The 72,089-nt window shown below is 40.1% G+C and overlaps 1 pseudogene; it reads right to left on the reverse strand.

Moving 5' to 3' along the window:
• Positions 1-28,650: 28,650 nt before the first annotated feature.
• LOC124236795 (actin-like) lies at positions 28,651-29,892 on the reverse strand (annotated as a pseudogene).
• Between the last annotated feature and the right edge of the window lie 42,197 nt (positions 29,893-72,089).

A 72,089-nucleotide genomic window follows, 5' to 3' on the forward strand; every position in this document is an offset into this window, starting at 1 on the left:
CTAGTTGTGGCATGTGGGATGCTGCCTCAGCATGGCCTGATGAGCGGTGCCATGTCTGCACCCAGGATCTGAACTGATGAAACTGTGGGCCTCTGAAGCAGAGCGCAGGAACTTAACCACTCAGCCACAGGGCCGGCCCCTATCATTGCAGGTTTTAAGTCCTGTTCGGAGATGAGTTTGTCTTCAGAAAGAACACTAACTGTTGGACTCCATTCCTGCCTCCTCTTGTCATTTAGGATTCTGTGTAAGTCATGAAACCTCTGTACTTGCTTTTCTCAGCTATGAAATTGAATAAAGACAACTTGCTTTCTTCTACTTTTTGTGGTGGGGAAAAGCTTCATTAGCCAGGGCTGGCTTTGTCACAGGCCAAGGGTGGATGTCGAGAAGTTGAGTGACTGGATTTTAGGACTAGGATGTAGGTGGGGTTAAGAAAAGTTTTCATTGGCTTAAGGCCAAGTTAGAATCCAGGTAACAAGATTATAAACCTGGGAACCTCCTCAACCCTAAGTCCCTCAGCCCTAAATTGGATTTTACTGCTCTCTGTTTGCTTGTGGTTCATTATGTCAGTGATCATTCTTTAGCTTGTAAATTCTGTAAGGACAGAGACTGTGAATTATTTAGTTTACATACTTCACAGCACAAATCATAGTGTTTTATACATAGCAGGTGACAGATACAGTATTTGTTGAGTGATGGGCTAAGGGGTTTAGCTTTAATTCACTAGTGGATGGGAAACTAAAACAACAACAAAAGTCAAAAACCAAAAAAATAATTCAGCGATAGAAAAGAGGGAGAATTTCAATAGAAGCCTTACAGACCAGAAATGTGTTTAGAAAGATGAGTATGGTGCAGGGTTGCCAGATTTAGCAAATAAAAATACAGATGCCCTCTATTTTATCCGGCATGCCTAATATTGTGTTAATATAGCCTGTAAAGATTGAGTAAGAAGAAAATGGCGGTAGCTAGGAAACAACTGAAATTATTGTGGGAGAGAAGGGTTTCTGACAATGAATATGCAAGGACTGTATTTGGGGCACACTGTGACAGTAAGACGGGTGGGACTTGAGGACTGCATGTGAGAGGCGAGGGAGAAATGAATTTCTGCAGAGTTTTAAATTTAGATGCCCGAGTAGATGACTGCAGAGAGGGATCTCCAGAAAGCTGGGAGGAGACTGGGTGTACGTGGGAGAGGAAAGGCATGGAGGACAAAAATAAGTTGAATTTAAGCCTTTTTGAATTTACAAGTGGAGATGACCAGTAGGTATTTAGGGATACAAGCTTAGAGCCTAGGAGAGGTTTGGTGGGTACAGACACAGGAGCGCTGCGAGGACTCTGGGCAGCAGGGAGGAGAAAGATTTTGACTGGAATCTACCTGGTTCTTGACCCAGGTAAATTCTGAATATGAATATATAAATATTCAACAAGAAGCAGAGGAGCCAAATGTATGTAAGCATCCCCTTGAACAGGGTGTATGTATTGTCAGCATAAGTTTTTTCAAAACGGTGATGTAAGCCTGAGTATAACAGGGCAGTGGTGAAGCAAGAAATTTTTCTTGCAGAATCTTATCGGAGTCCCTGACAGTTTGCTCTCAGCATAGGGAATAAACGGTAAGGAAAAATCTTAATAGGTGATGCTGTTCCTGCTTGAGTCGCTCCTGGCCTTCTTAGCCTGTGTATTCTCGGTTAAATATATTGAGGGCTTAGAGGGGTGCGTGTGTGCATGTGTGAGTGTGTCCGTGTGTGTGTCCCACCAATCCATAACTCTTTTGCAGTTCTGATCAATAAATACTTATTGAAAAAAAAGAGTTAATAAATGAATTTTGAATAAATAGGTAGAGATACAGCTGTATTAACAATATCAGCGTAAAGGTAATAGAGTTAATGTTACAGAAATTTAGAAAATTCGTTATTTCCCATGAGTCTTTAGAGGTCTCAAGGAAGTATTCTGTGAGTAAGGAACTTATGTTAGAAAAGCATAGAAACTGGAGAACAGTCCGAAGTATATATCCCTGCCCTGCCATGTTCTCTTCCTTCAATGCGCAAGTTCCTGGCTGCGTATAGTAACGAAGTCCACGTGTAGCTGGCTTGGAATTTTCCCTCCCACGAGGACAGCACAAGTTGTCAGCACATATTTACAGTGGGCTTTTCCGTTGTGAGGAGGGAGGAGCAAGGCGGGAAGAGGTGGAGAAAAACATAGGAACTAGTGCGTGAAACAAACAAGTTCCCGGAGGTGGAAAAGTCAGACCCTAGGGTGTAGCTTCCCCTATATATTACTCCTCCTATCTGCAGTCAGCAATTGGATTTTGATAATCTGAGAACTAAATGAAAGTGGAAGCATTTAAATGGGGAAGGGAAAAAAACCCCAAAAGAATCAAAGAAACAAAACCACAGCCTCTACCAAGACTCCAACAACACAGGGAAAAAAAGAAAAGAAAAAAAAAAAAGGTTTAAGTGTTTGGAGCTCCATCTTCTGGTCATAAAACAGGATAGACTTGAAATGTGATGTTAATCATAAAAGCTAAAATGTATTGACAGGAACTGTGTCAAATCTAACACAGTTTGTCCTGCCAAATAAACTACAAACTCTTGAACTCAGAAGTCAAGGTCCTTCATGATCTGGCTTGAACCTCCTGTTTCATCCCCTTTCATTCATCCATTCAACAAGCACGTACTCGAACCTACCAGTCAACAGTGCTGGGCTGGGCTCCGTGGGAAGTGCAAACCCATCAGCCTTGGCACCTGCTTTCAAGGAGAGACTCTTTAATTCACATGTCACCAAAAACTACATTCATTATTTTACATTTCGTGTAAACTACACAGATACATGAATAATTCTTCTCTCCCCAAATTAAAACTTGACAGAAATGGCTAAATTTTCCTTTGACTCGCACCCCAGTTGTAATCCTCTCTTCCTCCCAGCACTAACCATGGCTGTAGGTTTGTGGACCCTTCTGGATATTATTTAAGCTGTGACATACAGGTAAATCTACACATAGAAGTTTTTTGTGAGCTTGAGTAGGAGTGTATGTATGTACGAGTATGTTTTACACAAATAGGAAAATACTGTACCACTGTATGCAATTGCTTTTGACTCTTAGCAATATATCTTTGGGATTTACCCATGATATTACATATATATCTAGTTTGTTCTTTTTGATAGTGACATAGTATTCCATAATTTTTTAGCCTGTCTCCTTTTTAGGCTTGTTTGCAGAATTATAAACAATGCTGTGGTAAACATTCTTGTGCCCATGGATATTTCTCCAGGAGAGAAACTGAGAAGTGGGATTGTTGGTCCATAGTGTGTGTGTGTGTGTGTGTGTGTGTGTGTGTTTGATGAGGAAGATTGGCCCTGAGCTGACATCTGTTGCCAATCTTCTTCCTTTTGTTTGGGGAACATTAGCCCTGAGCTAACATCTGTGCCAATCTTCCTCTATTTTGTATGTGGGATGCTGCCACAGCACGGCCTGATGAGTGGTATGTGGGTCCATGCCTGGGATCCGAACCAGTGAACCCCAGGGCTGCTGAAGCTGAGCGTGTGAACTTAACTGCTACACCACTGGGCTGGCACCTGTATGTGTGTTTTTTGATAGATACTGGCTGTTGCCTTCTGAAGTGGCAATTGAAATGCAGGTCTCTTTTTTCACATTTCTTTGTCCACACATTTGCCAGCTGGGTATAATAAAACTTTTACTCTTTTTGGTCATTTCAATAGCTAAGAACTAGTATTTCATTGTTGTTTTTAGTTTTATTTCCCTGGTTTTTCATTCTTTTATGTTTAATGACCATTTTATCTTTTCTTCTGAGAATTGCCTCATTCTTTCCGTGTTTATATTCTTTGTTCATTTCTCTTGGGTTGTTTTTGTTTATGTTTGATACGTAGGAATTCTTTGTATATTCAGGATATTAGTTTGTTATATATGTGGAAAATATTTTTTCTGGATTATTGCTCCTTTTAAAAACATTGCCAAGGGTATTATTTATAATACATAAAGTTTTATTTCTCATTTGTTTCTCCTTGATCTACTTTGTCAATCTTTTCCTGACATATTCCTCATATATTCTCACATATATATATGCACATATTTGTATGTACATTGTAGAAGTTGTGGTCAGGGCTTCACCCATATCCTCTTGGGCCCTACGACTTATACACAGCTGTTGCAACAGTGTGTACAAACACACACACATAAAATGTTTTCTTCTAGTCTATTGCCTATGTTATCTCTGTCATAGAGAAAGTTTTAGTAGAACAGTGGGTCCACAGCATCTGTTTCAGTATCTCTTCTACATCTGGTACAGTACTAGGCACTGTGATATAATGGGAAGAGGTCAAGAAAAGCAACGTATGAGGCACTTACATCTTAGGCAGGAATTCACATTTAAGAGAACAAATGAAGAAAGGAACCTTTTGCAAAACAAGTTATCAGAGTAGAAAATTTACTTGGAAAATTGTTTCTTAAACTGGTGAAGGCCAGAGAGGAATGATAAGAATGTGGTGTTGGTTAACCAGGAAAACTTCCAGACATGGGTGAAGGTTGAATCATAATGAAGATGTGATGGGTGGTATTTGGCAGCGAGCAGTGGACAGAGGACTTTGTTTGGTATGAAAAAATAGTGCCTGGTCAAGAATTAGTATGTTGTCTTCATGGGGGATGCAGAGTGGATGGGGTTTGCTGGTGGCAAGTCTCCGTTGGGGACATTTAATCAGGGGGGACTAGGCAAACTGGGAGGTGGGTGAAGTTGGACTCGGGAACTCTACCACACTAGTCTGTCGGCAACTCTTTTCCCCCTCCTGGCACTTCTTTCCTACCCATCTCTCACCCCAGGCAGTCACCTCTTGTCTCATTGCCAGCTCTCCTGCAGGGACGTGCTCATCCAGGTGTAGATGATGATGATTTAAGATTTGGAAAGACAAGGCCATTGGAGCGTGGGGTGGGAAGAGGAGGAAGAGAGGAAAAGGGTTTCCTCATTAAGATAACAATGTAAGCAAAGGCACAGGTGTGAAGGTTTACACACAACTCAGGGGAAATACAGTGGTTTCTTTTGGCTAGCACAGTGGGGCTCCTAGTATTACTGAGTATGATAATCTCTTATTAATAAGAGACAAATCGATAGGCCCCTACATAACACTGACTGCATTTTTAGTATCTTTTGATTGAGAAAATACATGGCAATAAAACATATTTTAAATTAATAGTTGTTTTTAAATAAAGTATATATATACTAGGAATTTATTCAGTTTATGGACAATAATTGCAATTATGTGGATTCACAGGCCTCTTTACATTACTCCAACCTCCTAGCTCCTTGGCGCGCAGGTTGGGTTCCACTGGTCTAGCACAGGGTTTCTGTAGGGAGGACCATTCCTTGAGAGATTCATTCATTCATTCAACTTATATTTATTGGACATCTACTAAGGCAATGTGCTCTTTTAGGCTCTGGGAATACTGCTGTAAAAGAAACAAAGGCTTCCTGTCAGAGAGCTTATATTCTAGTGGGAAGACAATAAAAAATAATACACAAGTAACTATAATATTTCAAATGGTGTTAAGTGTTATGGAGAACAGGGAGTGCCTGGGTAGGCTGAGGGGACGTCATTTAGAGTGGAGAGAGCACAGCTCTCTAGTGCGGTGATATTTGAATAGACACTTGAATGAGTCAGAGTGAGCCGTTCAGCTCTCAGAGGAAGAGCGTTCAGGTCAAGGGAACTGGTATTACAAAGCGCCAGGGGTGGGAGCGTGTGTGTTATCCTTGAGTAACAGCAAGAAGACAGGTGTGGCTAGAGTAGGGTTAGAGAGACGGGGGACTGTGGTAGAGGATGAGTCAGAGAGGTAGTGTGTAGCCAGCCACGTCATATAAGGTCTTGCAAGCCATTGTCAGCACTGTGAATTTTACCCTAAGAGAGATAGAAAGAACCCATTGGAGAACTTTAATTAAAGTAGTGACATAAAACGACTTATCTGGGCCAGCCCCGTGGCTGAGCTGTTAAGTTCTCGCACTCTGCTTCAGTGGCCCAGGGTTTCATGGGTTCGGATCCTGGGCGTGGACATGGCACCGCTCATCAGGCCACGTTGAGGAGGCATGCCACATGCCACTACTAGAAAGACCCACAACTGAGCGATACAACTATGTACGGGGCGGGGCGGGGGGGGGGGGGGGGGTGGAGGATTTGGGGAGATAAAGCAGAAAAAAAAAAATCCCGACATCTTTTAAAAGAATCGTCATGGCTGCTTATGAAATAAATTATTAGGTGAGTGTTGAAGCAGGAGACCAATTGTATAAATCCAGGCTAGAGATTAATTGTCAAATGCTTCTGATTGATTGAATAAGATAAAGACTGAGAACTGACCCTTGGATTTGGCAGGGGGGCATTTACTAAGGAGTATGTACTCAATTTGATAGGTAAGAAAGAACCTTTGAAGGTTTATAGGGAAGTGATACCATCACTGTTGTAGTTTATGAAAATCTATCTATTGTTAGCAATGGATGGAAAGGATTAGATTAAATGAAAAAAATCTGAGGATAGAGACTTTTTTTCCCAAAGATTGGTAACTGAGCTAACAACTGTTGCCAGTCTTCTTTTTTTTCCTACCTTTTCTCCCCAAATCCCCCCAGTTCATAGTTGTATATTTTAGTTGTGAGTCCTTCTAGTTGTGGCATGTGGGATGCCGCCTCAGTGTGGCCTGATGATTGGTGCCATGTCTGCACCCAGGATCCGAACTGGTGAAACCCTGGGCCTCTGAAGTGGAGCACTCGAGCTTAACCACTTGGCCACAGGGGAGACCTGAGAGACATTTTAAGTGTGCATTTTATTGAAAGACTGTGCGTTAGCAAAGGTGGGAATAGAAAGGACGTTTAAGAGTCTGAACTGAAAGAACTGAACAATTGAAGTACTATAGGATAGGTTAGAGATGGAAGAGTCAAAGCTAAATTTTTTGAAATTGTGTGACTAGGAAAATCATAGTTCCATTAACAGGGATGGAAAAGTGAGGAACAGAAGGCAATATCTTTAATTTTGTATCCCATGACTTTGAAGTTCTTGACATCTAGGTTGATCTCAATCCTCCCCTTTAGATTATCGTTCTACAATCCTCTATCAGCCATCCCTCCTTTGAGACTCCAGGCAGCTGGTAAACCGTGATCTTCTCACTGGCAGAAAGTAGCTTCACAACCTTGGGGGTCTTGGCAACTGGACCCCATGCTTCTTCCTAGAATAAATCTTTGTTATTTTACTCTTTAGTCTATGTTGATGACCTACACAGGGTAAGAGCCTCACAAAAATTCTTTATTTCCTTTATGTGCTAACTTTAAGGTATCTGTGGTATGTTTTAGCAAAGACATCCTTCAGAAAGGAAATATAAGTCCAGAATATAGAACAGAGATCAAAGTTGAATATTGAAATGTGGGAGCCATTTGCTGTCAAACTGGCTAAGAATTCCGAGGGAAAGAATGTAAAAAGAGAGGAATAATTACAGTTGCTGGAAGAATTCTCTGTAGTAGGAAAGTTAATTTGAGAAATTGGTGGGGTGGGGGGAGGAGAGGTACACTTAAAAGCTGTTGAGACCTTTAATGTTCTCACCACAAGAAATAATTATGTGACATGGTAGAGACGTTATTTAATCATCTTGCAATACGTAAATTTATCAAATCAACATGTTATACACCTTAAACTTACATAGTTATATGTCAATTAAAAATTTTTATAAATTGAAAAAAGGAAAGTAAAGAGGAAAAAAAAAGCTATTGAGAAAATTTCTCAAAAAGAAAACTTTTTGTTTAGTCAGTCACCTTGATGGGCCATATTGTAGTGGAAGATACAACCCAGAGCATGCTGAGGGTGCTCTAGGGGTGATATAAAGACGCATAAACGAGAAGGTAGGAGGCTTGAAAGAGCAGCCTGGAGGAAGAGTATAAAGAAGTCCAGGAACTGGGAAAAATTGGGAGATAGATACGAAAAAGTGGGAGGGGGTGGAGTGGATGCTGGAGTAGGAGTGGGCCAGGAGCTAGGATCCCTAAGGAGATGATCAGCAAAAAGTTCCTGACTGTGGGTATGGCTTTGGACTTTTAAGAACAAAGGTGCTTTTTTTTTTTTTTTATCAAGTGGCTTTAGGATACCATGGATAATGTGATATGATGTCAACTTGATAAAAGCCTTTCAGGAGAAAACGTGACAATCCATTAAATGTACAGATTAGTTGTAAGATATACCAAAATTCCAAAAACATTAAAATAGGGAAAATGTGTCTTAGAATGGTAAAAATACTGCATTCAATTTTAAATCTTTTACTCTGCTATTCTGTGATATAGCACACCCTCTTACCTCATGTTTTCATTGAAACTTCCATAAAGATGTATGATCACAGCTATAGTGTGATGAGGTCTTATGAGATTAATGTTTTGGGGAAATTAGTGTTTTGGGATGTATTCTATGTTGAGTCAATATGGAGTAAAGCTAAGGAAACACTCAGAGGAGATGACACTAGAGGATTCAGCAGAAGCAAGAAATCTGAGGAAGTGACTCATGGTAATGTAAGCGCCTTTGGAATTCCTGAAGATATTAGGGATGAGGTGGGAGGTGCTGGTTTTCTATCATATGCAGGATAGGAATTCTTTCCTTTTTGATTCACATAATATATTCAAAAATATGTGCCAATGGAAGAGGGTGGTGACTATTTTGGGGACATCCAGCTTGTAAGCATATGGGTCACAACACATTTGAGGAAGAAGAAATGGAGATGAGAAAACTAGTCATCAGAGAGGTAGAAGAAAATAATTTCAGATGATTTCCAATCCATTCTTGGATCATTCCGATCCATTTCTTGGATCACTTTATATCTGGACTGGTTAAGCTGCGTTGAATTCATTGACCTTTCAAAGTCATTCTAGTCCTGTAATGCTATGACCTACCTGGTTTTTTTTTTTTTGGAAAAGGTTTAATTGAATCCAAAATAGCCTTTACTTTCTACTTGAGAGAATGTTAACTTTGCACTTTTGGGGGGTGAAGTGGATGTGAGCCTCCTTTACCTTCCATGTAAATCTGATAGATCATAAGTTTCCAAATTGACCAAGTTGTGTGGAAGTTGGAAGAAAAGTTCAAATATGTGCTTCCGGGTGAAGGACAGTCATCATTTCATTCTCTGACACAAAGTAGTGATGGACCCAGTTGGTGTGTCTTTCAGAACTGCCATGGAATTTGTTCTTTACTGTACAGTAATATATGTGCATATGTGTACGTGTGTGTGTGTTGTGTTTTCTCTCATAAGACTATTAGCTCTCTTTAAAGCTGTACACTGGGGAAGCTGTGGATGGATAGCATGGATTTACCCAGCTAACTATAGAAGAATGGGCTCTTCTCATCAGCAGGGCTCTGCCTAGTTCCTAATTTTCTTTCTGCTACACATTGAGGGGGCATTAGGATATAGAGCTCTTTGAGCTTGAAAAAGAACCCTGTGTCACACAGTAAAATGACATTCTAGTTTTATGTGCTACAACAGAATATATGATGTAAATGATTCCTTGGTTCAGAAATATAAACTAAAATCTTATTATATACTTACTGTTATGTAAATATAGTTGTATACTTAGTGAAAAATTGTTGAAGACTGTATACAAAAAAGCACGTGCCTCAACACAGCGCACTAGGAACTCCAGAAACATCAGCTGATCTGAGCTTCAAGGTTATCAATTTATTGTTTAAATTGCCTATGAAATTCGGGTTACTATTTCCAGTTTCAATTGCAAACAATCAAATCAATTTTCTCTTTTTTCAAGTTGTGTAGAGTTTCATATCACTACAGATTGAATCTTTCTCCTCACATTAAAGTATAAAGAACTTTAGATGTTAATCAAAGGTGTGCTTTTATCATTACCCTAACCTTCTAATCAGTTGATATTTTTAAATGTTAAGGGGTTTCAAGTACTTATTACAGAAAAAAAAGGCTATTGCTCTAAAAATAAGAAGCTTCAGGTATTTGCTTTGTGGATGCAGTAGATTTACGTTGTTCTGGGATTTATATTTGACCTAATGTGTATTCATAATTATTTTAGTTGCAGCAACATGGCTTTCATTTTGCATACATAATAAAGGTAACTGATGAGTCAGACTAATGATATTACTTTATGCTTCTTTAGCATCTTTCATCTGCAGCTTACTAAATACTTTGTAAACATTAATTAAACATCACAACACACCTTGAAGCAAAGGTAAGTATTATTATCCTTTTATGGGGAAACAGATACAGAAGGCTTAGGTAAGGCAAATATTAAATATATAGAACTGAGTTCTATAGGATAAGGGTGCCAACAACGCTTTTTCCTGGGTACAGAGGGAGAAGCATAGGTATAATTACTACAAAATAACCCAAGTTTTATGGGGGAATGTGAATTTTAGGAGTCCCAAAAACCTTTGTGAAATTAATTTTGGAGATTAGGTATTAAACTGAAGCTCCTGGTTAGAATAGTGTGTATCACTCAGTACCCAAACTTATCTTTTTCCTGATGAAGTGGAAAATCAGGTCAGGATTACTGCAACGTGCTTCAACTTAATAACCCAAACAGAATCATATGATCTGGGTGTTCGAGCACAGCCCTGATTTCAAATAAGCTGATCTGCTTCTCCCATAAGTAGATTCAAATTGTTCTTATTGTGTGACCTAATTTCTGGTTTGAGAATTGAACCATAACTATTATAGCTAGTTTTAAAGCTTTGTTTCCATATCCCCAAATGAAGTTGATATTGAGCAATTTTCAGCTAATTTGGGTGATTCAGACAGCCGGTGTATCAGTTGTAAATTTCACTTGATTGCTAGTAACACAGATACAAATTCAACAAGATTTTTATTGTTTTTCTTTCATAAAGGAGGGATGAAGAGAGATATCCCAGACTGATATGGCCGCTCTAAAGTGGCATCAAGGACCCAGGCTCTTTCTCTTTTTTCTCTGCCATCCATAGCATATGGTTTCCATCCCCAAGGTTGTCTTATTGTCCAAGAGGATTGCTAGGGTTCCAGACATCACATACATGTCACAGGCAGGAAGCGGGAAGGACAAAAAGGCATTGTTTAGCTGTCTGTCTTAAGGAGCTTTTTGTAAAGATCCACCTACCATTCATCAACCCTCCCTAACTCCAGGAAAGGTTAGTAAGTGCCGTCAATTAGCTGGGCACACCAGTACTTACAATAAAAAAGCAGTTCTTTTATTAAGGAAAAAGAAGAAAGTACGTGTTGAGTAGGTTAGTAGTGGTCTTGGCTATAGTAAGAAATCAAAATCAATAATTAAAGCAAAAAAAGGAATCCTCTTTGAACAGTGAATCCTATGGTTTGGCTTTTTGTCTTGCTGATATTGACTGAACAACTGACACATTTCCACTGCGTTTCGTGATCTGGAGGCACCGCCTATGGGTGTGTATGTATGGCCCTGGCAAGAAGATAGGCGAATGGACAAGCGCCCCAGCAGAGTGGTTTGGAAGTGTTCTTGCTGCATTCCTCCCCACCCCACCTTTGGACGCGAGCTCAAGTCTAGGCTCCAGGTGTGCTTACCCCTCAACTGCTGCTGGGCAGAGCCAGGACGGCGCAAACCTCCTCTTCAGTGATTGACCACAGTGACCTGGAATACGCAGCAGCTTTCAATTTGTGCCACTTTCTATACTGTGCTCTCTGTGAGTGTGTCTCTGTGTGTGCGTTATCCTGAGGTCCACCTACTCTGCACTCCCCAGACACACACTGAGAGGAGTCTGAAAGCATAGCTGGTGGCTTTCTTGCTTGAAAGGAATATTTTGCTTAACAAAATGGTAATCGAAAAAGGATGTGGACATCCACTAGTGATTCTTTTTTTTGTTTTTGGTGGAAACGCTTAAGATTTACTCTCTTAGCAAATTTTAATTTTACAATATAGTATTATCAACTATAATCAATGTTATACATAGATCCTCAGACTTTATTCATGTTTTTGCTAAACATTTGCGCTCTTTTACCAACCTCTCTCGGCTTCCTACATCCTCCTGCCCCTGGCAATCACTATTCTATGCTCTGTTTTTATGAGTTTGACTTTTTACGTTTTAGATTCCACATATAACTGATAATATGCAATATTTGTCTTTCCCTGTCTGACTTATTTCACTTACCATAATGCCTTCAAGGTCCACTCACGTTGTAGCAAATGGCAGGATTTCTTTCTTTTTTATGGCTGAATATTTTACTGTGTGTTGGGGTGTGTGTGTGTATATATATATATATTCCATGTCTTCTTTATCCATTTACTTATCGATGGACACTGTCTATTGTGAATAATGCTTCAGTGAACGTGGGGGTGCAGATATCTCCTTTTTTTTTTTTAAGATTTTATTTTTTCCTTTTTCTCCCCAAAGCCCCCAGTACATAGTTGTAATATTCTTCGTTGTGGGTCCTTCTTAGTTGTGGCATGTGGGACGCTGCCTCAGCGTGGTTTGATGAGCAGTGCCATGTCCACGCCCAGGATTCGAACCAACGAAACACCAGGCCCCCTGCAGTGGAGCGCGAGAACTTAACCACTCGGCCACGGGGCCAGCCCCCAGATATCTCTTTGAGACAGTGATTTTGTTTCCTTTGGATAAATACCCAGAAGAGGAATTGCTGGATTATATGGTAGTTGTATTTTTAATCTTTTGAGAACCTCCATACTGTTTTCCATAGTGGCTGCACCAATTGACTTTCCTACCAAAAGTGCAGATGGGCCCCTTTTCTCCACATCCTCATCAACACGTGATAATAGCATTCTAATAGGTGTGGGGTGATATCTCATTGTGATTTTGATTTGCATTTCCCTGATGATTAGCGATGTTGAGCACCTTTTCATGAACTGTTGGCCGTCTGTATGTCTTCTTTGGGAAAATGTCTATTTAGGTCCTCTGCTCATTTTTAAATTGAATTGTTTGTTTGGGTTTTTTTTTGCTGTTGAGTTATTCGAGTTCTTGATATATTTTGGATGTTAACCCCTTATCAGATATATGATTTGCAAATATTTTCTCCCATTCAGTAGATTGCTTTTTCATTTTGTTGATGGTTTCCTTTGTTGTGCAGAAGCTTTTTAGTTTGGTGTAGTCCCACTTGGTTGTTTTTTTGTTTTTTTTTTTGCTTTTGCTTTTGGTGTCAAATCCAAAAAATCATTGCCAAGACCGATGTCAAGGATTGGAGTCCAGTTTCATTCTTTGGCATGTGGCTGTCTAGTTTTCCTAACACCATTTATTGAAGAGACTACTCTTTCCCCATTGTATATTCTTGGCTCCTTTGTCATAAATTAATTGACCATATATGTGTGAGTTTATTTCTGGACTCTTCTGTTCCACTGAGCTATGTGTCCATTTTTATGTCAGTGCCATACTATTTTGATTACTATAGCTTTGTAATATACTTTGAAATCAGGAAATGTGATACCTCCAGCTTTGTTCTTTTTCAAGATTGCTTTGGCTATTCAGGATCTTTTGTGGTTCCATACAAATTTGAGGATTGTTTTTTGTTTTTATGTGAAAAATGCCACTGGAATTTTGATAGGGATTCCATTGAATTTATAGGTTGCTTTGGGTAGTATGGACATTTTAACAATATTAAATCTAGTCCATGAGCATGGAATATCTTTCCACCTATTTGTGTCTTCTTCAATTTCTTTCATCAATGTCTTATAGTTTTCAGTGTACAAATCTTTCACCTCCTTGGTTAATTTTATTCCTAAGTATTTTTTTAATGCAATTCTAAATGGGATTGTTTTCTTAATTTTTCTTTCTGATAGTTTGTCTTTAGTGTATAGAAATGCAACTGATTTTTGTTTGCTGATTTTGTACCCTGCAACTTTACTAAATTTGTTTATTAGTTCTAATAGGATAATAGACATTCTAATAGATGTGAGGTGATATCTTGTTGTGGTTTTGATTTACATTTTCCTGATGATTAGTGATGTTGAGTGTCTTTTCACGTACCTATTGGCCATTGCATGTCTTCTTTGGAAAAATGTCTATTTAGGTCTTTTGCCCATTTTTTAATTGAGCTATTTGATTTGTTTTTCTATTGAGTTGTATGAGCCACTTGTGATTCTTTGTAATTGGATATGACCTTTAAAAAGTAAATGATGAGTTCCATATTTGATCTAAACCTATCACCAGGTGAAATTTGACTTAAGATGAGAAGGTAGTTTGGAGATACATTCTGAAATAACAACACGTAGTTTGGTGTATCCTACATATTTGTGGTGGGTGACTTACAGCTTAGAAAGTCACCTCAATTTAAACTTAATATGGCAGGGTTGTTGGTCGGTCAGTTCTCACTAAAACTTTTTACCTTTTGTTTACTTAATGTGGATTTAGAAGCTTGTGGGTCCTTGTTTGACATAACCTGGTCTCCCTTATATCTCTGTGTGTGAACTTCCATGTTCTTCCTGTTCAGAAGCCACAACCTGTCAATTTTCAGGGCACTTAGTTTGTTAAAGTTTTAAGGGTTTCCAAAATAGTGCTTCTGCTGTTACTCCCTTGTTTGGAACATAATTAGAGCTGGATAAAAAAGACAAGCAGATGAAGATCAAAATATGGCTCATTTTTGTGGTAACAATGGGTTTCTGAGGACGGCACCCAGAAATAGGCAGCTTTTCTCCTGGCTGCCTGAGGCCTGGACCTGCAGGGGTAGTCCCTTTTACTGAAACTGACATAATTTATTGTCCAAACCAAGATACTTTTGAGAGTTAAATGGAGCACTAATAGGATGAAATGCTAGGAGTGTCCTGGGAAAACTGTGAAATAAGGGCACTAACTTTTACTCCATGACAGCAGCCAAAGCAGAGGGCACACTCTCTTCAGGTAGCAAATCCCAGAGAGACAGGGAGGAAGCCTAATACACTCAGTTCTGTCCGATCAGCACACACCATCAGATGCACCAGCTCTTCACCCCCCAGGGAGAAGCGAGGGATGGCCCGGGAAGTCAGCTGCGCTCATGGAAAATCCATCCTCATAGAATCTTTAGAGGAAAGGAAATTTTTCCCTTTGGTCCAGGCCCTGATATTTGCACAGACGAGGGCCAGAGTGGGGTGCTCTAAGCACAGGGCCGGAGGAGTGGTGTGCAGACCGACTGTTAGCATCGCTACTCAACTCGACATTCAGTGATGATTGGTAGATTGAAATTGGTCCTAAAGGGAGTATTTATGCCATGGGAACTGCCAAACTACAAGTCAGGGCCTTTCTTTCCTCTTCTCCAGTAGAGTTGCTTGTTAAAAATTCATCACACACCACTTGGCCCTGGACTGGAGTTTTATTTCCCCTGGGTTTATGGTTGATACTTTGCTCTGTCCCCATCATCTAGTGGAGATGTTCATGATCAATGATTAAGGCACATTTGTCATTGCCGTGAAAACACTCCAGTCCCTACACCATCTGTATGCCTCTCAGGGATGTGCTCCACTGGGCCCGCTCCTCATGGCCTGAACAGCTGTAGTGCAATCTGTGCTCTGAGTCCTCTGTCTTGGAAGAGCCGAGGAGCCTAAGGATGGGTCTTCCATTGGGTAGTAAGAGTGGCCACTCAATGCAGGCCTCCATAGCCCCTTGCCAAGTCCACTGAGATGGAAAGCATGATCATCACTTTGATGTTTTCGGTCTTACAGGCATTGACAATGAGAAACAGGCCTGTTCATGGGGGAACTGAAATTCTTGGCCATGGTATTGTCAGTGGAGTCACAAAGTACCTGAGTTTTAGAACTCAGAAGCTCTGGATTTGGGTCCTATTTGTGAAGGTTACAACCGTGGAACTTTGCACAAAGTATTTCACTGCTTGGCCTCTTTTAAAGTGGGAACAATATTCTCCAGTTATAAAGTTTTGGGGATAAATGAAATAGCATGTGAAAATAAATGATAAATCTTAAAGTGTGCCAGCCTTTAAGATTGAATTATATTGTGTTGTTTTGTGGTTTTATTTCTGAAAGTAACACTTGTCATAAATCGGGAATCAATTTCCCAAAATAAAATTCTTTCTTGTATGATGGTATACAGTTTTCAGTAATGATGTATACATTGTATTGATTTTTTTCACCTAAGTGTATTATTTTAATAAATATCTTATGAATGAAAAAAAATGCTTAAGTAAAGTATAAGCATTATAAGCAGAGTGCATATTGTAGCAAAAGGAGAGATTATTTCATTCTGACATTTTGGCTAATTATTTGCAGGACGGGAAGCAGAGCTGGATTATCCACAAGACTGACGAAACATGTGTAGCCCTCTAGCAAAGGAATATTAATTTATTTTGGAGGAGGAAAGAACTTGATATGGCTCCCCAAACTCCCCCAGTTAAATTAATCGTCATTGGAAAAATAGAAGTTTGTTGGGTTTCTTTATGCTTATTTTAGAGTTTAATGTTTTAAAACTATAATTTGGAAGGGAGTTAGAATATTGCATTCTTAAAAAGGTGCTTAGAATCTCTTCAAAAACCTTAATTCATCCACCATGAAATAACTTCTACCTAGGTTCTTGTACTTTTGCCATCTTGGGAAGGACAGGGGTGCGGGAAGCCTTCAGAGGGACATTTTGTGTCAGGAATATTGGACAGAACACACAAGGGTTGTTTTTTTCTCCACATTACAGACAGATTTCAGATATAAAATTACCTTAGATAACGTTTCTTTGTAAAACACAAAATAAATCAATTTTGTTATTGAACTTTGATATGTTAAAAAAAAAGCAAATTTCGATCTTTCAGGTTTAAGGCCTATTTTTTAAGCATGTGTTTTTCAGATGTAGCTTGGCCTCCCTCTAGTGGTAGCTGTGGCAAACTGAATCAAAACCCGGAGCAAAAATCTCTTTTCTTTGTATCAAAAATAGGGTTTTGAATATCTAAGCCTTAATTTAAAGGGCTGGAAAGCTTGTACTTGATCTCAGGTTTTGGCGTTTCCTAGAGACTCAGGTTAATTTTCATTTGTTCTTCCTCGTTGTTGTTGTTGTTGCTTGAACTTTTCTTGTGTTTATTTTTGTTGGCAGTGGGTGTGTGTGTGTGTGTGTGTGTGTGTTCTTTTCCACAAACTGCAGAGCCCTACGTCCAGTTATAAATTTCAAGTTTTTGATGCTTTATGCAATATCTTCTGGTATAAATTTTAGAAAAAAGAATTTATTAATAAGTTTTTGAACAAAACTGAGATTATATTACTCTGGGGAGGTGGGTTGGTAGAAATTAATATACTGTAGAAAAAAATTAAACTTGGATCTCATCAAACCTCTAAATATAACGAGCAATTTACTCGGAATCCAGAGGAGAGAAGAACATGTTTGAATACACTGAGGAGATGTAATTAGTCAAACTCAGACTGTGCGAAATTCCACAGGATATAAAAGCACAGTTCTTCAACAAATAAACTGCAAGAGGGAGAAAAAGAGAGATGAAAATGAAACCTGAAAATTAAAAGGGACTTAAAAGACTGTATTCATTTCCCAGCTCTGGGCCTTATTTGGATCTTGATTAAAATAAGCGTGGTGGAGGGGCCGGCCCCGTGGCCGAGCGGTTAAGTTCGCGCGCTCCGCTGCAGGGGGCCCAGTGTTTTGTTGGTTCGAATCCTGGGCGTGGACATGGCACTGCTCGTCAGACCACGCTGAGGCAGCGTCCCACATGCCACAACTAGAAGGACCCACAACGAAGAATATACAACTATGTACTGGGGGCTTTGGGGAGAAAAAGGAAAAAATAAAATCTTAAAAAAAAAAAAAGCATGGTGGAAAAAAACCTATTTGTAAGATTTATGAGATGATTAAATAGTCGACACTATATGTTTGATATTGTTAAGGAGTTATTTTTAGGTGTGATAATGGTATTTTAGTTGTGTTTAAAGACAAGTTATTATCTTTCAGAAATTCACACTGAAATATTTACAATTGAAATCATATGATATCTGGGATTTGCTTCAAAACAGTTGGGGGAAGGGGATGGATGGAGGTGTGGATAGGGCAAAATTGGCCTTGGGGTTATGGTAGCTGGCACTGGATAGATAGCTGGGAATTTATTATACCATTGTATCTACTTTTGAGTATAATTGAAATTCTCCATAGTAAAACATTAAAAATATCAATAAATTGGCAATTGTAAGGGAGGAAGAAAATTCATCTACCTTCTCTAGGTCCTTCTGGCTGGGCTACAAATTAAATTCACATGAGACAGAATAACAGGAGAAAATCAAACAAAGCTGTATAACATGTATACATCGGAGAAACCCAGGAAAATTGGGTAACTCGCCAAAATGGCCGAGCTGCCTTCTTAAATACCATCTTCAGCTAAAGACAAAGGGGGCTGTTGGGGATAGTGGTTTGGGACTTCAAAGGGAAAGAAGGCAATTTACATGGAGATGGAAAAGCAAAGTTTTGGTAGACAGAACTTTGATAAGAGTGGGCTTAGCAAGGATCCTCCCAGTCTACTGATACCCACATTTATCTATGGTGATGGCCTGTCCTGGGGACAGGTGTTTTATCTTACATTCTTTCAGGTAGTTAGGGGGAAGGTCAAAGTTTCTTTGAGAGTCTTTTGTTCTTAAAAATAATCAAGCCAAAGAGAGACATTTTGGGGTGGCCAATTCTGATCCCCCACACTACAATGTCTTTAGTAACAGCTATGTAAATGAATACAGACTATTATTAAACACCATTATTTTATGGACTACTAAAACAATTCTCTTTACCCTCCTCAACCCAAGCCAAGCTCACTTTGGACTTCATTTTGTACTGCAGGCTCATACTAAAGTTTTTAAAGCAGCCAGACAGCAGCCCTGACAAGTCTGGCTCAGTCTAAAGTGAGCCTTGATTTGTTGGACCACTGAGAAGCTGGACCTTAATTCTATTCTAAATCAAAGAGGATCTTAGACTAAAGGTCATGGCTTCCTAGAGAGGAGACCATGGGATAAGCTCTAATGACCCGATTCCTGAGATAGAATCAAGATCAATTAAAGAATAAGTGAACAAACATTTCACACACCATTATCGATGCCTGAAATGTCTCAGGTTTTTTAAGTTAGCACAGTGGCAAGTTGGAGTATGACAAAGAATAAGACATTGACCGACTCTGATGTTCACATTCCACTTAGCTTTTGGACTTAAGACTTCTCTTATAGATGCCCCAGCCCTAACTGTCTTCCCTTTTCCACCCACCTGACCCTAACCTGGGCACGTGTGGAAAGCCACTTCCCTTCTGGTTCCAAGGAAGCTGAGTATCGCTTTCCTATCTAATGTCTTTCTGAATTCTTGCTCTGAACACACTGCCCACACAGACTCAGGATGCTGCCATCCTGTCAGGCTTCCATCACTGCCCTCTTCTGATGTAATGTTCCTTCTCCCTACCCACAAACACACAAGATTGGACCTCCGTGCACCCTGATGTCAGTCTGAAATAAGCCATGGCCCTTTGCAGATTTTAAGTTAAATTATTTCCCCTTGGAAACCCCAAGATAAGCCCAGATCGCTTCCTAATCTCCCACATAACCAATTTCATCCATTCAACAAATTACTGAGTGCTTAATATATGCCAGACTCAGAGATAGGCAGTACTGATAGAAAGGAAAGCAAAAAAAGACCACAGTCCTTGCCTTCACTGAGTTTGCAGACTAGTGGGTTTTAAGGATCCAAGACTGTAATTTGTATTGAGTCTTTACTGAAGGTAGAAAGATAAAGAAAGAGGAGCAGTACACAGAAAATAAGTTACAACTTCTGCACCAGCCCAGGCTGGCTCCCTGTCTCAGTCTTTCTTGGACTAATTCTATTTGTCTTGGGTCAGTGTATTCCCCACCCCTGGAGCTGTTCTGGGCTGCTACGTGACTCAGAACCCAGCACAGACTAACACCAAGGACCCAGAGAGAGAATATGTTTCTAACAAGCTCATTAATATCTATTTCCCTAAATCCTCATTTCTTGCCGGGATTAATCTCTTCCCAGGAAACTTAGAAAACATAGAATTTCAAGACAGGTAGAATGGTCAAAACTTTAAAAGTTAAAAGAAAAGAAAAGAGTGTGGAGGCAAGTTTCTTTTATAAAAAAGAATTTGCTAACAATTTTTGCTGTGCAAAATGAGAGAGGTCACCTTGTGAAGTTGTCCTTGGAAATGTAAACAGGTAGGATGACTATTGTCAAGGATGTGAAAACTTCTAAGAGAAGTTTCCAGTGGTGGGAGTTTAAACTTAGATAACCAAAAATACCATTTAATTGCTAACATTTGGTTCTTTGAACAATGAAAACAGGAATGTTAAAGGCACTGTAATATCTGGAAAGGAGAGGAATATCAGGGCAGAGATGTTTTCCCTGTGCTCCTAAAATCATGTAACATACCTTCCGCTTATATGTTAGATGGGTGTAGATAAAAGTTAGGCATCAGGATTATTGTATGTGTCAGTAGATGGGGCACCGGCCCTAGATTGTGGGAGCAGTGGTGAAACCATTTGCCACGGATCCTATATTCTCAGAAGAGACTGGAGCAGATTCTTCATTAAGAGCAATTTCCACCGCAGCTCCCAAAGTGTTGGCATCCAATGGGAGGCCCAAAGGCATCTAGGATAGTTTGGGTTATCCCTTAGGCCAGTCTCAAGGAGACCATACTGGCTATGTTGCCAAATCATAGAGTTTGGCACACCAGATGTGATGTACTGTCACCACTTAGGTTTGGATCCTCCTGAAACACCACCACCACCGCCGCCATGACCACCACCACCATCAATTGCTGTATTAGATTATGCTGGGTAATGAACAACTGCAAAATCTGAGTGGCTTATGACAACAAGATTTAGTTCTCACTTTACACTATGTGCCCACTATGGACTGGGTGAAGTTCTGCTCAAGTCTCCTATCTCTGGAGTCTGTGCTGATGGAATACATCTCTGAAAGATTGCCTGTCACCATGATTGAGGGAAAGAGAGAATATGAAAATTGTTTACTGGCTCTTAGAATTTCTTCTTGAAATAGGGTGTTGGGCTTCTGGGTTGTGATTAAGATGGCATTTTGGTTATGTTAGGTCTGTGATCCAGCAATAACTGGATTCAGCCTCTCATGAGCAATCTTTACCAGATCCTGAAAAAAATGCATGAAGAAAATAGTAAGAAAATATACCATGTTTCCACTGATGTGTGTGTGTCCCCCAGTGAAGAATCCAGTGAGCTAGATAGGACCCCACCGGGAACTCCTTTGTATAAGCTGTGTTGCCTGAGCAGCTTGAGACTAAAAGGGGTTAAATGCCTGCTTTGCTTACTTTCACTCCACAGCACTGATCTGAGTCTTATTCCTATTACTCCATATATCTGCCAACAAGAGGCTGAAGAGAGCACAAGATACACGGGAAGGAACTGGTGGTTTGTCGCAAAACCACATGGAGAGCTGGTGTAGGCTGCATGTCCAAGCCATATGGGGAAAGAAGCCAGAGAACCCGAAGAGAGAAACAGGGAGCAGGAGCCGGCCAGTGGAAAGCATGCATGTTGGGAGACGGTCCGGCTCTCAGAAAGGACAGGCCAAGACCACAGCTTAGCTTCTCTAGGGTAGGAGAGGAAGAGAGATGGGAGGGACTCTAAACACTCCCTTTTTAACAACTTCAAAATCTCCAGCCAAGCAGGGTGGCCCATAAAACTGTATTTTCGTAAAGCATAGCATCCATTCCTAGGCAGACATTCAGTACTGAAAAGAAAGTCATGAGGGAATGGGGTTTCCCCACCGTGGACCTCCTTCTGGGCAGGGTCGGATAAAGGGGGAGAGTGAGCAGGCTCTGATATAGAGATTCTTTCCCCTTACACCTTATTAGCTGGCAAGAGTGACCCGAAATTGAAGCATGTGGATGCACGGAGGGTATCAGGTAATAATCTGTTCTTATTTCTCAGTAGGAAGGTGCGTCACTTTAATGCTTAGACTTTAAAAAGTTCCTTGTAGGTTGTTGTTGATGCTGATTCATTATAATTTTATTCTGTATATTTCAAGCACCTACAGGTATTTTTATTTTTTCTTAACAGCAGGTGAGACGTGGTCTATTTTTTTGCCTGACACATAGAGTGTGGCCTGACACATAGAGTGTGGCTGGGGCCTGTGACTAGGTGCGAATGTCCTCTCTAGCTTCTAATTTGGGTCTCTAGCCGCTTCTTCTCCAGCAAGAATTCTTAACAAGAAAAAGAAACCAAAATAATGTAGTTCCAATGAGTAGGTTATTTTTTGTCAGTTTTTGCAGACAGTGGTTTGTCAACGCCAGGCGCCTCTGTGTTTTCTTAATAATAGAAGTAGATTTAGACTTTCAGACACGAAATTGGTTCACAAAGTCGTGGTATGTGAGTTTATTTCTGAGGGTAAGAGAAGTGATACTCTTCGAAGTTGCTAGAATAGTTGGAGAGGGGATGCAAATTACCTGATGTGGATCTTGAGAAGCAGTGACAAGGGTGCGATCCTGTAACACTAGCAGGCGGTTCAGCACAAGGCCGCGTTTCACATCAGGAGCTGTGGCCAACTCTTTGCTTTCTCCCCTTCTCTTCTCTCTCCCCTTTGCTCCTGCACCTCGTCAGCTCTGCGGTGGGCTGGTGGCGGTTCAATGAGTAGGCTCTGGAGCCCAACTTCACAAGTGCAGATTCTTGCTCCACCATAGACGCCCGCATGACCTTGGCGAGTCACTCACTTTCAGTAGGCCTCAGTTTTCTTATTGGGTAGTGAGTATAATTTTTTCTTACTTCCTTGGGGGAGGACTAAGTGAGGTAATTAATGTAAAGTGCTTAACAAAATGCCAGGAGCATTGCAGGTGCCCATAAAGGTCTGTGCTCTCTGTGAGTCCAACATTACTCTGGGGGGTCAACTTTCCCAAGGCGGCTTGGTCTTTAAGCAATTTGGGTGCACTGTGAGATCATCTGATTTGCTTTTTGGTTCAGGAAATATACTTAACAATATCTGTTACTTCTAAGATGAAGGCACCTGAAAACTGCAATGTAAAAGGGAATGTTATCTATGAGGGGGTCAGAGTGAGTTATTCTTTGCCCAGTTGATCTTAACCCCTTTTACTGGATCAATGTATTTGCACAAAAAGCTCTCTCTGTAGTCTCCACATATTCTAGGCAGCTGCTCAGGATCCTCTTCTTTCTTGTATTTCCCTCTCCCCGTCCATTTGTTCCCAGATGGTAGTTTGAGCTCCCATTTGCCTGGTCCTGGATTCTAGGATTTGAGTCCACTTTGAAATTTGCTTCTGGCAGCTTCAGATTTGATAATCTTCAGAACAGTCTTCCTGCCATTTTGGGCCTTAGCATGCCCACTCATGTCCCAGCTCTTCTCATCCTTTTGGTTATGAGATGCCCCTACTGATGGCAGGAGTAGACTAGGTAGCCCTGAGCCAGAGCTGCTGGGACACTGTCCTGGGACACTGGCCTTTAGTTCACCCAGCCTTGCTGTACACAGCAATGTCTGGGGTGTGTAACCCTAGTGGGCAGGCAGGTTCATGGTCAGAGTCTCCAGAACTGGGGGTGGGGTCAGGAGGATATACCAAAACCCCCTACAATGGCAAAAAGGGAGCTCCCCGAGGGACACGACAGATCGTACCCTGAGCAGGCACTTAGCTATCATCAACCAGGTGGGTGCCTCTGTTGGGCAGGGATGTGTGCCCCTCACTTTGGTTGTGCCACTGTCTTTCCTGCCCTGTGTAGCTGTCAGTGTGTAAAGTAAACTTTGTGGGGGACCTACATTTGAGGACCTTGTGTCCTTTGCACATGCCTGTTTTTGTCAGTCACAGTCACTGTTGTGACCACCATACCTGGTTCCAGCCCCTGGTCCACATAGCTCAAGCCATGACTGGGAGAGCCCTTGAGACCCTGAGGGGGAGCCAAGAAGGCAGACGTTCCTCCCCAGGGAGTGCTCTGCGTCCTTCTCTCTCTACAAAACCAACGAACCAACCAAACAGTTTTGAGGTTTTGAGGACCTAGAGAATTTAGCTAGGAGCTTTTTGAGGTCAGAGACTCTATCTCACTCATTTTTTCCCCCCAGTGCCTAGCACGATATCTGGTACATAGTAGTGTTGGAATTTTAGGAGCTAAATAACTGACATTCTTGCTTCCCGTCTTAAGTTGGGAACCAATTAAGAGCTAGACAGAGGAGTCAGACAGCTGGAAATCACAGGCTGCTGCCAGCCGTAAGGTGCCTCTGTTCACATTAGAAAAAGGCACCTTCTTTTTCGTCCTTTGGGCCTATGAATTAGAAGAAAACACCCACTCCTGGAACATGATTGTAAAGAGGGACTGCCTCTGGGTGGACAAGGTAGAAGAAAGGGGCCGGGAGCTGGCTTGGTGTGCAGAAGCTGGGCCGATCCAGTCCCTGTTTGTCCCCAGGGCCACTGCCTTTGTGTGGGTGGCTCTGGAGATCAAAGCAGGAGGATTTTTTTTTTAATATTAAAAGTTGAATTAGAATGTGTTGCATAGATATGCCACCACAATGGGCGTCGTAATTGTCTGTCATTCATTGAACTTACTCTTCAAAATAGTAGGCTTCTAGTTGCAGGAATAGAACCTGGTCATCTGTGCTAATCACATAGTAGAGAATCAACTAGGATGTGCCCTCCCGACACTGGCAGATATGGAACACTGAGGCTCTGAAGAACCTCTGCCAAGTTTGCTCAGTTCTTTCTCCCAAGGTCCACAACAATATCCTTCCTTTCTTTCCTGTGGGAGGAATAGGGGAGGAGGTGGGGAGGGAGGCCGTGGGTACTACTGTTGCAGAAGTTCTTACTCACAGCGTCCTGAGACCAGGAGAAAGGAGGTTCTCAGTGACACAGTACTCAGTTAGTGTTTCCTGAATGAGGGGATACATTTCAAGAAGAGGCAGAAATGCTGTTTATTATATAACTGTGGTTAGGAAAGAACAACGGTAGAACAGTCAGGAGGTAAGTTTGGTGGGTTAAATGAATCTTTTGTGACTTGCTAGTATATCGGGAGTGTGTACACCATACGTGGCTTGCGTTTTGGAGGGTTTTGTTAAACCTTGACATAGGAGGTGGAGGGGTTGCCTTCTGATACAGAAACAGAGAAAGGGCTGTTTGAAGGGCTTAACTGTTCAGAGAGTGAGTTGGGAAGCAGGCAAGATATGTTGATTCTAGCAGAGAAGGATTAATCAACTCATTTGGAAGCCATTCAAATTTGATTAGAGGGAGAGGAGATAAGAAGTTAGAACAATGATTTCTTAACTTGGGTATATTTGAACAGACTTATCTCTAGTGGATAGAATGGTGTTTAACCTTTATTCCTTGGAAGGAGAAGAAAGAGATAAGCCCATGAATTTTCAAGTTGCTGCTTCAGAAGGAGAAATCCTTTCCTTTTTGGTATCAGTCAGAATGTTGCACAAGAGAATAATGGAAGAAGTGAGAAAGGTTATTTTTGGGTCTTTTTTGGAGACTCTGTGTGTGTGTGTTGTCATTTATTACACTCTAATTACATTAATTAGAACTAATTATTTCATAGTCATAAATGAATTAAATCATGTTAGTTTATCAGCTTAGTCAAGGAATTTGAGGTCCTAAAACACAGGAAACAAATGAGTTTTCATGGTGGAGAAAAAGTTAGCTGTTGGGTTGGTAGTGGATGACAATGGGGTAAAGATGAGTAACCAGGAGGCAGGGTAAGAGCAGTACCTACTTGGAGATATTTGAGTCTATATCAGTTGTCTATTACTGCATGAACAACTACTCCAAGACTTAGTGGCTTGAAACAACAGTCATTATCTAGCTCATGGTTAAGGTATGGGATCAGCTTGCTGGTTTTCCTGTTGGTCTTAGCTGGGCCTATTCGTGAGTCTGTGGTCACCTGCTGCTTCTAGATAAGTTGGTGGGTCAGCTCGGGGGTTGCCTGCTTCCAGATGGTCTCCCTCACACGAGTGGTAGTTGACTGGCTGTTAGCTGGGGTACCTTGGTTTGCCTCCAGTGGCCTCTTAGCCTGTAGCAGGTTACAAAGGCCTATAAAATGTTGGTTTCAGGTTTCCAGGTGCAGCAAGGCACCAAGTACAACAACTTTCAAACCTCTGCTGTACATCATGTTTGCTAATGTTCCACTTGACAGGTCACTTGGCCAAACTCAATTCAAAGGGTTGAGTTTGAATAGAATCTCTTTCTTGATGGGAGGGTCTACACTGCCACAGGGAGGGGAAGAATTTGCTGCCATTTTTCCTATCTGCTCCAGGATTCTAGGCTACAGTGAAGGCTGCAGGGTGGAGGAGAAAGGAAGAGAGAGGTGTGGAGGGGGGAGGTTGGGCAGTAGAGATAATCTTTGTTCACTTCACAGCTTCTCCTGGGACCACCCCTATCTTGGGCTAAGCACCACTGTGTGGTAAAAAGAAATCTCGCAGACTCAGAAACTAAAGTTAACACCAGAAATTACTAGGAAAGGGAAAACTAAGAGAGGACAGGAGTGTCTGATTAGAGGATACGTATTGCAAAAATATTTTAAAATGTTGCACAAAGCTCAGCATTAGATGTTATTTCTACTCAGGTCAGTAATGTAGACTTGGTGTTACCCTCCCATTATCTGGATAGGAAAACTGGGTTAGGGGGTACTACCCAACTCATAAAATTGTGTGCAAGGAGCTGGAGAAAACCAGGAATCATACTTATTGAAGCTGAAACTAGACATTGATGAAAGGCTATTATTTCCCTTATTGTTGTGGAAAACTGGTAAGAGTAGACATCTTGCAATAGAGTCTTTTTCATCGGTCGTGTCAGGAGAATAAAAGGGCAACGCATGTGGCCAATATTCTTGAACTGTGCGTGCTGGAGCCTTAATGAGATGATTTATGATCTGAGCAGGGCATCATTTCAGACATGGGAGGAGGTCGGGGAGCTGCTTTTCCCTCAGTGAGCTCATCCATCAGGGGACTGAATCATAGCAGCGAGCGGAGCCACTCTCTCCTCACCTGCCCTTATCTTCTCCAGGTAGCCTCAGACCTTGAGGCCTCTGAGTCCTAACTTCCTCTTGATAAAACGAAGACATTATTATCTGTGTCTTAGACTATTGAGCATGCTACCTTAAAATCAAGGCTTGGACTTTCCATCACCCCAAATCCCTCTACTTCTCTTGTCTTTTGTGTTTGTTCATTTGATTTTTGTTTACTTGACTTAATTTTTTTAGAGCAGTTCCAAGTTTACAGCAAAATTGAGGGGAAGGTACAGAGATTTCCCATATAGCCCCTGCCTTTATACATGCACAGCCTCTCCCATTATCAATATCCCCCACCAGAGTGGTACATTTCTTTGATTTTTTTTTTTAAAAGCCTTCTTTTGAAATAATTTCAAACTTATAGAAAGGTTGAAAGAATAATAGAGGGCTCCCATGTACCCTTTATCTAGATTTAATAATTTTTAGTGCTTTGCCACGCTTTTTCATATTCTCTCTCCTTTTTTTTTTTCTTGGTGAGGAAGATTGTCCCTGAGTTAACACCTGTGCCAATCTTCCTCTATTTTTTGTATGTGGGATGCTGCCACAGCATGGCTTGATGAGTGGTGTGTAGGTCTATGCCCGGGATCCAAACTTGCGAACCCCAGGCCACTGAAGCGGAGCCCGTGAACTTAACCACTATGCCACATACATATTTTTATGAACAGTTTGAGAATAGCTTGCAATATTATTCCCTCTGATCTCTTAGTACTTTGTGTATTTTGTAAGAAAAAGGATATTCTCTTACATTACTATAGTACAGTTGTCAAATTCAGGAACTTTAAAATTGAAACAGTACTGTTATCCAGTCTACAGTCCATAATCCAATTTGGCAACTGTTCTAATAATGTCTTTTATAGCATTTTTTTCCCCTCTGTGCAGGATCAGTTGAGGATCCTGTATTGCAATCAGTGTCCTATCTCTGTAGTATCCAAATCTGGAAGATTTCTTCAGCTTTTCTTTATTTTTGATGACATTGATATTTTCAAAGAACACAAGACAGCTGTTTCATAGAATGTTCATCACTTTGGGTTTGTCTGGTACTTCCTGATGATTAGACTCAGATCACGCATGTGTTCCCAGCTGTCCACAGCATCAGTAATTTGTCCTTGTCAGAGCATCACATCTGGTGGAAGACAATGCCCCTCTGCCCCTTACGGGTGACGTTAATTCCATCACCTAATCAAGCGAGGTGCTGTCTGGTTTCTCCATTGTACAGTCACCATTTTCCTCTTTCAATGCTGAGTCATCTCGGGGAGACACTTGGGACTATGCACATATCCTGCTCCTCATCAAACTTTTCCGCCTGGATTTTGCATCCACTGATAGTTCTTGTTTGAATGAATCTTCTTTTTTTTTCTTTAAGGTGTGCACTTTAGTGAACTGGTCTCAAGTCAGTGTACAAGTAAGCCCTGGCTGCCTCCGCACCTCAACTCTCTTCCAGGGAGATCAAAAGCCTTCATACATTTCAAGTTGGGGGACAAAGGGGGGTGGGCCGTAATGGCTGACCATTCAAACTAAAGCAAAAAGAACAAGTATTAAGGCAAAGATTAAAAAAGTTTTGGGTTACATAATTTACACAAAAGCACTGCTGTCCCCGTCCCCTGTGTGGACTAGGGCGGGAACTGGCCCTTCTCCTTCGGGAGAAGGGGGGCGGCTTTGGGGAAGGCAAGGGACTTCCTGTAACAATGCATCTCAGGATATTTGGAATGACTATTAAAAAAAGAACGATGTACAATCAAAGTCCTTGGCCACATCATAGAACTTTGGGGATGCCGCTCCCACGGACTGCTGTCACCTTCGCCATTCCAATTTTTAAATCCTGAGTCAAGCCCCCCCCCCCCAAAAAAACAAATAAAGCCATGCCAATCTCATCCTGTTTTCTGCGCAAGTTAGGTTTTGTCAAGAAAGGTTGTATTGTACTAACAGTCTGCCTAGAAGCATTTTTGGACTCATCGTGCTCCTGCTTGCTGATCCACATCTGCCAGAAGGTGGGCAATGAGGCTAGGATGGAGCCGCCAATCCATACGGAGTACTTGTGCTCATGGGGCACAATGATCTTGATCTTCATGGTGCTGGGAGCCAGGGTGGTGATCTCCTTCTGCATCCTGTCGGCGATGCCTGGGTACATGGTAGTCCCACCCGACAGCACTGTGTTGGCGTACAGGTCCTTACGAATGTCGACGTCGCACTTCACGATGGAGTTCAAGGTAGTTTCATGGATGCTGCTGGATTCCATGCCCAGGAAGGAAGGCTGGAAGAGGGCCTCAGGGACGCGCAACCGCTCCTTGCCCATGGTGATGACCTGACCGTCAGGCAGCTCGTAGCTCTTCTCCAGGGAAGAGCTGGCGGCCGCGGTGGCCATCTTCTGCTCGAAGTCCAGGGCGCCGTAGCAGAGCTTCTCCTTGATGTCACGCACGATTTCCCGCTCGGCGTCGCTGTGAAGCTGTAGCCGCTCTCCGTGAGGATCTTCATGAGGACCAGCCAGCCAGGTCCAGACGCAGGATGGCGTGGGGGAGGGCGTACCCCTTGTAGATGGGCACAGTGTGAGTGACCCTGTCACCAGAGTCCATCACGATGCCAGTGGTATGGCCAGGCGCGTACAGAGATAGCACGACCTGGATAGCCACGTACATAGCTGGTGTGTTGAAGGTCTCGAACACGATCTGGGCCATCTTCTCACGGTTGGCCTTGGGATTGAGGAGGGCCTCGGTCAGCAGCACGGGGTGCTCCTCGGGGCCGCGCACAGCTTGTTGTAGAAGGTGTGGTGCCAGATCTCCTCCATGTCGTCCCAGTTGGTGATGATGCCGTTCTCGATGGGGTACTTCAGGGTCAGGCTGCCTCTCTTGCTCTGGACCTCATCGCCCACGTAGAAGTCTTTCTGCCCCATGCCCACCATCACGGCCTGCTGCCGGGGACATCTCACGATGGAAGGGAAGACGGTGCCGGGGGCGTTGTCACCAGCAAAGCCGGCCTTGCACATGCCGGAGCCGCTGTCGACCACGAGCGCAGCGATGTCGTCATCCACGGTGAGCTGGTGGCGGTATAGACGGGTGGTGGCGGCGGAGCGGCCAGGGCGATGGGTTTCTGCTCGCGGGGCACGCACGGTGTCAGCAGTCTGGATGAATCTTTATTATGATAGCTGCAGGGTTTTCTGTGCCTACTTCATTCCATAATTTATCTTTCTATTCCACAGTTGGAACCTGGCTCCCAACAACATCATCACGTTATTCGTTTCCTCAGTCCTACAATACCCATAAAATAGTTTCAGAATAGCTAAACCAATAACACAGTGAAGAACACACCCACCAGAAAGAGTTCAAGATTTGTTTGCAGGTCTTTTATTCCCTAGATTGTGGGTATAATGTCAAAAAGCTGTGCTCAAAAGTTATTTGGATTGGTTCTCTTTTTTCCCCCTTCCGTGTGATATTTATCCTTCCCTCCCAACATGGTTATTGATTTAAAATACAGTTGTGTTCATTTGTTTCTGCATCGATGAAGTTTTGGGGTCTTTCCCTCTCCTCTACGCCATCCTCTCAAATCTAAAGTCTATAGCCTACTGCACAGTCATGTGCCGCATAATGATATTTCTGTCAATGACAGACTGCATATATGACAGTGGTCTCGTAAGTTAGTACCATATGGCCTAGCTGTGTAGTAGGCTCTACCATCTAGGTTTGTGTAAGTACACTCCATGATGTTTGCACAATGACGAAATCGCCTAATGACACATTTCTCAGAACGTATCCCCGTCGTTGAGCAATGCATGACAGTGTTAGCCTCTTAGGGCTAGCCATAACAGAGCACCATGGACCAGGGGGCTTGAACGAAAGAAATTTATTTTCTCACCATTCTGGAGGCTGGGAGTCCAAGATCAAGGTGCTGGCAGGGTTGGTTTCCAGTGAGGCCTCTCTCCTTGGCTTGCAGATGGCCGCCTTCTTGCTGTGTCCTCACATGGCCTTTTCTCTGTGCTCACACACCCCTGGTGTCTCCTCCTCTTCTTATAAGGACACTGGTTCTACTGGATTAGGGCCTCACCCTTTGACTTCATTTGAGCTTAATTATATCCCTACAGTCCTTTCTCCAAGTGATATTGAGGGTCAGAGCTTCAACATACGAATTTTGGGTGGGACGCGATTCAATCTACAGGACCCACTGTCCTTCAGCTGCCCCGTGAAGCTCTTGAAGCTGCTTTTGAAACTCGCTGAGGCTGCTGACTCCTTTTGGTCTGATTCCTTCCCTGTTCACCTGTTTACTTGTTTCCTTATGCATTCTTTTGCACATTTATCCAATCATTCTTCACTTTACTTATTCAAAAACTATTTATTCAAATACCTACTAAGCATAAGGCACTTTGCTAGTCATAGGAGATATAATGGTGAGGAGGAAAACAAAAAAGATATGTCCCAAGAGTTTATAGTCAATTGCGGGAGCCTGACATTGATGGAGAGTCCTCCAAATAACAATTGTATTTTTAATTTCTTAAATGTGTAATACAATGCAGTCATGCTCCAAAGAATATAAGAAAGTGTAAGAGGGAGGAATTGACCTATTTGGTGCGATTAGGGAAGGCATCTCCAGTAAAGTGATATTCATGCTGGATTCCAGTGGAAGGCTAAGTGTTAACTGGAGGAAGAGGAATAAAGAACAAGAAGGGGAGATGGTATCATAGGGAAATGATGTTTTCTGGAAAGGAGTGAAATGTCCTAAGGACTATCATTTTAATAATCTGCACCAATACCACCAAATCCTTTGCCAGCCGTCCTGTATTGTCCACTTTGCCCATCTGCAACAGGGTATTGGTCCAATCACCTATAGGACAATGTGGCTGTAAGTCACACCTCTATGTGGAATAGTTCCACTGCAGATTCATCATCTCCAGTAACAGTAGCCTGCTTGCTAATGTTTCTGTGTTTCTGGGCAATTCTTTTTCTATTGCTGCTGCTCAAAAGCTGTTTCTAACCTGGCCCATTTTTCTTGAGCAACCTCACCCGTTGCTGCCTTCTATGAATGAATTTTCCTAACACATAGCACATAGAAGCTATTATGTGAGAATATCCTAAACAGTAATTGTCCCATATGCTGGTAAGTTTGGTGCTCTCTCTCCAGCCCCCTGCCCCTCCCCAACTCAGAACCAAACATATCTGTATCTTCTTTCATACTTCTCTTATCTCTGTTGAAGAGCTGTTTTTTTTTGTTGTTTCTGATGTAATCCGCACTGTGAATGCCTCTATAGCGCAGGTTGACAAAGTCAATGGCTTGCACATAGTCAGAATCTGAAATAGAGAGAAGAAATGCTGGCTTGAGAAGCTAGAAGGGAATCCATGATGGTTGCTAAATCTATGAGGAGGGGCTGGCTTGGGGGAATTGTATTATAAATATAAGAAATTAAAGAGACAGAAATAAAAATGAGATAATCATGCTGGTGAATTTCTGAGATAAGGTTGTTGTATATGGCTTGCCTTTGCGTATCTTATTCTATATTGGCTACCTGTTATTGTTAATAAACCACCACAAAATTTAGTGACTTGAGATAACAATCATTTATTATTCCTCATGAGGCTATGAGTGATTGAGCGTGGCTGATCTTGGCTGAGCTTGCTCAAGTGTTGGTCGTCAGCTTTTGGGCTGCCTGAGGGCTGGTTGGTCTAGGATGGCCTTGGCTGGGGAAACTCAACTTGACTCCACGAGGAGTCTTTCACATTCTTCTAGTTTGCTAAACTGGGAATGTTCCTGTGGTGGTGGGAAGGGTCCAAGAGGGAAAGCTGAAACATGAAAGCACTTTTTCAAGCCTTTACTTGCATCAGATTTCCTAATGTCCCAATGGCGAAAGCAAGTAATGTGACCAGGCCAAGAATCAGTTTAGCATGGGGGCCCTACCAGAGGGCATGGATACAAGGAGGCATAAAAAATTGGAGTCATCAGTGTAATCTATCTACCATGTTCTCTGTAGTGTGATGTTTGTGTTCCTATCATTCCCTTGAACCTGCTCTCAATTCCCAAGTCCAGAGGACTATTTTTTGGTCTTACACTCCCTGACCTCTTCATAACACTTGACACTATTGGCCATTCCACTTCTTTGTTTAAGATTCTTCCTCCTTTAATTTTCCTTTTTTGAGGAAGATTAGCCCTGAGCTAACATCTGCCACCAATCCTCCTTTTTTGCTGAGGAAGATTGGCCCTGAGCTAATGTCTGTGACTATCTTCCTCTGTGGGACACCTACCACAGCATGGCTTGATAAGCGGCGCGTACCTTGGAGCCCGGGATCCCAAATGGTGAACCCCCAGGCTCTGGAAGTGGAGCGTGTGAACTTAATCGCTATGCTACCAGCTGGCCCCTTCCTCCTTTGATTTTGACAAGAGTATTCTCTCTTGGTTTTCTTCCTACATTTCTTACAGCACATTCTCCTACTTCCTCATGGATTCCTTTCCTTCTTCTTGCTGCTTTAACGTTGGGTTTCCCAGCTGTGTGGGTTTTGGAGTCCCTAAACAGCACTCCCTTCTTCCTCTCATACGTTTGAAGTCAATTGAAGAATAAAACACGTAGAGATAAAGACCCAATTTCATCACTGATAAAACTAATTATAAAATGTGGCTTTGAATGGATATTTACAATGAGCTACCAGATACTTAGTCATAGAATTAAACGTCCTCTCCTAGTCACAGCTGGAGACATTGGGGAACAGGGACTGTGAATGCCCTGCAAAGAGGCTGATTAGTCAACGAGAGACAGGAAGGGGCTACACGCTCAGTTTCTTCCCTAAAATTCACCCCGTGGGATGTAATAGGTGGAATTCCTCCCCATACTAACTTAGGCCTGTCAAAAAAAGTTTCTTTCCTAGTTCCAGGGTTCCATCATTGATCCTCTTCTAATTTCATTCTAGTCTCTCTAGCAATGCCATCTATATATGCAGTGATTTTAGCTACCGATGTAAATTCTTTTTTTGTTTAGCACAGACTTCTCTACAAAGGTCTAGACCAATATTTCCTACTGGATATCTCTTTAAGATGTTGAACAGAGTCTGTGAATTTAATATATCTGAAATTGAAATTATCCTTTATTTATTCATTCCGTCAATAAAAATTATCCAAGACATTTCCAGTTCAGCCTTTTCTATTCTGCTCCTTATCGCAGGGCTATGATCTGTCCAGTGACCCAGCCATAAACCAGAAAGTTTTCCTGAGCTCTCTCCCTTCCTTCTCAACATCCAATCTCCCACCCAGTCTTGTTCATTCAACCTTGGCCACATCTCTTAACTGACTTCTTTTACTCCACGTAACCACTTATTTAATTCAGACTCTTGACATCTTTCTCTTAGATTTCTACAGAAGCCTCTTAAATATTCTACCCCTGCCGCCTGCCTTATCTCTTTCTGATTTATCCTGTATACAGACTGTCTCTGGTGCGCTGTACCCTGCGTGATGAGAAAGAGTAGGGGCTTTGGAGCAGAACCAGCTCTGCCATTTGGTTATACATCTTTCTGCAAGTGACTTAATTTCTCTAAGTTTCAGGGTTTTTAAAAATCTATAAAATGAAAATAATAATACCCACCTTATCTGGTTCTTATAAAGATTCAAGTGGGTGTATAAAACGTGCTCAAGTGTAGTGCCTCGTCTGGCATCGTACTCATAATGGTTAGCTTTCAATATGGGCCAGGGGTTATGCTACCAGCTTTATAGGCACTGCTTCACTTATCTTTGGGGGGACTTTGTTATCCCCATCTTCCAGATGGTGAAATGAGGCACAACTTGCACGGAGTCCCACAGAAAGTAAAGTAGCAGGGAATTCAAGCCCAGTCAGTTAGTCTCCAAAACACCTGCTCTTAACCACACAACCACAACTCTTAGGAGAGAGAGGGTGGCAAGTGAGAACACTGTGAAACTTAGCCTCTCTTCTGAGCTGCTACATGCACTTGGGCACGTTTCTTAAAGTTTTTGAGCATCAGTTATCTTATCTGTAAAATGAGGATGTAATGCCTACTTATAACATGGTATAGAGAGTTAAATAAGAATATGAAGTGAATGGCGTGCAAGAGCACTCAATAAAGGATGTCTACGATTCTTGTTGTTTCTACATTAAAAATACAGTTCCTTAGCTACTCTGTTTAAAACTCCTGTTGTTCTCCCTCTGCCTCCAGGATAAAGCCCACATCTTTAGTACCAAACCTTCCATTAATGCCTCCTTCCCTCGTCTTCCACCCAGAGCTTTAATAATAATCACTTGCAGTCCTTCCAAAGGTGCGTTGCTCTCTCTTAACTCTGCTTTTGTAAGGCTGCTTTCTTGGCCCGGAAAAAGAAAGCTCCCACCCTAACATTTTGTCTTCCGGTTAACTCTCATTCCTTAATGCTTGAAGCTCACCCATCCCCTCCCTTTTTTTTTTTTTTTTGAGGAAGATTGGCCCTCAGCTAACTACTGCCAGTCCTCCTCTTTTTGCTGAGGAAGCCTGGCTCTGAGCTAACATCCGTGCCCATCTTCCTCTAGTTTATCTGGCTCTGAGCTAACATCCGTGCCCATCTTCCTCTAGTTTATACGTGGGACGCCTACCACAGCATGGCTGCCAAGCAGTGCCATGTCCGCACCCGGGATCCGGGCCAGCGAACCCCGGGCCGCTGAGAAGCGGAACGTGCGAGCTTAACCGCTGCGCCACCGGGCTGGTCCCACATCGCCTCCCTTTTGTTACAAAGCCATATTTGGTGAACATTCTCAACTCCCCAATCATAGTTGAGTGTTCTTTCTCAGATGCCTTTGTAAGCGTGCATAGCTCCATCGAATCTCATCTCACAGTTGTTTACTGGCCGCTTTTCCTCACTAGACTGTGAGCTATCAGAGGAGCGAAGATTGAGTCTTTCATTTCGATAGTCCAGGCCTTGGCACAGTGTAGCCTGATGTGTGCAGATAAGATGCAGAAACCAGAGGTATAGAGCTTGGCAGGCGTTTAATAATAAATAGTTTCCAACATTTTAATAAATTTTGTGTAATATAATATTTATTGTACACCACATTCTATTTTAAAAATATCTATTTGATTCTTTATAATACTAGGGTGATGTTTGTGGCTCAGCCTTCTTTGCATTTCCGTTTGTTGCCTTGTGCACATTTCCGAATTTCAGCAACATGCATCATGAAGTCTCTCTGCTAGGGTTTATTCTGTGTTCTTACTTCTCAGCTGAAGTAATTATAAAGTGATTCTGCAAACTGCTTAGTTTCCTCCTTGTCCAGACACAGCGAAAGCCTCCAGTTATTTGGGTATTTTTTAAAGCACACTAGTGCTAACCAACTGTAATGTCTTTTGTTAAGTTGTTAACCGACCTAAAATATGGGCATTTCCATTAAATCAAACTGAAAAGAATCAGCAAGGATTATGCAAAAATGGCAGGAAGAAATAAACACGACAAGTAACACAAAGAAGGCTGGAATTCCTCCTAGAAAGGGACAGTTTGCTAATCTGTCTTCTCTTTTGACAGAGATTTGGTGCTGGGAGCCCCTGCTGGGGAGAGGGTAGTGGAGAAAGGGAGGAAAGACGGGGGCACAATTTAAATGTTTTGACAGCTTGGTCAAAGAGAGTGAACTGCCGCCGGCATTTGCACATTTTAACCCCTGCTGTAACAGCTAGCATTCTATCTTGTATCTCTAAATCCAAGAATCAGCTCTTTGGAAAGCGGACTGTCTCCTGCCTGCCACAAAAAATGTGAAAAATATCAGGTGAACAAGAAATTGAATGTACTCAAATCTCTGTTAGGTGGCAGTCATTAATTTTATTGTAATTTTCTTACTTTCATTTTTAGTAGGCTGTTATCCCAGACGTAACGAAGAGTACTAGAGCACTGTGCCTTATTTTCTTAGGCCCCATGTGTAAAATTTCAACAACACATTCTGGCAGGATGAGAGGATTTAATGGTGAGGAACCAAAAAGTCCGCCACAATTTTATTGGCTGAGTTGGACCCGAGTAGATGCTTCAAGTCATTTTTTTTTTTTTTGTCAAAAGAATGCTTGTTGGAATAGCAAGTCAATCAACAATAAGTTTCTCATTGTTGGAACAAGGAGTGGTCTTTTAGGATGGCAGAAACATTCTCTTTGTCTCTCCTTCTCCTTTTGCCTCCCTCCCTCTCTCTCTTTCTCTCTCATATCACGGCACACACCTAGAAACGAGGGTAAGAAGAGCAAAGGCAAGGAGGAGTGTGGTATTCAGGACATTGACTCGACATAGCATTTCATTCTACAAGCAGGATTGATGTTGTTGGACTGACTATTGTTTGAAATGAAGTCGTGTATCTTTAAGCTTTGGGGAGCGTTATAAAATTTCAGCTCACAATTCACAATCACCTACCGCTGTGTTAGGCACAGGGGAGAATTTAAGAGCGACAAAACAATGTCCACCTGACCTATATCCCTATAAATGAACTAGGCAGGGGTATACAATTCAGCAAACAAAATGTCTATTTTATAATTTATTAAGCTAGTCAGAGTTTTTGTCACTAAACGACGCCAGCATTAAATTATTTAAAATCAATCCTCTCCTTAAAATATTCCACTTAATTGTATTGTGAAATAAATTCTAAATTTTGGGAAAAGTTTGATTTCTAACTAACTGCAGTATTTTTCCCTTCTCTTTCATTACTGTTTTCCTTTCCTGTGGCTTTTCATTTAGATTACTGAAATTCCATGATTTACTTCCACTTGATTTTCAAGTAGGAAAGGGAAATACCTCAAAGTGCCGAGAACATGGAGAATCAAGCAGTTCAGAGTCGAACAGAAAGTACTTATTGCTTTGCTAGTCAGATTAGTGGTTTTCAGCAGATGGCTTCATGGGGTTAATTTGAATTTCTTTCCTTCTTAATACTGTAAGACAACCACGTACTTAAGCACCTGTTTCTAGCTGTACATACTTGCCTTTAAATCACTCTTTCCATTGTAATGGACTAAGTGGTTGCTAAGCCTTGAGAACAAATAAGCCTCCTTAAGCACTTAACTCTCTCCTAGAGAGAGACTTCCTGAAGGGTTCATTATGTGTCACAGCTAGGGCGACACTCCAGCAGTGGGCAAGAACAACACCAAATATTTTTAAAGGACACTAATTAGGGGGTAAGCAAGAGGAGTCGTGGCTGCAAGTTGTAGAAATTGAATTTGAGAGGTGCCCATAATAGTGGTAAAGGTTTTTATTCCTCTTCATTCACAACCTTCATAGTAAAAATTCTTTGGCTTCAAAGCTGTCTCTAATTGAACTCTGGTAGGGATTATGGCGATTGGATTTTAATGCCCATGGCTACAAACTTTATCACCTTTATTTCCAAATGTTTGTTTTCTTCGTCTTGTGCCAGAGTGGGAGTATTTACAGACAAAGATTCCTCAACTGTCAAAATGTGTTCACTTATTTATTTATTCCTTCATTTATATGTCTGGTCAGGCTTCCTTGGAATGCTCACTTTGTGTCAAGTACTATATTAGTCAATACTTTGCCTTCAGCATATTTTTTCGCTTTGTGAACGAAACTGGGGTGTGGTGGGGTGAGGTGGTCAAGGGCGATGATGAAGGAAGAAAAGAATTATTTTCAGGGAACAGCATGATATTTGGTGCAAGAAAATATTCTCAGTGTAATAATGGAAGTTGCTTGATAATGTTTGGATGTATCTATGCTTTTGAAGGACAGCTGCTGAGTCTCTGTTAATAATAACTCCAAATTAAATATTTTGTTTGGGTTTCATTTCATTGTATAATAATAGATAAATTAATTTTTGTTTTTAAAGCAGTATATTAATTCCAACATCATGGATTCAGCCTTGGGGTGTCTCATTTACTGTATACACAAGCTATTTTAACACTGTTTAAGCCCTGCCAGAGACTGCCCTCCAACAATCTTTAGAAGTTTCCATTTTAGCCAGAAAAATAGCTAAATGTAGTCTTAAATTAATTAAACAAGAGGCCATTACACTGAGGTGGCTCTGATGCCATGGTGGCTTACATAAGCAAAGCAAAATCTAAGTCTGCAAATGCCTCAAGGTTATGAAATCAAAATTTAAGGACGACCAATCACAAACAACAGTCAACTAGGCTGGAGCTGCAGCCAATCAAATGCTTTCCTTTCTTCTCTCCTGTATGTGCTCTCCATGAGTCTTTCCCCTGGCTCGGCTCTGCAGAGGACTTCTAACCTTCTGGTTGGGTGCTGCCTCATTTGAATCTATTTTTGCTCAAATAATCTCAAACTTTTTAATATGCCTCAGTTTATCTTTTGACATTTCACTTATAGCTAGTTCATTTATCTCTAACTAATAACAGCTGAGTGTCTATGCTATGCCAAAAGCATTAAAAAATGAAGAGATTGAATTCTTGATAGAAGTTTATACAAGATATACTGTAAAGTTAAAAAAAAGCAAGTTGCTAAATAATATGTAGCACATGATCCCACTTAATAATAAGCACACATATATGCATGGAAACCTATGTAGGAACGAGTTGTTAATTGTTCTTTCTCTGGATGATAGCAAATCACTTCAAATTACCTCACTTCTCTGGGACTTGCCCTTCCCAAACAGAAGATGGATTTCTGCAGTTATTGATATGTTACTAGTCCGTACCACTCCCTGACCTCAGCTGGTAGGCAATGGATAGACCTCAGAACCTAGGAGAGCCAAAGCACTGCTTGGATTGAACCAGTTTAGATTCTCACTAATGAGGATTTGTAACTGGGACACGGAAATGCAGATGAGTTGATAAATTTGCTGGAGCTGGTAGGTGTGGCTGTGTTTGGGTCATGGGTGTGAAGACGAAGAAAAAACTAGGCTGGGAGTGGAGATAGAGAGAGAGTATTTCCTAATCTCTTTCCAATTCTAAGACTCAGCTATGTGAGTCTGACTGTACTTTCTGCTTTTGAGTCCCTTGAGATCTTTCCGATATTTTTTCTTTTTAAATAAAAACCCTTTCTATACTTGATATAGTTTGTGTGAAATTCTTGGCAATTAGGAAAACCTTCACAGTAGTTCGCTCATTTCCTCTTTTTGGAAAATTCAATCCTACTGCTCTAAGGTAACATTTATTAAGGTCGATATGTGGTATCCATTCTAATATGGCTGGTTTTTGACACCCTCTAAATAGAATTACAATATTTCTGGCTTCAACATATTTTAAGACCACTATTTCTAAGCAAAAAAATTTAGAAAGACTTCAGAGTTTTCACAGGTCCTAGACTGAACTTCTAAAGAAACAGCATTTTCATTTCCAAATATAAGTGAATCAGAAATGACTTTCTTTCCCCTGAAAAATGCCAGGGAATATTTTCTCCCTATGTAGTTGTCTGTATAATGCTTTTAAACGTTTCTGAATCCTGCCCTGTGTTTCCAGGCTGCAACTTTATATTTTTTTTCTGTAGTCTGTAATTTTTTTTTTTTTACCTCATTGTGTAAGTAAAATGCCAAACCGCTCCTTGCAGATGGTCACAAATGGATAACCGAATAAACCTGTTAAGCCGTAAGTACTTGAAGATCTCTTAACAAGATCCTTAAATACTATTTGGAATTGTTTTTACTAGTTTAAAAACATGGTGGGAAAATAAATTATAGAAGACATAATATTAATCTACTGAAAAAAGGTATTTAAATGAACTAAAGTGAATGCCTATTACAAAGACAAGTTTGTATACTTCTCAGAGTTCTATTTTTCTAAAAAGGAAATCTCTTTAACTTGGGACATTCATCAGTTTAAATTAGAATTTGATTTATGATGCACTTCAGCCTCCTGTACTGTAACTCAATTTGATATAAACAATAAGTTTATTATCACAATTGGTTTATTTCTGATGAATGTTCCTATGAAATTTTCTCAGTAACTACAACAAAATCCCTAAACCCTTAAAAAGCAAATGATTATAATTTTATTCAAAGGCAAAATTCTTGAGTTACTCTAGGTTCCATATGTTTTATTTATACTTTCAGTTTCTAGAGTTATCCTTCTTGATTCATGTTAGAGCATTACCCAGAAATCACCTGGGTTTGTCTTTGTTAAAAAAAATAACAGTAAAAACAAAGCAGATGCATTATAGTAATTATATAACAATTTCTGATGCAGGCAAAAACCATCTTTCAGGCATTTTAATTAAGCCAGCTGTGGTTCAGCATGTTAACAAATATATTCCATTTGATCTTCACAAAATCTATATTATGGCATACATGATGATAGGAATAATGTGGTAAAATGTTTTATATTTTGAGGGAAGAACCTTTTTCATATAGTCAACATTATTTTAAATTGTAAATGTATTTCTACTTTTCAAATAAACTCAGGAATAACTGTACATATAATTTAAAGAGATGTGAGAGGCCAATTATTTTGAGAAGGGTGTAGATTTTCACCCAACTGTAGATTCGGTTTTCATGGATTTATCTATTTTCGAAAAATAGATTAGTTGAACACTTAATGAAATAAAAATTTTTACTTAGTGATAATTTCTCCATAGTATCAAATTTTTATTGCAATTGTACTATAAGTACTAAATATTTTAATTCTTAATTAGCAATAAAATGTCAATAAATATTTTAGTAAGAATAGAACTTATAATTGGCTTTGTTTGTAACTATAATAGCCACTAATCTTAATTTCTAGATTTTGAATAGCCTGACTTTTTTGCTTTATTTTGGCATTCTTTTATTATTTTTCACCTCACCTTTTAGCTTTCTTCTATGATAACATTTTTCAGAAGTCTCTTCCTATAGGAGGGTCTTCTACATGCAAAGTAATTCCTTTCACTAAAATCCAGTTCTTTCCCTTGATTCTGGATAGTTATGAATCCTTTTGGTTGCAAAGATAGAATAAACAAGGAGGAAGATATATGATGAGGGAAAAGGAGAGAAGCAGAAAAATAGGGGAGATGAAATGGGAAGAGTTGAAGAAATTGATTTAACAGAAGGATGTAGAAGTAAAAACACTTACTTTGGAGAAAATGAATGGATCAAAATGGTTAGGAAATAAATAAATATTAAAATAAAAAGACGGCATAGGATAAAGCAAGTATCCTATTTTACTCATTTTATTTAAAGCAAACGTAATCTCACGAATAAAAAGAAGTTAAATTCTCCTGGAAGACGTTATTGTCAAAATATCTATTCAGACTTGTCATGCTTTAGATAAAAGCATAATCGCGCTCCATGAAAATATTCTGATATTTTCTTTGTAAACATATTTCTCTGGAACAGGAAACTCCAAATGACATCAACTTGGTGTTTCAATTACAAACCAAATTAAAATTATTTTAGAATAAAAATGGGATGCAGCTTCATTTAGAAGCCAGATGTCTTATTAAACATAATTTCCTCTGTTGGCTGCTTCATGTTAAGGGCAGATTCAAAACAAGAGAGCTTCTGTGAAATATAATTATACCCCTCGTGTGGCTTTCACGGTCATGGAGGCTGGAATATGAAAGTAACTGACAAACAAATCTGCAAACCAGTTTTTTTTATTTTTGTCTAAAGGAGTTGCTTAAATCTTAAATCGGCTATCATTTTCTTTTGCTATTCCAGAACGTTGTATTGTCTAGATTATGTTGGATTGATTGATAAATCCATTCAGAGTTTCCTGTTATGGCTTTTAGAAAAAGCTTCTCATTGCCCTATGCAATATTCAGCCATCAAATACTTCTTTGATGTAGAATTTACGTTTTTTACAATTTTTGTAGTCTTATAAAAGCTCTGCAATAGATGCAGTATCATTAAAGACAGAAACAGAAGCTATATCTGGTTGTTGGGAGTTAGAGTTCTTTTAATTTCTTTGTGCACATTCTGGTGAAAGAATAACTTTTCTTGCTTATTGATTGTTTTGATTTTGCTCCTGTTCCTCTTTTTTAAAAAAAATTCGTAAGGCATATATCTCCCAATAGGGCTATTTACTATCTTCTTTCTGCTACTTATGCTTACTGAAATAGGAAATTGTTGGCAATTGGAAAATCTTGGCAATAAACAATCTTAGTTCTTAAAATAAAGTTCACTCAGGTGCTCCCTACATTATCCAGTAGATAGAACCATAGAATCCAGAAGCTGTCTGGTTACCTGGTCCTGTGAAATCTTCTTGTTCTGTGTTTATACAGGTCATATCTGGACACTGGCATTGGTGAGGAACTCATGACTGGCAAGGTAGCCTATTCCACCTTCGGACAATGCTGTTAGACATTTCTTTTCTCTCTTCTTTTTAGTGAGGAGGATTCACCCTGAGCTAACATCTCTGCCAGTCTTCCTCTATTTTGTATGTGAGTTGCCGCCACAGTATGGCCACCAATGAGAGGTGTAGGTCTGTGCCCAGGAAGGGAACCCAGGCTGCCGAAGTGGAGCACACCAAAGTTTACCACTAGGCCATGACAATTCTCTATTAGATTGTGCTGAAGTCTTCCTGAAGCTTCCCTTTATTATCACAGTTCTACCTAATGGCAACATACAGAAACTTCCTATTCCATTTGCCATTAACAACCCTTCATATATGTGAAGGCAGCTGCTCTGCCCCCTGAGTCTTTTCTTTCCCAGATTTAGCATTCCCAGTTCCTTCAGTTGTGTTTCATATGAGGCCCCTGACTGACCTGGTCAATCGGGAATTCTAATCCTACCTCTGCTAGAAAGTAGATATGAGTTGAGTTCTGTTGCTCTGTTTTTATCAAGACATTTTGAAAAACTATTCCATTTCAACTTTTTAGCTATTTATTTTTCTATTTAATGAGTGCTTCCAAATCTATTTTGTATTATGAAATATTCAAAGTGCAAAAAAGTACATGTACCCAGATTGTCAAATGAAAAACAAATCCAGTCTAAGAAAGGCTAGGCTTTATTTGAGAGGATTACTGCAAGATGGAGAAAGGGACTATTGCAATAGGAAGAATGTTTTAACCATGAGATCTGGAAGCCTCTCAAGAGTTAGGCAAAAAGGGATTTTCTTTTATAGAAAGCAGTAACGAGGCTAGAAAGAATGGTGTGGGGAAGTGGGGTGAAAGGGTAGCGAGATTGGATAGTAGATCAGAGACCCTTCTACCCTGAGGCCAGCCTATTCTCAAGAGAGCCTGTTGAGAAGGAGTTGTCTTCTAGTCAAAGTTCAGGAGCCTGCGGGTAGGAGAGACGTAACCACTGTTTGTTTAGCAAGCATTTTGTTCCTCCTGATCAGTGGGGACAAGCAGTTCAGCTAATCACTTATGAGGCAAAGAATGAGAATTTGGAAGGTCTGTATCTGGCCGTGTCCAAGGTAAACAAGGGGACATCCGTGAGGCATATCTAATTTACATGAGGACGGTGGTTCTTCACAGTAAGCTATTTTCCAGAACACAAAATGGTGGGTGGGGGCATTTCTTTAACCATTGCTGCTTTCTAAGATCACAGTGCTCCAGGAAAACTCAACATTGTTTCTCTTCACCACTCAATTTAACGAATGTCAACATTTTTGGCCATATTTGCTTCAAAAACATTAAAAATATGTATATACTACAGATACAGTGAACTGCCACAACCATTTACTGAGATGCGTATATGGCTCTCTTTGCCATGCTTTTATACTTTGCTGCTTATGTGTGATCCACCAAACACACACACACAGAGCATTGTCTGATGTGCTTTAAATTTACTAAGTGGTATCGCATGGTATATCTGTATTTATCTCTATCTGTATCTATGTCTTTGTTTATGTCTATGTCTGTCAGGATTCTGTTGTGTGGTACTGTGAGGGGAGTCTGTACGCTTCAGTCTGTCTTGTTGCTGAAACCCACAGGGAATTCTTTGATGGCTGACAATCTACAATATTCAAATGAAGGAAGATCTAAGGGTAGATACAGTGGTAACTTGATTGACAAAAAGAGAGATTTTGTGGAACACAAATCTTCCCAGTGAGTCTCAAATTACGTATTGAAGGAACTAGCTTTTAAAATTAATTAAAAAGCTATCTGTTGTCCAAGCTATTTTGATAGGCAAGCTTAGCTTATAGGAAACTCTCTGACTTTGTGTCTTGCTATGATGTGTTGAGTTTAATGTCTCTGCTGATTTTTTTCTATTTATTATTCTCAATAAATATCAGAAATAAACTGAAAGAATCAGATTTCAGTGTGTGTGTGTGTGTTGCGTGTTTGTGAGCGTAGAAGGGAAGGAGGAAGCGGGAGTTAGGGAGGGAAAGGCAAGAGGGAGGGAAGTTTTTCTTTGTTCCTGCCATCTCCCTACAGTACTTCCCTGCCTGCGATAACTTCTCTCTCTTGCAAGTTTAGAATGAAAGTGAATGTTCTGTGTAACCCAAGTGTCTGATGCCGGGATAGACCTTAACCACTTAAAAGAGAGATCTAATTACCCACCCTCCCCAAATGAGGATCACCTTGCTTTGGTATATGTGGGCTGCATCTTAGTCATTCCGGGTTCTAGCCCGTTCTCTGTTGTTGTTTAGTTCCTAACCATGGCTTTAGTTCTGCTTTGGGCCTCTGCATGCTCTGCTGTAGCATTTGACTTAATAATATAATGGATAAGTGTGCAGACTCTGGAGTCATATGGTCTCGTTTCAAACCCTGGCTTGACACTTATCAGCTGTAGAATCTTAGGCATCTCACTTAACCTTTCTGTGTTTCTGCCTCCTCGCCTGTAAAATGGATACAAAACTAACAGCTCCCTCATGGGGTGGTTGTGAGGGTTATGTAGTAAGTACGTTGTCCAGTATCCTCAGATGTCTTTTCCATTGTTGTACACATATGTTCCAGATGAGCTGTCACTCCTAAGCCAGTACCTGGTGTCTTTATTTCAACTGCCCTTGGCTGCCAGAACCTTGTTTGTCTGCACTCAACACCTTAAAGTTCTTGGGAATGTATATCTCCTCTGTTCCACCCCCCCCCCCCAGCCTTTAACCCATGACTGACACTTGTCGAGTGTAAATATTCTGTCTTCGTTGCCCCCCAGCCATCAGAAGTGCCTGGATGACACATAACTCTGAGGAACATTTGACACCAGAGTTCCCATGGGATTGAGTTATCTTCCCTCCACGTGGCTCACACCTTTGCTTGGCCTCCTTCACTTTCTGGTCCCACGTTACCACTCTCACTTCTTCTGAAAACACTTTCATTAAATCGCTTTCACACGAATCCTTTCCTCGGGCTCGGGTTCAGGGGAAGCCAGCTAAAGCAGTTTATTTGACTTACTCTTTATATAAAGTGCTTCGCACATAGTATGTCATATAAATGGTGGCTGTTCTTCCTGCTATTACTGTGCTGGTTTAAGTTAAGATGGTTCGATGATGCTCCCCTCTCCCTCACTACCTCGTACCCAGGATATATATTTCATTATATTGAAGGATTCACAAGAGGACTGCTGATGTAAGGCTGTTGTGTACCAGCTTCCAGAAGGTTTGGGAATAACAGTGTAGGACATGAAAACTTAAAACTGGATGTTGAACACAGCTTATTCATAGAGTCCAAGCAGACTCCACATATAAATAGAGTCTGGCCTTGCTTCCCTCCTTTGTGGTCTATATTTTCTCTGCTCCTGAATGACATCAAGCTCCTTTAAGTCTTTGCAGTGTAAATCCCCATCCTCTTCCGAAAACTCTTGTCTACACTCCACAGGATCTCTCTAAAACTTGACTTTTGATGTGATCCTTTTCTTTGAGTGACTGAGGGTGAATAATATACCAGGATTTACATCAAAATAGCATGTCAGACACTAATTTCATAGCCTTTTACAATATGTGGGAGAAGAAAAAGAAAATAACTTTTAATGGAAAGAATACTTTTGAATTTCAGGACTACAAGGATTAAAAGGGTTTGGTCAGCCAACATATTATTTTGTAAGCCAACATTTTAATGTTCTTTTTGAAAGAGATGGAACAGTTTGCTTTAAGACTGAGACATTAAATGTCAAGTTTGAACCCATATGCTGGGTTGTAAGTGTTCAAATAGCTGTATTATGTGAAATTCTAGAAAACTGGGCTTGCCATGGAAATGTTATTATAGCTCAAGCTATGGGTAGTCTATTGTGGTTTTGTCTTTAACCATAAAAATAGAAAAGCATTGAAATTCATACCCCAGGAATAACTGAAGGGGCAGAGGCGGAGATAAAAGAAGCATTTCAATTATTCTAAAATAAGATGTTCCCAGCCAATTTTTCAGTTATAAATCATTGTAATACTTTCATTTTTCAAATATACTCTTGCACTTACAAAAAATTTCAACATAGACAAATTCTGAATGCTGATGAATAATATTTAGCTTAGGTTTTGAAGGGTGTGGTGTGAAAGAGTTATGTCAAAGTTTGAGCTTTGGAGTATCTGGGGATATTCTGGAATTCCCTACTCACAGCACTGTAAATTTAGAGAGAGAATGAAACTATATTATACTGATATTTCACTCAGGACTAAGCTCCACCATAAACTACTAAACTATAAGAGATATTTACTATTTGTAATTGTAGTGTTCAGGGATAGGATTTGACACGTAGTGCGTTAGCTTTCTATTGCTGCTGTAACAAGTTACCACAAATTTAGAGGCTTAAAAAACACACACATTTATCATCTCACAGTTTCCATGGATTAGGAGTTCAGGCACAATTTAGCTGGGTCCTTTGCTCAGAGTTTCACAGGAATGCAATTAAAGTTCCAGCTGGGCTGCATTTCTTTCAGGAGCTCAGGATCCTCTTTCAAGGTCCTGTGATTGTTGGAAGAATTCAGGTCCCTGAGGGTGTAGGACTGAAGTCCTCATTTTCTTGCTGGCAATTAGCCAGGGCAACTGTCAGCTCCTGGAGGCTCCCAGAGAGCTTGACACATGGCCCTCTTATAACACGGCGGCTGACTTCTTCAAGGCCAGCAGGGGAATCTCTCCCTCCAGTCTGAAAGACAGAGTCTTATATAATGTTACATAATCACAGGAGTGACTGTGCCATCACTTTTGCCATATAATGTAGTGTAACCGAGGGAATTTTTATCTTACTACCTTTGCCATATTCTATTCACTAAGAAGCAAATCGTAATTTTATCTGCACTGAAGGGGATTATGTGCTGGCATGCATTACTCCTTGGAGGTAATGTTAGGCAGACTCCACGGCATTTGCTATACCCAAAACTATATGATTAGATCGTCTATCACATTAAAGCTGACTAAACTCAGCTAGTTTTTTCATTTCATGTCATAGTATGGTAAATTGAGATATAATTAAAGAAATATGATATTATGGAAACACGTAAGTCACTGAAACCATTGATGGTCTTGAATAAAGCATTCTTTAGCTTAAATTTTTATTCTAAACCCCTAAAATAAATAGGAGGTATATGTTACCTTCATGACAATAATGACATTTGTAGTGTCTTTTGGTTAGTACCTGTTGGTCAGCTCAGAACTTCAGAAGATTTTGGAGGATTATGGGTGCAGAAAATTTTCATAGAGGATTGGATCTGGTGATAAGAAAATAAGACTCCAAAAACAAGAAACAGACAACAACCAATTAGAACATGTAATAGAAGAAAATCCTCATTGATAATAGTAATAAAAGATGAAATACCTAGGAATGAAATTAACAAAATTTTACAAGATCTACATGAAAAAATTAAATATTACTAAAGAATGCAAGGAAGACTTGGGCAAATGTTAAGGCATACCATGTTCTTGGATAGGAAAACTTAATATTATAAAACTGACATTTCTCCCTAAGTTAATCCGTAAATTTAAGCTAAAATACTAACCATTTTTTCTGTTTGTTTTAACTAGACAAGTTGACTCTAAAATTCATAGGAGAAAATGACCCAGGAACTATAGCCTGGAAAATTCTCATAACAAAAAAGAGAGAAGATTTATGAAGGATTTGCATATATTAATATAGCATATATTACAATAAAGCTACATTAATTAAAAGTGTAGTAATTGTATATAAATAGAAAGAATAGAAAGTTATGAAATATACTCAAATATATATGGGATTTTAATGTAAAAGTGGTATTTTAAATCCATGGTGAAAAGATGCTTTATTCAATAAACTGTAAAGGGACAAGAGGATTTCATCTTGAAAGAAAGCATAAAGAGTGATCTTTATCTGTCCTAAAATAAATCCTGATGGGTCAAAGGCATAAATGTTAAAATATTAAACCATAATAGTACCAGAGAAATCATGGGAGGTGATTTTATAACCTTGGTGTTTGGAAGGCTTTCTACAAATGACACAAATCCCTTGAAATCCATTAAGATGATTTAATTCAATTTATGAAAATAAAAAAATTAAAACATCATAAGCGCAGAAAAATGAGAAAACTAGAAAAGTATTTGAAATATACAAAAGTGATAAAATTTTAAGTATACAAGATATCCTATAAATCAATGAAGAAAACACTTTAGGCTAATAGAAAAATGAGGAAACTTCACAAAAAAGAAAATAAAAGTGATTCGATCAGATGAAAACACTTCACTCATGATAAGAGAAGGACAATTATAAAATCATAGCAATATACCACTTTTTTTTTTTTTACTATATTAAGCTGGCAAAAAAATATTTGATAACACATGGTTAGCAAGACATAGGGAAACTTACTCTGCTACATTCCTGGTGAGAATGTAAGTTGATACAAACTCTTTAGAGGGTAACTTACCAATATCTGCTGATATTCACACAGCTGCTGATCCTGCTGTATATTGATCCTAAAGTATACTCAACTGTTAGCAAAATGAATATGCACAAAGATATTCATGACCGTATTGTTTATAATAGAAACATTTTAAAGCAACCCAAATGTCCTTCATAGAGTACTGGCTAAATAAAATATGGTTTGTGAGAATAGTAAAAGCTAACTTTTTTGTGTTTATTTTGTGCCAAGTACTATCGCAAGCACTTTACATATATAATCTAATTTTACTCTCAACAAATACATGTGACAGGAACCATTATTTTCCTCCTTTTACAAAAGGAGAAACTGAGACGCAGAAAGGACAACTAACTTGCTCCTAATAAACAGAGGAATGGAGACTCCACTTTAGGCTCCAGAGTTGACATATTCTTACTAGGCTATAGTTTCTCCCATACATGTGGAGTTCTAGGAAGGTGTAAAAAAGAAGGAAGCCACTCTATGCTCTGTACTGATAATCTAGATTGCCTAGAAATACACATATATATGTATTTCTAAGATATATATTTTAGGAGAAAACTGCAAGGAATAGAACGGTGTAGTATATTATCATTTTTGTGGAAAAAAGGAATATATTGATAAATGTTTTTAAATACATGATCTATCTTTACAGATACAAAAAAATTAGCATTAGTGTTTGTATCTAGGAGGAGGAACTGAGTGTCTTGGGGAACAGAGGAAGGAAGATTTATTTTTCATCATTTTGTGTAGTTTGAATTTTGTGCTATACACAGATACTATCTATTAAAGAAAAATAAATAACAAGAAATAACATGAAAAACAATAAGAATAGCAAAATCAGTAAACACAGGGAAGAGTAGCTCAGAGGCCCGGTTTATATAGCATTTTTTGCAAGTATCTCACTTCCACTTATAAAGACAGTTTATTTTGTAAAAATATACCATGCACCATAAACAAATGAAAGGTTGAGTTTCAAAAACTGAGAAAAGATATTTATAACACATAGAACCAAAAAAGGATTACTGTCTAGGACATATAAACGACTCATACATCTGTTTGAATGAAAAAGGCAGACAAACCAGTAGAAAAAGTGAGACACAAACAGGTAATTCATGAAGAGGAAGTTTAGGCTACAAACACATGAAAAGATGGTCAACCGCATTAATAGTTGTGGAAAGGCAAATTAAAATGAGATATATCGTTTCACACCCCAAAACTTATTCCTTACTCCTTTAATCTTCTTCCTTTCTTTATGTAGATCCAAGTTTCTGACTTACATCCTTTCCCTTCTCTCTGAAGCACTTCTTTTAACATGTCTTGCAAGGAAGATCTACTGGCAACAAATTCCCTCAATTTTTGTTTGTCTGAGAAAGTCTTTATTTCTCGTTCACTTTCAAAGGATAATTTCACAGGATACAGAATTCTATTCTGGTGTTTTTTTTTCTTCCTCTCAACACTTGAAATATTTCACTCGACTCTCTTCTTGCTTGCATGGTTTCTCAAGAGAAGTCAGATGTGGTTCTTTGCTCCTCTATAGGTAAGGTATGTTCTCTGGCTTCTTTCGTATTTTTCCTTCATCTTTGATTTTCTGTAGTTTGAATATGATATGCCTAGGTATGGGTTTTTCTGATTGTTTCTTTTTCTTGCCTGGTGTTCTCTGAACCTTCTGGATCTGTGCTTTGGTGTCTGACATTAATTTGGGGGAAACTCTCAATCTTTATTGCTTTTGGTCCTGTCTTTCTTTCTTCCTTCTTGTATTCCCATTATGTGTACGTTATACCTTTTGTAGTTGTACCACAGTTCTTGGATGTTCTGTTCTGCTTTGTTCAGTCTTTTTATCTTTGCTTTCCGGTTATTGGCATATCCTCAAGCTCAGAGATTCTTTCCTCAGCCATGCACAGTCTACTAATGAGCCCATCAAAAGCATTTTTCATTTCTATTATAGTGTTTTTGATCTCTAGCATTTCTTTTTGATACTTTCTTAGAATTTCCATCTCTCTGCTTACATTATCCATCTGTTTCTACATGTGGTCTACTTTTTCCTTTAGAGCTTTTAGCATATTAATCGTAGTTTTACATTCACGGTTTGATAATTCCAATATTCCTGCCATATCTGAATCTGGTTCTGACGCTTGTTCATTCTCTTCAAACTGTGTTTTTTGCTTTTTGGTATGCCTTGTAATTTTTTGTTAAAAGCCAGACATGATGTACTGGGTAAAAGGGACTCCTGTAGATAGGCCTTCAGTGGTGTGGCTGTCAGGTGTTGGGGGAGGGGAAGCCTTCTATAGTCCTGTGATCAGGGCTCAGTCATTTAGTGAGCCTATGCCTCTGGTCTGTGAACTGCAAAGTGCTTCTCATTCTTTTCCCCTGCCTTAAGTAGGAGAGGATGGCTAGAGGGGGCTGGAGGTAGGGGTCCTGTGGCTGGATTTCCCGTCCCCCAAGTAGATTAGGCTTTGATAAACCCCAGTAGGTTAGGGTCTGGTAAAATAATTTCTCCTGAGTCATGCCTTTCTAAGAAGAACAGAATGCTCTGGTGATTTGAAAATGGTTATTTTCCCCTCCCCCTGCCAGAAACACACGGGATTTTTTCCCTCCAGTCTTCACTGTGAGAACTTGGTAGAGCTCCTCAAGGTAAAGCTCACAAAAGTGTGGGTGTCCCCCTAAGAGTAAAGTCCCCTGGAGTTTTAACTCTCAGAATTGTCCACACTGAGCCCCACAATTAGTCAATTACAGTTCAGGTTTTCCTACCCCGACACTGGTTTCTATGGAGGCTGTGGGTTTCTGCTCTGATAAATTGTGATTCTCCTTATTTGTTTCTCCAATTTTTGGAGCATCAGTTTGCCCATCATTCTCTCATGATCTAAGGGGAGTTTTTGACTTTCAGCCTTTTACTTGTTATCAGAACAGACTGCCAACTTCCAAACTCCTTAGATGCCTGAGAGGACACTGGAAGTCTGCTCAGGGGCATTGTTTTTAACATTGAAAAACTAGAAACATCCTAAGTGTCTGTCATTAGGAGAAGGAATAATTAAATTGTGGTATATTTATATGACAGAATAGTATAATGCAGTTAAATGAATATCTTTGATTTATATGATTTAAAGTGGCTATATCACAAAAACATAGAGTGAAAAAAGCAGATGCAGAACCATACACATAAGACAATCCTATATATTGTTTATGGATACATATATGTGCAATCAAAGTACAATAATGTAGCAGAAAGGTATGTATTGTCTTTAGGATAGTGATTTCTTCTGGAGGTGTAGGGAGGCATTGAATCAGTGAGGCATAAAACAGGAACTTCACGTATGTGTGTAATATTTTATTTCTAAAAAGAACAAAAGATTTAAAGCAAATACAACAAAGTATTAACACCTGTTAATTATATGTGACCCTAGGAGAGCTAATTAACCTCCAGGTGCTTTAGTTTCCTTTTCTTTGACATATGGACAGTAAAAATACTTACCATCTCATAGTGGTTGTGAGGGTTTGATGAACTAATACATATATTTCTGATATATTAAAATTAAAATATAAAGAAAAGTTACTATGAAAGAAAATTGAAATATTTTAAGAATTTAAAAAGTGATATTATGTGGGTTATTATTGTAAAGTTACTATGAAAGAAAATTGAAATATTTTAAGAATTTAAAAAGTGATATTATGTGGGTTATTATTGTAACAAGCTCTACCATACTCAACTCAAAGTAGAACAAATCCATTTGTTAGCACTCCTTACTCTAGCTGTCATTTTATTTGCAAAATGCCATTAATGCTTCTGCTTTTGGTAATCAACTGATTAAGGGTAAGATGGAAAAACAAAGCATTAGTTTTATTTGTTCCAGAGGACTCAGTGACTGATTTGATTGCCATCAGCATTTCCCAAGGGAATGTGACCATTTTTGCTGAATCTGTTTGATTTTTGTCTCCATACTTTAATAACTCACAAGGAGACCTCCTTTTGTGTCCCTAGATTGAAATAAAAATCTTTTCAAGCTCCTAGTGGAATTAACTACTGTTTCTATTCATTAACAAAATACCGAGAAGCAGCAGGAGAGCCTTCACTGGGGACAATAGAGGGAACCAGAATGCTCCTTGAGTATTCTGTTTGTGTGTCTTCTCTTCTGATTCTTCTTTGTCCTCTGGCGTGGGTGGCGTCTGATCTGATTGATGCCTTATACCATGTTTTTTAAATCACTAGTCTTCGCAGCGTATCAGATTGCTGTGACCTTGCTTGAGATTGCTTTAAAAAGTACAGTGCTTTTGAATGACTTGAAAAATACCTTCTGTTTAGGAAAATGCTGTTGTTCTGTGCTCTGGTTGTCAGTAAGGCTGAGACTATTAAAAAGAAGATGAAGTCCTCTGGGCATTGTCTTTCTAGCTCTAAGTGAAAAGAAATCTACACAATCATGTGAGCTATGAAAGCCACAGTTTGAAGCCTGAAATTTCTATTGTGAAACAGCGTGTCTTTGGGACACGTACTTTGTGGCTAAAAGGTTCGTATGGTTTCTGTAGCTATGTAATGCAAAAGCAGTTCTCTTTGACCCAACTGAGGGAAACTGTTGAAGCGTGAGTTCCTCTGTGAATTCAACGCTTGTAGCAAAATAAGAATAAGGATATTTTAGCAATTCCGGCGCAGGCTTTAGGATGAATCAGAACATTGCTCTCTGGGTCAGTTATTCTCTATGACTAAGTGAAAAAGCCTAGGGGTCCCAGGTTTACTTTGCAGAACACGCAGCCAGGCACACACACGTTCATGGCATATATGTGCAAATATGCACACGCAAATACAGCCTATCTCCTTTGTCTGGCATTGCTGAGGAATGAGATTTTCTCTTTATAAATGAAACTTACTCAGCTAAATAGGATAGTTTAATATTTAATATGAATCTGCCTTCTTTAATAAGTATACCAAACACATTTTAACTTTTTCTTGATGATTCATCCACCACTATTAATAATTAAATATGCCGTTTTTATTTCTCTGTAATGCTTTGCTTTTATTCCTTACCCCTTCCCCATTACTAAAGGAATATTCATTAAAGAAAATCAGAAATACAAAGAGGAAAACACCAATTGTTATACTTATCCAGAGATAGTCAACACTAACTCTTTGTGTAAGTATTTTCAAATGCATACTCATGTGCGCACACATTCTTGAACAAATAGGAGCATACAATATCTTTTTCCATCTGCCTTTTTCTCATAGTGATTTATCATGAATACTTTTTTTATATCAGTAGACTCATACCTGAAACATCATTTAAATGACTATATGATACTCCATCGTACGGGCATATTATATTTTATTTCAACCATTCCGTATTATTGGACAGTGAGATTATGTTCAATATTCTTAACAACAATCTCAACAAACAACAGTCTCAACAAACAAAACTGTGTTGAATGTACATGTGTGTTGGCATGAACATATGAATAAATATATATCCTTACATACATCCTTAATTATTTCCTTATAATAAAGTATTCGATATGGACTTTATAGTTCAAAGAATATGCAGAGTTTTGAGGATTTTGACTTGCTCTGTGAGCCAGGGCTCATGCTCGGTTCGTGTATATTGGTCTAGTGCTGGTGTCCACTCTGATTGCTCAGTGTCTGCTGCACTCGCTGTTAAATATCTTGAAATGTTTATTTTTGCAAACTATCCATAGGCAAGTTATATTACTGTGTATTCCCGCCTAGATTTACCTTTTGAAGAGAGGTGAGGGGATCTCCTTTAAGGATTTTGTTTTTATTCTCATATGAAAATAAACACCTGAAATTCAGGAAGTTTTTGAACATAGAAATTTTGGGGCTAAAAAGCAGATTTTTTCTCCCAATGGATTAAAATATACAGTCCTTAAAAAGATTTAAGCAGGCATTTCACCATAACAACTAAAGACATGAGAAGGTGCTCCACATCACTAGTTATTAGGGAAATATAAATTAAATCCAAAATAAGATAGTACTACACATGTATTAGAATGGATAAGACAAAAAATAAAAAACCAAAAACCCTGAAAAACACCAAGTTCTGATAAAAATGTGGACAAGCAGAACTGTTACATATTGCGGTTGGGAATGGGGAAATGGGGTAGCCACTTGGAAAGCCATTTGACAGTTCCTTGAACATTAAACACACACTTACCATGTGATCCAGTAATTTTACTTCTAGGTGTTTACCCAAAAGAACGAAAAACTTCAGTCTATGCAAAAACATATACGCAAATATTTATCGCAGCTTTATCCATAATTGCCCGAAACTGGAAACAACCCAAATGTCCTTAACTGATGAATGGATAAAAAAGTGTGGTCCATCTATACAGTGGAATACTACTCAGAAATAAAAGAAAAAGGATGAATATTCATGCATGTAGGAATATGAATTAATCTCAAATGCATTAAGATTCAACAGGCTACATAATATACGATCCCAATTGTATTCTAGAAAGGGAAAAATTATAGGGACAGAAAATAGACCAGTGCTTGCCAGGCGCTGGGGATAATGTGAGAGGGTGACTTTAAAGTTGTACCGTGGAGGAATTTTTAGGGTGAGGGAACTGATAAATAGTGGTTGTGGCTATATGACTGTATGCATTTGTCAAAACTAGAAGTGTCCATCAAAAAGAGTTGACTTTATTGGTGTAAATATAAAAAGTGAATACAAATTTAAAAATTAAAATAATTCTGTTTTAATAGGAAAAGAAAATACTACGCTGAAGTGTCCTGGAGTAGCCATAAGAATGTGCATTGCATACTTTCAACCACGGGGGTGTGGTTGACAAAAGGGCCCAGCTGCTGTGCTTGAAAGCCTTTGCTGCATTTGCCGATGACTGAGTATGGCAGCAATAACAAGGCAGCTCCATTCCTGGGGGTTATGGGATTCCCCAATGGCCTTGTTGAACCTTCCATAGATTCCATGCCCAAAGACTCTTAGATAATGTTGCATTGGCTTTAAAAAGGCTTTGTTTCTGATATTAGTTGAATTTGGCTCAGCTTAGTAAGTAAGATTATAGCCAAATAAATACTGTTAACCAACTAAGCCAGTAATCATCAGGACCAAATGAGCAGGAAGTCTCTGTAGCTAATGTAACAGATGGAGCAAAAGAGGCTAGTGAAGAGCTAGCCTTTTCTTGTTGACAGGAGCTGTTGGGAGTACATTTTTAAATATTTGAGCACTAGTCATAGCCTCTGAGTGCTGTGGTGACATTACGGATAGTTTCTATTCTATTGTAATCTGTCGCATTTCATTTAAGAAATGCTAGTGGTAGCTCCTTACATTGATTTCACAGCTCATTAATGTGTCATGAACTTCAGTTTGAAAAACACTAATTTAGGTGACACTAAGGATCAATCTTGCTCCTTCAATGCTCCCTTGAATTGGAGCCTTGGCACTGGGCTCAGCCCAGCTCAGCCCAGTCATGGTCTAGTGGTTATTAATACCTCAATTGCATCAGCCGTTCATCCCGATAAAAGAAGGCCCAGACTGTGAGAATATTTTGACTCTGGACCACAGATGGGAAAATGAGATGATGTATAATTAGTGCTACATCTCTCTTTGTTCACAAAGCTCTATTTGTTAGTCTACTTTCTACTTCTAAAGTGATTAATATAAAAATTGTTAAATTTGATTGAAATATATGGATAGACTAGAGGAGATTATAATAAAATAATCTAGAAACAAAAATAAGACCCCCATCCTGATCCAGAATTTCTGCCTTTGTGTAGTGGGATTGAAATCTTTACCCTACCCCATTATTCTGAGGATAAATAACATAGTGAATGTATGTAAAACAGGTGCATAGAGCCAAGGGTGGATCATGGTTTGCAAAGGTAGCCAAACCAGTTCCTCCCATCCCTGTATTCATGGCCCTTTGTAACATGATTTGCCATTCCTTCCATTAAGAGTTGAAGTCTATTCTCCCCCAACCAACTCCTACTTGAGTCTGGGCTGGCTTTTGAACTTGCTTTGACTAATCCAATGTGGTTTAAGTGATGTTTTGGTGCTCTTATGCTTAGGCATCGAGAGGCCTTGAGCTTTTGTTCTTATTCTTTTGAAACTCCTTAACTTCATGAAGAAGGTTTCTGGAGAATGAAAGAACAGAGAGAGAGGCTCAAGCGAGAGACAACACCAATCATTAGGCATGGGAGGGAGGCCATATTGGTCTACCTAGTCCAGTTGCTGTAGACTGAATGTTTGTGTCTCCCCAAAATATGTTAAATCCTAATGACCAGTGTGATTGTATTTGGAGGTGGGGCCTTTGAGAGGTGATTAGGTCATGAGGGTGGAACCCTCGTGAATGGGATTGGTGCCCTTACAAAAGAGGCCCCAGAGAGATCCCTTGTCCCTTCTGCCATGTGAGAACACAGTGAGCAGACAGCCCATCTATGAACCAGGAAGTGGGCTCTCACCAGACACCATATCTGCTGGCATCTGGATCTTGGACTTCCAGCCTCTAGAACAGTGAGAAATACATGTTGTTCAAGTCACTCAGCCTATGGTGTTTTAGTATAGCAGCCCAAATGGACTACGATACCAGTCAAGCCTGTATCTTCCTGCAGGCACAGAGTAATTCCACATGAGACCAGCAGAAGAACCACCCAGCTGAACCCAGCACAAACTGCTGATCCACAGCATCATAAACAAATAAAATGGGTGTTATTTTCAGCTACTGATTTGGAGTAGTTTATTATATAGGGAGAGGTAAATGATAAATCTGGTATGTTGTAAGTGTTCAATAAATGGGTTTAAACCCTTCCTCTTGAGGGAAGGATAAACTTAATTTTGGTATAGTTTCAAAGGTAATGCTTTTTAAGTACTGAGATTTATTTCTTAGGATTAGGTGGAAAACATTTTAGAATGTTGTTTGGCTTATTATTGGTCTCACTCTCTGTTTATCTAATTTCCAGTTCACTATACCTAAACCAAAACTATTTAAGATGAAATGAGTTTATTGAAAGTTTGTAAATCAGGAGGAATCTTAGCCCTTGACTAGTTGGGGTCACTTACATGGGAATAAAGCTTGGGTAAATGGGATGCAAATATCTGCTAGGATCTGGAGACAGGTTTATACTGCACAGTGGAAAGGATCTGGGGACTTGAGCATTTTCTATCCTTCTCTATGAGGAAACAATGAGATAGATAGTTTCTTTCTTTGAGCCTAAGAGGAGATTATAATTCTGATACGTCAGTGGACTACTCTGAATTTTTCAAGTCTAGGTTGTTTTTTCATATAGTTTGTGGAGGACAATATTAGTAATAGCTAATGCTTGTTGAGCATTTAATGCACCAGGCATGTTCTAAGTATTTTATGATTAATCCCCAATTCCCTTCTCTGTAACAAAAGGATAATAATAGTAGGTATGGGCAAGGAAACTGAGGCATAGTTGCCTGGTTTGGGTTCCCTAGAAGCAGAAATTAACAATTTTTTTTTTTTGAGGAAGATTAGCCCTGAGCTAACATCTGTGCCCATCTTCTTCTATTTTATATATTGGATGCCTGCCAAAGCATGGCTTGACAAGTGGTGAGCAGGTCTGCACCTGGGATCCAAACTGGTGAACCCTGGGCTGCTGAAATAGAGTGTGGGAACTTAACTGCTATGCCACCAGATCGGCCCTAACATGGGTTTTTTTTATGCAAGTGACTTATTGTTGGACTGCTCTCAGGAGAAAGGGGGTGAAGGAATCAGGACAGGAGAAGGGAAAAAAGCTAGGCAAGAACGTGCTGTCAGCTGAAGTCTAGCTTCAACCTAATCCTATGGGGAGTTCTGGAGTAATATTTGCACCAAAAGGTTGGTCCTACCTTGAGGAAAGGAGTACAGCCTTTTGTATCCCTGTATAGGGCAGTTATTAGCTATGGGTTGGCCCCAGCTGGGGTTTCTGGAGTGCCTAACATTCTGCGGGGGAGGAAGCTCCTGTTGCCCAAGGACGTTCTTGAGAGGAAGCCGTAGATGTGAGTCAGTAACAGAAATTACAGCAGCTGAGGGATGGGGGCACCAATGGAGAAAAGGGAGCTGGGTGGGGCATCAATAGTGTCTGATACAGTCCTTCCCTTGCGCTGATGAATCCACTTGCCTCTCACATTAAGCTCACTCTATCCAAGTGTAACTTCTCCAGGATTCTGGTTGGTCAATTTCTGGAAAAACATACAAGAGGAGGGTTAGTAGGACAAACTGTGGCCCCTGTTGCAGCAGTTGATCTTGAGATCATAACTGATACGCATTAACTTCTGCTTTTACCTTCCATTCTATTTTTCCTCCCTCTAGGCTGGCACTTCTCCAGTTCTAGATGGCCTGCCTGCTGGAGTGATCAAGACATTCAGTCATGGAAAGTCCAAGCTCCTGATTACCATGTCTTTATCAGACCAAAGTTCTTGAATTTACCCATTTAGAATTAACACTCAGCATAGTAATACTAAAAGATGTCCTGCAGGTCATCTGAATATCAGCCATAACTCTACCTGCCCCCACTTGGTAGCAATAGTCCTTTATCCTCACGATGATCAGGGTTAATTATCCCTTCCAGTATGTTAACATTTCTCTTTGCTGGTCTACTGGCACAAGGAACACAAGGTAACTAGGCAGCAGCCATAGCTTTAACTTCAGTGAGCTCTTACCGTATCACCTGGGAGACTGAGTACCCACTGAGAGTGAAGATTTCTAGACCCACGTGTGCCTACAGATTCAGGGATAGGAAGCACAAGTTCCTCAAGAGGGTTCCTGGAGTGATCGTGAGCAGGACAACTCCTACTTCTACTCCTTTGTTCTCGTATATTCTGCCTTTTGGAGACACAGCATCAAATAAAGGCTGTTGGTTTAATGAATATACCACATCCTCAAGGATAGTGCTCTGTCCTCACAGGGTGTCATCTCCAAACTGGTACTGAGCTGTATCTTTAAGAAGACTTTCCATTGTTCTATCAGCAGCAGCTTTGGGTGGTGGAGTATGTGTTAGACCAGTGAATTTTGTTATTATGGACTCACCACCATACTTCCTTTGCTGTCAAATGGGTTCCTTGACCTAAGGCAATGTTAGGAGGGATATCAACTCATAACTGGAATACTTGTCAATCCTAGTCAGAATAAATCATTGCCCTTTCTGGGGAGGAAGGGACTTGATGTAATCAATTTCACGTCAGTAGGCTGGGCGGTGTCTATGAGCGATGGTTCTGTATTGGAGTCTTAGCATTGTCTCTGTTGCTGACCTATTGGACAGTCCACAGTAATAGTAGCTAGCTCAGCCTTGGTTAGAGGGAGCCAGTGCTGTTGGGGTCATGAATCAATAGCCTCAGTCCTTGCTACTGTAGACTGTCTGTTCACACATCCATTGTGTAAGCACTGAGGTGGCCAACTATAGGAGCTGATTGCCATCCTTGTGGCAAAGTCATCCTGTTCATTGTTTACCACTTCTTCTACAGTAGATGCTCTCTGGTGGACATTAAAATGTGGTACAAAGATCTTTGTGACAATTCCCATAAGTCCTTCTACATGCCTCTCCCCCTGACACTCTTGTCCATGTTCTACCAATCTTGTTACTTCTAGGCCTCTGATCCACCAGCTAAGCAATTTGCCTCACAGAGACTGTGTATATTCTTACCTTGGTCACTTTTCTCTCTGTGCAAGATGGATGGCCAGGTACTCTGCCCAAAGCTCTCCCCATTGGTAGAACTTCCTCTCACTGCTCTCTTTCAGAGTCAACCTGAGCGGCACTGTAAACCAGCAGCTGTCCATTATTAACTTGCACTGACAGAGCTGCCCATCTCTGAACCAAGTTTAGCTTTCATTCTTCATCAGCTGCTCATGGGGAACCTCCCACCCCCAACCCAGTTATGTCCCAGTGTGAGCTGAGGGAAAGGCGTTGGTGTAACAGTGGCAAATGACATAGGAATCTGGGCCACATGTTTGCGCAGCTTTCTCGTGTCCTCTGAACCTGCTAGACACACTCCTTTAATTTTGTAGGTATTTTCAGGGTTGGTTCTCTGGAGGAAGACCCTAGGAAAAAGTTTGGAGTGCAAGATGTTTGTAAAGAATTGACATTTGTGAAAGGAAGGGGAAGGAAGCAAAACTGGGCAGAGGAGGAAGCTGAACTTCCATGCAGTTCCACCAGGGCCTCAGCTAAGCTGGCTGGGAGCTCTGCAGCAAATGGTGTCCATTGGAGTGTCTTGCAATGGCTGCAATAGCCAGGCCTTTACACCCTTGTCTCACTCAGTCACCAGATGTGGGACATGGGAATGGTGTGACCTTGAGTTAAGGGTCTCTCTGCAGCTAAGGCAGACCCTGTAGGAGCAGATAACCAGAAATTGTCTGTACTTCCTACTGTTGGCTGGCAAGTCTTTCTTTGAGGGGGCTCCATATCTACCTCAGTCAGCCTAAACTTATGACACAGTGGGATGGGTCTGACAGTATCCAGCTCTTCATCTGCAGTTACAGCTGCATATCCCATGACCAGATGCTTAGAGTCCACCAGAGCCCAGGAATATGCCAGAATCTATTTTTAAATGGTGCCTAATTCTCTGCTACAGACGGCATGCCCTTACTCGAGAAGCCTAAGGGTCTGTGCTGTGGTTCCCCTTTTGAGGCTTGCCATAAATTCTACTTGGTATCTTTCTCTACCACAGATACCTCTACTGCAATGGATTTGCTAAGTTATATGGCAGCTTATAGTACAGCCTGGACCTTCTGTAAAGACTTTATTTATTTATGTATTTATTAATTATTTTTGCTCCAGGACCAAATCAGGTCTAGCAGTCTTCCTCATCACCCAATAAATGAGTTGGTGCTATATTCTAAATGCAGAATATACTGCATTAAAATCTCAAATTGGCCTACCAAGTGTTGTGCTTCTTTCTTAGTGGTAAGATGTGCAAGGAGGATAAGAAGATAGTTGAGCATGACCCAGACCACTGGACGCTTAAAGATTTTACTGATGAGATAGGCCCTTGAGTCTTCGTAGGGTTTATCTCCCACCCTCTGGAACACATAAGTCTTAGCATGGTACCCACTTGTCACTTCTTGCTAATCAGGTCTGATTTATATGATATCATCAGTATAGTGAATTAATGTGATGCTCTATAGAATGTCCGGATGGTCCAGTTGCCTTCATTATAACAGGGAGCGGGAGGATTATAGCCCTAGATCAAGACTATGAATTGATATTGTTGTCTTTCTCATGTGAATGCAAACTATGAGACAGACTTGGCCAAGACTCCATTTACTACCTCATCTCCATGATGACACTTTGCATCACCAGGTATCAGTGTCAACTCAGACCCTGTGTACAACAGCCCCCAAAGATCTGGGTATTCTCTTTTTCCACTGTATCATTAACTGGGTGATTGCTATAGTCCCTTGGGGGAAGGATTGGGGAATTACCACTCTGTACACTTTCCATGGTATTTTACAATCCTTCCTAAGGTAGACCCAGATTCTTCTTTAGCGAGTGAGTTCTGGGTCTAAGAATTGGCTCAGGTCTGGAAATTGGGCAAGAAGTCACAATTTTGGGAGGGCTGACTTCGGCCTTCTGCTCATCCATTCATGATCTCCTTTGGTTATATAAATTAAGAATTATCCCTGTTAGCTGTCCATTTATAGTTCCCCTAGGAGCTCTATGTTTTATTTGCTGTCTCCATCGATCCCTCTGACTCAGGCCATTCTGTCCTTGCTGCCTATTTTGGTAATTATGCCTTTCTGTATCTAAGGGTTAAGGGCCACCACTTGGCTTTTGCTGTTCTGGGATCCTGTCATCCTCGTGCAATAGTGAGTGCTGTTCTGTAGCAGCACCTCTTATTGTCAACTCTAGCTGTCAATCTCCAATAAGCTTCCTGTATACAAATCTCCAACTTAGAGTTTGCTTTCTGAAGACCCCAACTGCAACCTTGGGTTAAGCCAAATTAAATAAAATTTCTTTACGGCAGGGTTTTTAGATGTCTTTTATGTGAGAGTAGAATGTGAATTTCGTTGAACAGAATATAAAATTTTGAGTAGAAATCCTATTTAATTATTTTGTCAAGTGGCACCTAAACTCCCAAACTAGCATTGAACTGGGCCCTCAATGTTGCCAATATTATAGGTGAAAGAGTCTCAAGTATTATTTTAATTTTTAGTTCTCTAATTAAGAGCATATTTTCATATGTTTATAACATTTCTATTTTCCTCTTCTATAAACTGTTCATCATTTGCTCATTTAAAAAATTGAGTTGATAGTCTTTTACTGATTTGTAGAAGCTCTGTATATATTGTGGGAATTAGCTCTTTGCCTAATGTTATAGAAAACAGTTTTTCTTGATTGTCATTTGACCGTTGAAACTGTTTGAGCTTTCTTTTTTTGTGTGTGAGAAAGATTGGCCCTGAGCTAACATCTGCCACCAATCGCCCCCTTTTTGCTTGAGGAAGATTGTCACTGAGCTAACATCTGTGCAAATCCCCCTCCATTTTATGTGGGATGCCTCCACAGCATGGCTTGACGAGCAGTGCTAGGTCTGTACCTGGGACCTGAACCTGTGAACCCCGGGCCACCAAAGCAGAGTGCACGAACCTAACCACTACGCCACCAGGCCATCTCCTAAGAGCTTTGTTTACTCTTCTCTTTTCTTCTCTTTTCTTTTCTCTCTCTTTCCTTTCTTCTTTGCTCCCTCACTCCCTTCTTCTCTTCCTCCTTTCTTTTTTTTCTACCGTCTTTTCTAGCCTAAACTATTGCAACAATAATAGTCTGGCTTTCATTCCTGTCCCTGTCAGCTTTTTCTTCATACGGCAGCCAGAATAATTTTTAAAAAGCATATGTGTGAATATTTCACACTACTGCTTCAAATACCTCAGTGCTTTCCCATTGCTCTTAGGATAAGGTGCTAAAATGGTATACAAGGCTTCTCTAATCCGGGCTCTCGCCTCTCCTGTAGCCTCATCTCCAGCCACCTTCTTTCTTTCCCCTCAGAGCCTTCATGCAGACTGTCACCCGTCCCTCTTCATGCTCCTGCAACTTTGCCTGGAAAATTTCTTGTTCTCTGGGTCTGAGCTTAAATGGCACTTCCATAGGGACAATTTTTCTACCTCTCATCTTAGGTTCTCTGTTTCATGCCTTTATTGCATCCTGTAATCACCTTTGTAGTCTCTGACACGATTATGCGGTATGCGTAATTAACCATTTTAACAATCTGTATCTCCTGCTGGAATCTAATCTCTGTGCTGTCAGGAATTCTCTCTCCCCCTCTCCCTCCTTTCGTATTCCCAGCACTCAACAAAGGGGCTAGCACATAGTAGATGCTCACTAAATCATTGTTTAAAAACTGTTGGTTGAGGGGCTGGCCCCGTGGCCGAGTGGTTAAGTTCGCCCGCTCCGCTGCAGGCGGCCCAGTGTTTCGTTAGTTCCAATCCTGGGCGCGGACATGGCACTGCTCATCAGACCACGCTGAGGCAGTGTCCCACATGCCACAACTAGAAGAACCCACAACGAAGAATACACAACTATGTACCGGGGGGCTTTGGGGAGAAAAAGGAAAAAATAAAATCTTAAAAAAAAAAAAATCGTTTAAAAAAAAACAACTGTTGGTTGAATGAAAGAATGATTGAAGTTTGAGAATAGGCAGCAGAAAAATGAAGACTTTAGTACTCTGCTGATGTATTTATGCTTTAGGCTGTAGAGAATGAAGAGTCATTGAAACATTTAACAACAGAGATCAATTTCATGTTTGTTCTATTCTTCCCTCTCTTCTTACAGAATTTGGATTTTTCAACCAATAATTATTTCTGGAGTATTTTTTTATATGACTAGGAATCTGCATGGGTACGTGGTAGGGCATCTGTAATTCTTTAATTAAATAGCAATGCGTTCTTTCTACATTGATTTTGGGAATTGATTTTAAAGGTAAATCTATATCTCTATATATCTGACTTTTCTTTTAAGCAAGAAGTTCTTAAAAGAGACTTAGCATTTCTTTTCAATACTCTCCCAACCAAAAAAAAAAAAAAAAATAAAAGGTGCCAGTGGTCTGAACTACATCATACTATTTTATGGACCAGGTTAACGTCGCTGTGTTAGGGAATCGCAGACTCACAGATGTCAGTGCTAACGATACGCTCAATGCTACTTTTGTGAAGGAAGGAAAACACTGAGTATTAGGTCTTTAGGAAAAGGGTCTACTTGTTGTCTTATATTTTTTAATCTAGAAATTATTAGGTAATGATCTGATAATAACAATAACAGAATAATAATAAACAGAAAAGATGTCTCTGTGCTTCTTTGCGGAATGGCTCAATAATTTCTGTTTTAATAATAGTTGAACTTACCTTCATTTATATAAGGCTTTTCATGTTCAAATTGCTTATCCAAAATTAAGCAATTAATCCTAATGCTAAACCCTGAAGACAGATAAGAATTATCTGCATGGTACAGATTAAGTCAAATGTACCATATTCCAAATGATTAATGCTTCGAAATATCCAATACCAAATGGCCTATGTTCCTCTGGAAGCATGTGGAAATCCAAATTTACATAGTAATTATGTGTTCAATTGTGCTGAGGAAGCAAGTGGCAGGCCCAGATAATCTTCCAAAAGGAAAATAATACTGGTAATATACAAAACGGAGGAAAGCAGTTTCCCTTTATCTTTGTTGAATGGTAATATTATTATTCATATATAGTGATTCCCCCGTCAGAAGTCCTCCAGAGCTAAAAACAAAAATAAAAAACCAAAACCACAAAACCCTTGATAAATGCTGTTTAATGCACAGAATAAATCCACTGGGATGGTGGAATCTGCATCTTGACAAATGAAAAGAAGCCACAGTCTATTTGGAGATAGCCATGATGCACAGCCATTTTCTTATCACTTAGTACATGAGTACTAGTAATGGGCTGCGTTCTGGTTACTATTAACATGCCTTATTAATATACTATTAAGATACCTGCCTGAAGAAAATTTATGTGAGGAGAATTTGTGTTAAAAAAAGAAATTATGAAATATTATTAAGAAGTAATTCTTTAGCCTTACATTGTGGAAGGACTCTGATAAATATGCTATTTCTATTTTTGAAAGAACATAGCACTTTCTCTCTTTTTTCATAACCAAGAAACAATTCATAAGTGTTGGTGAAGAAATGAGGAAAGTTCTATCTATCTGTCTATTTATCTATCTATATATCTGTCTATCTATCTATCAACCTACCTATCTATCTATCTGTCTACCTATCTATCTATCTACCTACCATCTCCTCAACACTGTATTCCGCTGTGTTCAGAAGAAAGGCCATCTGCATGCAAAGCTAGAAAAGGAGGGTGCGTGGCTGATGGTATTTTAGTTCGGTGAGAACAGTTCCTTCAACACTGCCTCATATTCTGCAGAAGTGCCAGGAATATCACTATTTAGAGATTCAAGGACTTCTATTTCTGATAACATGGTGCACTGGATGTCTGGAGTAACCTTTCTTGTAAAGAACATCTACAAGTCCAGGATAAAATTTTAAAAATTAAAGCTTAGATGAGCTATTAGGAAAATAAGCAAAATTATTGGAGAAATGACATGAAGGCATGAATCAGATGGGCAAGAGACAATCAGGCTCACTTTTATGAGTGATGAAAGGGGTATGGGAGACCAATCTTGGGATTTGTACAAGGTGGAAGGTTGGGCCACAAAGCTGCTACATCTTCCACATGCTCAGTGGGTGGGCCAGAAAAATCCCTGCCTCCTGGGGGATGATGTAGGCTTTCTTGCCTGTCTCTGTCTTGGCTCTGTGTACAGCAGGAAAATATGTGTCTCTTGAGAAGTCTCCAAGAGGCCTGCCCACACATAGATTTTTTTTTTTTTTTTAGCAAAATCTGTACTATTGTGGCTTAAAAAACCTTTAAGTGAAAACTAAGGTGCTCTCAGGCTTTGGGTGTTCCTAGGCCCCAAGCAAAATCAAAGGCAAATTTCTCTGGAAGAATTCATTATCAGCTCAAGCATCAGTGAAATCCCACAGATAAAATTCCTGTGCACATAAGTAGACAATAAAATTATAAAATACGTGCAGAACCATGAGTAAGAACCAGTGAAAATATCAAACTACAGAACCAGACCAACAAAGACTGTGGAGATTGGAACTTATCAGATGCCAAGTGTGGTATGAATATTTAATATTTTTAAAGGAGAAACAGAATACCATCAAAAGTACTACAAAGGAGAAGAGTCTACCAAAAATAACCAATTAGATTTACAAAAAAGAACAAGAAGTGCTCCTGAAAATGAAATATATAATAATTGTGAGAACAAAGGACTGTTTACATAGGAGATTTGACATGATAAGGAAAGAAATAACGAACTGTTATGTGCCCTGAAGAATAGTGGTGCACAGCTGGAAAATATGAAAGAGAGATACATAACATGTAAGACGGAATAAGAGGGCGTGATACGTATCTAATACGAGTTCCAGAAGGAGACTTCAGAAATTGAGGGAGAGATAATATTTGTAAGAAATAATAGTGAGGATCATCCAAAAATGATGGAGGGGGTGCACCTCTAAATCTAGAGGCCCAGTGAATCCCCAAGAGAATCTTTAAAAATAAATCCACACTGAGATATCTTCTAGTGAAACTGCAGAATCTCAAGACAAGTGAAGATCTTAAAAGCTGCACAATAATTACTTACGATTAATTTCTACATAGCAACAATAGGAGCCAGAAGATATTGTAATAAAACTTTTAAAGGGCTGAGATAAAATTATTAACCTAGAATTCTATGCCGTGTAAAACTCTCTTTCAAGATCAACTGCAGAACAGATGCTAATTAGAGAAAATTCTAAGATTGACTTCAAGAAGCAGCAAAATAATCTCAGAAGGAGGATCTGAGAAGAAGGAAAGGTGAGCAGAGAAAATGGTAAATATGTAGGTAAATCTAAAAAAACCACTGAGCATGTTAAACATCAATAACAATACCTAATTTGTGGTTTAAAAAGATGGCAGTGAGTTAAAATACTGGAAAACTGTAGCTTTCAACTTGAGAAGGTGTGGCCTGATTTAAAGTATTCAAAGTCCTTATAGTAACTGAGAGGAGGGGAAAGTAATCACTAAAATAACAGGAGAGTATAACATTTCCAGCATATTCAAGGGAGAAATATGAAACAAGAGATTTACTTATGTAAATTAGTTCAACTCTGTTAAGCTGTCTGTATGCACTAGAGAACTTTGCGCAATCTGTTCTTCACTTCTCATTTTAACCCTCTTTCTCTTCTGGCATCTTTTCCTCTTTCCTTTCATTTTTTCTTTCCTTAATCACTCCTTGGGCACCTGATATGTAATGGGACTTAGGTGGGTGCTGTGGATTCAGAGATAAATAAGACAAAGTTCCTATTCGGAAGCAGTTCAAAGACCAGCTACTCTCTAGCAGCTCTGAAGGAAGGAAGATTCCGATGAGATGAAAAAGGGATAATTTTGATCCATGGGAATATGAATGGAGCTTCCAAGAGGGCGACTACGTGAAACCAGAGAAGATGAGGAGGGCACCAGACACCGAGCTATCAACACAGCTCTGAGTTGCAATTCTGAGAATGACATAGACAATTTTCAGTGACTTGGAAACCGCATTTGATCATTTAATGCGACTTTGATATTTTCTGTGAAAAAAATGATCAAGTTGAAAAAACAAAAATCTAGGAACCAACTTTCTGCAGATGTTTTTGCCTTTTCCAGAATTTATAGAATACTTACTGTGTGCTAAGTACTTTACATTTATTGAACTGCTTCATCTTCTCAAATGACAGATGAAGTAGGTATCTCTGTTTTAAAGATGGGGAAGCCCAGGCTGAACTGGCGAAGTGACTTACGCAAGAACTATCTGACTCCAAAACGTGGATGCTAAGCGAACAGAAAGGGATCCACGCTTGAGTAAGTTTGGGATATGCAGGATTAAGGACGGTGAAGCAGGCAGCTCTCCTGACGTGTCTGTCTCAGCTACTTTACGTGTTTTCAAAGGGCAGTGGTGTGCAGCATCTCCCAAACTTGCACAATTGGTGTGTTTAACTAGCACAACTCAACGGATGCAATCCAAATGCAAACTTATTTTTGTCTCCCACCATCTCTCTCAGATTTTTTCAGGGCGATATAGCTCCCTAGCCCCTAGATGGAAACTTGACAAGGCTAGGTTTTCTGGTCTCTCAGTAACAAAATCTTTGATTCACTTTAAGTTGGTAACAGCCTCTTAGGTCAGTCATTAAACCTTCTTCCCTCCCAGCTGGGGCTAGCTGCAGTGTGGGCATCTCTCTCTGCAGCCAGCTGCTATTACAAGATGTTCCCTCCGTAGGAACAGGAGGAGGGAGGGAGGGAATGCGGGGCAGACCGTTCTTCATTTACTTTGCCGTAACATGGCTTTATGCTTTCTGGGTTTGGCAGCTGTCTGGTGCTGGATCTGTCTCTCCTGGGTGCTCTGAAAGCTCCCCTGCATCTTTTCTGATGTAGCACTGATGCTCTGACTTCCCTGCTGCAGCTTCCCTGTCGGCCATTGTTGTCTGGTGATTACTCCACACACACTCACTCTGTCGATCCCTCTTAGTCTTCCAGGTGGTCCTCTTGCCAAGTTTAAATGGCTGCAGACCGCTTTCCTTTCAGATGGCCCACCTGTGGAATACATCTACATTCGTGTCCTTTGGCCTGGCAAACTCGGGATCTTGAGGCCAAGCCCACCTGCCCACCACACCCTTTTCCCTACCATAGGAGCCAACCATGCTTTCTTGTTTCTTGGCTTTTTCAGGTGGGAGTCAGCCTCCGGTTTACTTTGTGGGTCCATTTACAGTGATCCCCCATTATCCTCTCTGACCATCATTGTCAAAGCCCCTTATAGATTCGAAATGAGGAGCAGGCACCTATCCATCCTTCTCAGCTCTCGTTTGTGATGGTGGAGAGTGAACTCACAGCACTTTAAAGGGTCTCTTTAAATAAATCCATCTCTTAAGTCTTCTTTTATTCTATTTCATCGCATCTAAGAGATCATCTCTGTTAGTAGTCTATTGCTGCATACAAATTGTTCCCCAAATTAGCAGTTTAAAACAACAAACATTTATTATTGCATAGAGTTTCTGAGGGTCAGGAATCCGGGAGCAACATAAGATTGTTCTGGCTCAGGGTCTCTCAGGAGGTGGTGGTCAAGGTCTCATTCAGGCTGCCATTGCCTGATGTGTTGACTAGGGCTGGAAGATCTGCTTCCAAGATGGCTTTCTCATGAGGTTGTTGGCAAGAGGCTTCAGTTCCTTGCTGGCTGTTAACAGAAGGCCTCAGTTCCTTACTACGTGAGCTATCTGTAGAGTTGCTCATGACATAGCACCTGACTTCCCCCAAAGGCCAAAGTGAGTGATGAGAGAGAGAGAGGCCGAGACAAAACAGCAGTGACTTTTATAACCTTATCTTGGAAATGACGTTCTGTTGGTTACATAGCTGACCCCTGGTGCAATGTGGGAGGGGACTACGCAAGACTGTGAATGTAGGAGGTGGGGGTCATTGGGAGCCATCTTGGATGCTGGCTACCATACCATCTATTGTAAATGCACCATTAGTTTATGTACTGCCAAGAAAGAAAAAAAATATTGACAATGATGATATGCCATCAAGTGTAAGACATATCTAACTTCAGAAATGTTAGAATGTGAAAGAAATGAGTCTTAAAATTGATGACATGCAAAATATTTCCCTTGTGGGTAAGGATATTTTGAAATCACACAATTATTTCCTGGTTTTTTTTGAAAACTACGTCTTGGTCTAGAATATTGCTTTGGAATTTTCTGTCTATTGTATCTTGGGCACTTGAATTGAAGCCACCAATTTATCCCATCCTCCTTCCCACACTCCACCTTCTTCTGTGAATCGTTCTCTTGCACGAATTTTCCGCTGAATGTTTTTTGGGAATGTTGTTCTAGTTTGAATGCTGGCTAGTTCTCTCTGCTTGTTTCTGTGCTTTAAATCCCTTTATTGTTAAATATTAACAGAGTGCCAACATGGAGCAGAACATCATGCAGATTAAAGTAGGACACAGATATGCTTTAAGCAGCTCTGCAATCTCATATTATAGAGAGGATAAGTTACAATAAACATAATGAAAATATGTACTCAACTGGTAGAGCAAATTTTTTATTTTAAATATATAATTTGATAAACTAGTTCAAATAGTTAAATTACATCTTTGAAAGTCTGATGAACTGTACTTTTTTTTTTTTTTTGGTAAGGAAGATTGGCCCTGAGCTAACATGTGTTGCCAATCTTACTCCTTTTGCTTGAGGCAGATTATCACTGAGCTAACATCTGTGCCAGTCTTCCTTTATTTTATGTGGTATGCCGCCAGCGCATGGCTTGAGGAGCAGTGCTAGGTCCATACCCAGGATCCGAACCTGTGAACTTTGGGCCACCAAAGCAGAGTGTGTGTACTTAACCACTACACCACAGGGCCGGCCCCTGAACTGTACAATTTTTAATACAACTTATTTAGAAGTGTTCACTTAGGGGCCGGCCCATGGCTGAGTGGTTAAGTTTGTGCCCTCTGCTTCAGCGGCCCAGGGTTTGGCCGGTTCAAATCCTGGGTGCGGACATGGCACCACTCATCAAGCCATGTTGAGGTGGCATCCCACATGCCACAACTAGAAGGACCCACAACTAAAAATACACAGTTATGTACCGGGGGGCTTTGGGAG

Source organism: Equus quagga, chromosome 3 (assembly GCF_021613505.1).
Source record: "Equus quagga isolate Etosha38 chromosome 3, UCLA_HA_Equagga_1.0, whole genome shotgun sequence".
Classification (NCBI taxonomy): Eukaryota; Metazoa; Chordata; class Mammalia; order Perissodactyla; family Equidae; genus Equus; species Equus quagga.